This window comes from Cheilinus undulatus, linkage group 11 (genome assembly GCF_018320785.1).
Source record: "Cheilinus undulatus linkage group 11, ASM1832078v1, whole genome shotgun sequence".
Classification (NCBI taxonomy): domain Eukaryota; kingdom Metazoa; phylum Chordata; class Actinopteri; order Labriformes; family Labridae; genus Cheilinus; species Cheilinus undulatus.
Window position 1 is genome coordinate 21,946,501 of NC_054875.1, and position 52,645 is coordinate 21,999,145.

A 52,645-nucleotide genomic window follows, 5' to 3' on the forward strand; every position below is an offset into this window, starting at 1 on the left:
ACATCCCTGTCTTCATGAATTACCTTAGAGGGACGTTTGCGAGCAATAGCAGACACACCTCAGCAAGCCAGTGAGTAACTGCCATTAGTATTAGCATCAAGGTAGCATATCAATCATAATGTTTAGGCAAACAAATACGGTATGGTATAGTAACTATAGTATATTTATTTGCAATCTTCTCTCAAGGTGTCATCTAGCCCTTCCCTCTTCCTTTCAAAATTGACACACTGGTCATAATAACTGATTGCATCCCCCTGTGTAGTCTCTAAAGTCTGAATCTATCGCTCTGTGATCAGCTAATCCTACACAGTGACCAACATAACAGACAAAAAAAGCGTAGAATAACCTCAGCATTAGGTTTGACATGCTTTTTTTTGCAATTGGGGATCTTGTTAAGGCTTTGGGAAATAATAACATGTTTTGAAAATGTATATATAAATGTAATTATATTGCATTGTTTCTAGTGTTGCCCTAAGAGTTGAACAAGCTAATAGAATAGATTTTGTAAATAAATACCCTTTACTAACATGTCAACATTTTATTTTAGCAGCTTTAACAAATCAAAAATCAAGCAACCATAGATTTAAATTCACACATTGATTGATTGATAAAATTGAATGGTGAGCCACTAGTCTAAAATCTGTCTTGGATAACAGCAGGTTAATTTTAAAATATGACATTAGCATATAAAGATACATCCATTTAACAAACTTTCAGCATAGGGTTCAGGGCCCTTCTGTGATCTTTTTATCTGGATTTTTGCTTCATGTTTCATTCTAGGTTGGATAAGACAATGTTGGTCAATATTATCATTTTTTATTGTAACAAATTCTTACATTTAGTAAAGAGACAACTGATTTCTTACCCTGACAACATTAACGGGGTAAACCTTTTACCATATAATGAAAGACTTATTGTACTGGCATGTAATAAGTATAGCAGTCCTGTTGGCTTCAAAATACCTCCTTACACTTGACCATTTAAAACATAACCTTAGAGGCTTTGCATTTGCCATTTTATGTTCATACAGCAAAGTGTGCCAGAATGGTAAAGTTGATTGGATGTTCTCTATCAAGTACACCAAGTACAACATGATCACTACCTCTTAGTAGTCATAGGATTTTACTGCTGTCTCACTGTCAGAGGTAATTGTATCTTCTCTTTCACATACGTTTTGGCTCAGCTTTCTAAGAAGAGACTGTTCAGAACAGCTCATAACACTTTTTTGGAATAAAATTGGGCAAAATTTAAGAAAATGAAAGAATTTATTTATTTTAAGAATCATCTACTAGTCTCTATTGCAGCCACAGACTTTTCTTAAAAGCATAAAAAATCATACCATGGATATCATTGTTTCAGTTTCGTGTCCCATTGCTCAATGGAAAGGGGGAATACCGGGTGCTTAGCCAACAACTTTCATGTGGAAATAGGGGCATTTTCCCAGCTCTTCAAGTGTTCCGTTTCCTAACAATAGCCCACATCCTACATTTTCCTTATAAGAAATAACTGTTGTTTTTTTTAAGTTTAGTTCAATGATACAAATTGTGTTAGCAAAAATTGTGTTTTTGAGCCACAGCCTGAATCAGATCATTTACATTTATGTATCTATAATTTCAAAACCATGTTTAATTGTTTTTATTCAAAGTTGAAACCAGCTAGCTTTTGTATTGGTCGTACCACAGCTGTTCAGAAGAAGAATCCTTAAATACATGTCATTCTCACAATGTGTGGTGGGTTGAACTCTGGCTCTCCCCAAGAAGTCACCCGCTTGTGTTTTTCCAGACTCAGTGGGTGAGAATAACGGTGCGAAAGTCACACCTTAGGCCACCAAAACGGAGCCTGGATATGAGGCCCCCAACATCAGGTGTCCAACAGAGAATCTGACGTGCCAAAGTTCTCACACAGCACGACAGTAAAGGAATCTTAATTGGACCCAGCCCTCCTTTGAAGGTTAGATCAGTCAAAGTCAGGTTAATTCTTTTCTACATTAAATTTAGCAGATCTCTGTTTTTAGCAAATGTGCAGATGATGTAACACATAAAGTTACCTAATATTATAAAACCACTTTTTCTGTTTCAAGTTTAAAAATGTAGAAAAAGTCATATAATGTAATTTAACACCTTTGAAAAAATCTGTGGTATCATAATGGCCGTATTGAAAAACAAGGTGTACAAAGTGCACACAAAAGACTATTTTTTAGGATGCTCAAATGACACAATGAAACAAAAATATATGTAAAAAACAACTAGTTACTGGAAGAGCTGAAGATATTAGAAACTTTCTAATTGCTATTTCATAGAGGAGACTGATTTAGGCAACCTAAGTTCCTTTAGTAGGGAATTCAAAGCTTGGGGGTCTGAACAGCCATGGTCTATTTAGCTTTATTCATGAGGGAACAAAGTTTTACTGCCACTTTTTGATAAAAAAAAAAAAAGAGAGACTGAATGAATTGAACATTGAAGATTGTCTAAACTGACCACACAACTTCTCAGCACTAAATGAGACCCCTGAGTCAAAAATCACTCAAAGGTTTCTGTGATATAGAGAGATAATGAGCCCAAACCAGGCATAAAAGTGGTTAATATCATTTTCAGAGTTGGAAGGAATTATTACAGTTTTTGTCATGGAGTAAATCAGATTAAGAAAGCTTTAAGCATCCAGCATTTGATGGGGGAAAGACAGGATCATGTTGAAGATGTAAATGTATCTGGATTTTATTGGGAACAAAGTAGAATGCCATTGATATGGCAGTGGTAATGGATGTCTGTTTGCCTTTTTGACCCAGTGAAAGCAAACAATAGAAAATAAGAAAGGGCCTAGAATGGATCCCTGTGGAACCCCGTTGGTATTCCGTCAAAGGATTCCAGACAGTTGGTTAAAATTTAGTGGTCTTTGTGCTGAGCTTGAGCAGGATAAAAAATGGAATAAAGCCCTGGTTCTACAGCAAGTAGCAAGTCATTCAAGACATTAACCTAGCAAGTCTTTATGCTAGAGACAATGAAAACCTGTTTGGAGTGTGTCAAAAAAATAATAGCAGTCATCTGTGCAGAGGCTGTTTTCAGTACATTTTTGGACAAAACTTGCAACTTGGAGATAATCTTAAATTACTTTTTAATTCATCAACAGATGGTCTCTTATGAAGGGCATAGACAGTGGAAAGTTTCAGTCAAAAGGAAATGTGGACAAAGAGTGATTTCCAGTAAGTACTGTGTCTGGAGAAACTGTCTCAATATCTAGGAAAGAGAAACTACCTCTACAAAATAAAACCCCACATTCATTCAGACAGGTTATGAGAATGTGGGGTTAACAGTTTACGTAACAGTTATCCATATGACTCATAGATGCCACGTTTGTTTAAAAATAGGGCATCAAAGTCAATAATAGCGCTAATAAAGGGAGTGTCTTGTGACACGTATTTGACAGGGCCAGGATTTCACTGGAATTGACATGTTAGCTGGAAAAAGAACTGAGTAAACTAGAGTGAGCCTTGTGAGTTGTTATTAGCCAATGTCTTGGGCTCAGTTGGCTCAACATCAAAATTAAAAACCTACCACAGTTATTTAGGTGACAAGTACCATCTGCTGGAAGAATAATATTCTTTTTTATACAAGTTTTTCTTTGCAATACAATACGCTCAGACACACTTTGAAATAAGACTACAAAAAATAATAGTTCCAGTAACTGGTTAAAACCAGCATATTTAAATACTGGGAACTTTCTTTTGCTGTTGACAGAAGTGTCAATTAAGGCCTCAATTTTAAGACTGTTTTTTTGTATTTTTCAATTGAATTAAAGAAGTTAGTGCTTTGTGGTTAGTACTACTAGAGATGGACACATTTAACTCTGGTGACTCTAACATTGTACCCAAAACTGTCAGAGCTTTTTATCTTCAGTCAGCTCTTTGATGCACTCATCTCTGTATACATAGCTATTTATCTGATTCACTAACATCTTTTACATGTTAGACGTTGCCTTACTTTGAATTGCCTTGTTGCTGAAATGTGCTATACAAATAAACTTGCCTTGCCTTGCCTTACACTACCTTTATACTTTCAAACCCGTTTTGTCAGATTTGTTAAACCTCATTTAAAACCTGTTATGCCGCTATCTGTTAAATTGTGATCTGCAGTAATTCCTTTTCAGCTGCAGTGCTATTGAAATTTTAGTGGTCTCTGTGGTTGTGCAGCCACTCGAGATCTGCTATAAGGTTCATCTTCTGTTTTTTAGTTTGCATGAGTATTCACTGTCCTCATTACCTCTACGATCAACACACTGATGATCTTCAAACTTATAAATAGTTTTCATGGGGCTGACAGATTTTCCATGCCTGGTCTTATCTCAAGTAGCAGATGAAAAAGTGTATAGCCTTGCACAGTAGGTGTAGTGGAGTAGTTGACACTTAAGTCCTTCTAGAGAGGATGACTGTATCTCCACGGCCTGATAAGGACTGTGCAGAGGCTGACACCAGGGGAAAGCGGAGAGGCTCCAGTGGTAGGAATGCTGGAAGAATGGAAAGAAGGAACTGACCACCTACTGGATCAGGAGCAGCAGCTTCTCTCGTCCAGGCAGGTTGTAAACTCCTCTTCATAGAAGTCAGGGTGACTCATCGCTAAAGCGATCTGACAGAGCAGTCCCTGCACACCTTTAAACCCTATTACATACCTGCATGTATTTTAAATCAATTCTCCAACAGAGATGAAATTTTCAGTCAGAAAACCACACTCTGTAGGGTTCATACCTACAAATAATCAGAAGAGCCATTGCAGCAACCCTAAACTCTGCAGGAAGCTAAAGACAAGGCTATATTCAATTATTTTTTTTCTTTAAAGCAGATTATGAATTGACAGTTAAGAAGTTTAAATTTCAGGAATGTGGTAAGTTTAGCATTGTTATGAGACTTACATTTCAGTAACTATTTTTAACTTTTTGTATTGGAAAATGTTCTGATATAGGACAAGAGACACATTTTCAAATTTATGTAACTTTTGAACCATAAATTGTAGCCACTTGCTCATTTTTTTCCTCTGGAAGCCCTCCTTTGTGGTGTTCTAACGACTCTATCCATCATAGCTCTAACAGAATGTTTCCTAGGGAGCCTGGAACTTGGCTCACTTTTCGGGGTCTTTAAAGATTAAATCCACACCGGTAACTCTGATATTGAACGTCTTCTTATTCATTCTATTATCAATTTTTTGATCGTCCCTGCAGATAGTGGCTGATGCTATCTGTAACAATTTCTGTTTGTATCCCATAATGCATTGTGACTGGGCTGTGACAACCAGTGGCAGGCTGTTGTGTTGTCACGTCATGCTTTGTTGTACAGCGGCTGTGCAAACTCTTAGAAACTGGAGAAAAGAGCCTGAACGACTCATAATTGAGAAAGAGACACAGAGAGGCTGTGATGTGTTTCTCTGTGTCACTGCAGACAAGAAAAACTTTGATTAATGACTCATTGTCCCAAAAGCACAAGGACCTTTTTTTGTAAATATGTATATTTTGAAGACTTTTAGTCACAGAATGATCACATTTTGGTTCCCAAGAGATGGGAGATCAAGCCAAAAATAAGATCTATATAAATATTTTATTTATGAATAAGGCATTCATAAATGTTAAGTATCAAATATTTTCTTTGCAAATGAAGACCTAAGTATTTGCAAGGGCTGTCAGCATTAGTGCATCTATTCTTATGTGATTACAGTTATAATTGCCATATTCATTTTTAATTGCATTAATTGCATGCTTTATTGTCCTTCGGCATGCATGGTTAAGCCACTGCAAGGTCTCCTTGCAGCCATAGTGAAGTTAAATAAGTACACCACAGCACACCCACAGACAGCTCATAAAAGTAAAACGTAATCTGCACCTTGTCATATCAAACATTTCACTTATTGTGCTTTTCTATGACATTGCGCGGCTTGGCTTGACTCGGCGTGGCAGCCTAGCGCAGCAGGGGATTTGCTTTACCACCACAACTGAGCTACCTGTTTGAGGGTGCGTCTAGAGCTGATGATGCAGTGTTTTGAGCTTGATTTCTCTACTCTGATCTGAATGACTACATCATATTAAAGCAAAAATTAAACTGTAGACCGACGGCGCTGCAAGCTGCTCTTTCTACATTCTCTCTCTCCCCCGTCTGCTCATGAGCAGGGCCATTTGTGTGCGGCTCACCGCAGCCAAACTGGTGATGGAAATGCAAATCAGCATGGCTTGGTTTGGCTCGGCTTGGCCAGAAGCCATAGTGGAAAAGCCCCATAAGTTACCATTCCCTTGTCTTCTGTGTGGGTTCTCATTTATTCCCATTTATTCATGGTTATCTAAAGCTTAAGCCAAAGGGGCAACTGGACTTGGTAATGGTTATTTAGGGCATTTTGTTTCTTTAATTCTTTGAGAACTGAAGAGGCCTTTTGGGGGAAAGGCAAAACATTGTCAAGAACCTTAACCAAGTCCAACTGCCCCTCTTGAACAAGATTTGGCTTACCTTATTTCCCTTTTCAATCCATACTAAGTTCCTTTTTTCATTGTTAAGTTTATGTCATGACCTTTGCTCTACCTAAGGTCCTAATTTTCTTCCAGAATATGTCAGGTTTTTATCGAAACAATAAGTCATTTACCCTTTGTTTAAGACAGTACAAATATCCAAAATGAAACAGAAACAGTTTAAATCACAAATACTCTAAATAATTCAAAATGCAGCTGCACAAGGAGATTCTGAGATCAATCGTGATTTAAATTTGACAACCTTAGTATTACTCATGCTTGGTGTGCAGTTATTATAACATGTCCCTGAGATTTTTGTTTTCATTGTATTAAAAAATGTGTTAGCTACTACTTTTTGTATAATTTTTCATGATTCAAAAAGGCTTTTAATTCCTCTTTTTAATTCCATGGTATGCATGTGAAATATTTTCGAAAAGCATTGAAGCTTAAAAAAAAAAATCTGTTAATGGTCTTATAAAATTATCTCTTAAAGCAGAACAAATGAATAATTAGAGCTCTGAATAAAAAATATTACAACTACTTTATATCATCTATCAATAAGATAATGTATTCTGAAGTGTCTTTCTCACCCTGATACTTCACAAGTTCTTCTTAATTCCTTCCATAGCTATAGGTAATTTGCATTGTGTATATTTGGCCTGTTTTTGTGTGTTTTTGGAGAATGGGACTTTATAGGTTGGAGTGTGAGCATAGGCAGCCACAGGTGTGAATACCATGAGACTGAGGTCAAGAAGGGTAAAGTGAGAGTGTTCAGCTGTCTGCTCGGATCACTATGAAAGGGGAGTACGTTAGGGAGGTACTAGGCAACAGTGTATAGTGAGCCTAGTGACAAACACTGTTAGCACCACAACCATAGATGTGTGTGTGTTTTGGATGGAACTGTGCAGCTTCTCTAAAATTACCTGACATATAATGAATACAGTGTGTTTGCATATTCAGGGGAAAAGAAATGCTGCTCTAAAGTTGCAGGATATGTTTCTAATTTCTGTCGCACCTTGTGTGTGTGTGTTCAAACTTGTCAGGACTCTTATCACATCTGAAAACAACTTTATTTCATATTTTACAGTGTATTGCTCCATTTCGCAACAGTGCAAAATTCAGTATTTTAAGGTTCCTCATAAATAAATATAGGTAAACAATTATCACCACATTGAAGACAAACAAAAGAGCTACAGTCACTTTGAAATTGCACACATGGATTTAAGATAGCAGTCTCTCTATTTACAGTTCAATTAGCAGAATGGAGGCCAAAGTTTCGAGTGGTTTTGTGTGCCTTTCTCTTGGAGCCTTAACTCAACCATCCCAGCCCGTATTCTACTGGGTCCATTGTAAGAAATAAAAGTAAGGTAGTTTTACGCAGACATAATAGGATCAACAAAATCCTTCAAAATAAGGCAAAAAAGGTAACTTCTCAGAAGTTTGGAATGGAATCACTGCACTACACATGATCTGAACCTGGTTATTAGATGTGAGGAAATGGATACCAAAGTGATTTGGAATTTTAGTCATCAGCTTCCACATTCCCTGCAGCCAGTGCATCGAGGTTTAAAACTGTTTCTACTTAGACTTTATGTTGGATATGTTTCAACAATGAGGTAATACAACAAGACACCAAACTAGACAGAGTGAGGAATAGAATATGACAGCACCAAGTGTCAACAGCATTACTCTTTAGTGTTGAAATACTTCAGGTAAACTCGTATTTTCATGTTTTTAAATATTACATGTTTCCATGTCTATTTGAAAATAACTTAGAAGACCGATTAAAGATGATATAGTCATATCACTGACTGATATATAGATTTGCAAGTAACTCAAGCTTTGTGCACAAATGTAGCGGACATTAGGTACAGCCTCATGTGAGATTTTGATTGTGGCAGTGAAGAAACTTTACAAAATCCAAATAAAGTGCTGCACATCAAAATGCAACATTCAGTCCTCTAAACCATGTGAAACACTCAGCTCACACAAACTAACATCTACTCTCACATTTTAAACATTCCTCGTCATTTCCACTGACAAACTGAACATCACACACGTGAATAAATATATTAAAACACTCTTAAATAGGCATCGGTCTAAATGTTTTCCTTCTCTGAGCATCTTTAAAACAGAATATACTATCATATATACATTTTCATAAATACATAAAGTGAACATAGTTAAATTTTCTCGTATAAACAAAAACATCCATGTTCATTTACAGCTCTGAGGGCCTCATTTTTCTACAATGTTGGTGTCCATGCTCTCTTGCAGTGCAGAATGGGTTTCTAACATTGCCAGCTACTGCCACCTAGTGTGGCATAGCAGCACTAAAACATTTTATCCTCCTTTTAGGAGTCAATGCCGAGTTGTAAACATGCATGATATAACCAGTCAAAAGCTACATTCCAAAAGTAAATTCATTCAATATATCTTTTTGTACATTATTGCAAAAAAAAAAAAGCCTCACATCAAAAGAAAACTCTTGCAGAGGACAACATTTACATTACACATGACAAAATAGTGTCCACCATGTTTTACGACGAGTGTGTCAAACACTGCAGTGGTTAATAAAAAGTAGGGCTGGAGGAAGGATTAGTCAGTGTAAATACATCTTTATTAGGGAGTGGGAGCTGGTATCTGTGTGCTGGAGCTGTACAGTGGAGGTGTAAGTATCCAGGCCACATACAGTGCAGTCCAGGAGAAATGGCAAACTTGGTAAGAAAACAAACAAAAAGTGGTATTGGTTTGACCAATAAAAAAAATCAAGGAAAATCATAGTAGATCCATGTAATCTAGCTTCAACTATTTGTAATTAAAGAATTTTTATGTGTAACATGTTTTGAGATTAAAGGGTGCTGCACATTAATGAACCTTAAAAGTTCTGTATTTTTATAGTGAATTTAAAAACGTAAACCATGGAAAAGCATTCTTTACCGAGAGAGCCACAACACCTGGAGGGCACTGTATGACAAGTGAGCTAGGTGCCATCTACCTTATTTCTTTTTCTCCTCCCTTCATGTATTCACCTGTCCACTCCCATAATCCTCCTCCTCCCTATCTCAAACAGAGCAGTTGCGTCTCTTCCCAGAGCCAGTCTGGGCTGTAGCAGCAGAGGCTGAGGTCAGCCAAGCGGTGACCCCGTGTCAAAGGCTGGTGGAGGAAACCGAAAGGGTGGGCGAGGAGGGTGGCGGGAAGTTCAGCAGCTCAAGCACAGCCACGCCCACACTGCTGCGTCGTGTGAACATACAGGAGGCTGCAACCCATTTGTTGCTGCGGGGGTTGTACTTCTCGATGGAGTTGAGACTGGAGCTGCCATCGTTACCTCCCACAGCATATAACCAGCCATCCATAGCCACAAGATCGTGGGTGCTCCTGAAAGAATAAAAACCGGATTCAGTATCTATTCCACTCCCTTTATTCAGTCTTATTTTCATGTGGAAAACTATATCTGTTTTCACACATGCAGTCTGAGTGGCAAACTGTCGGGGAGAAGAGAATAACAAGAATGGTCAAAAATCTGCTGATGAAGCAACAGAGTCTGGTGCTATGACAATTTTGACCTGTATCCCAACGCTATGTGCAGTCAGACATTTATGGTATTAACAAAAGAGCAGAGAAAAACATACTGGGGAAAGGATAACAATAAATCAGTCTTATTGTATGCATGGAGAACACAGCAGTAGCATGATATAAATGTCATAACCCCCTCTGACTTGCAGCAGTGAACTTTCCTTAATTGTTAATTAAGGATAAATTATTTTAGCTTTTTTTCTTAAAGAAATTTAAATTTGCCAAGCATGAAAAGAAAAAAAAGAATCCTAAATTGTAAATGAACTAAACACTTAAAATTCTTTTTCATCTGTGTTCAGAAACCATTCAAAGCTATTCCCATAGAAATCTACTAGTGACAACCCATTTTCAAATGTAGATTTTTTTCACAGTTTGTCTTAATTATGGACGTGTGATTAGCCGGCTAAACTGTTACATTTGGATCCCTTTGAATTAGGAGCCGGTTACACAAATTATTAATATTTTTCATTCATTCAGACCCACAATCCCAGTCAAATGTTTTGTCTTAACCCCAGGTGTCAAATTTAAGGCCCCGGACACATCTGGCCTGCATCATGTATAAGGAAAAAGAGGGAACATTTTGGAAAATATTTATTTGCAATATCTACTTACTAAAATATTTCTAATTTCAAAATTCCCCAATCTTACAAAAACTATGTATAATTACAGCAGGAGGAGTTAAATGTGGCATGCTGAACTTTTCAGCAGTGAGTAATATAAATAAGACAAACAGCAGTGGACACACTACACACCATACAGCTGTTTATTTTTTCTTTTTCTTGTTTAATTTTAACAAGATTTGTTCACGACTGAAGAACTACACACCAGCGCAAAGCTGCACTATGCGCTTTAGTTCGAATGGAGCCCTGTCCTGTCCATGTTTCTGGCAGTTTCTTGAAAATTTTTTGCCTTGCAAAACAGAGCCTCTTCCCCTGAAGGGACCACAAAGAGCTGTTCACTGGACAATAAACACTCTCACCCATGGTGCGTAATTCATGTCTGCCACACGTGGACAGTGTTTCAGCCAGGGTCAATCTCCAACCTGATTTAACCCTTGATTATTATAAAATTGTGATGAGAACTAATATCAACTGAATAAATTTAGATACAAGTTGTTTTTATGTAAACAAAAGTGGCATTATGGTTTTGAGCTCTCACATTTGAATGGGACTTGATTATAAAATGCAGTGTATTTATTCCTGATCTCATCAAATTCTAGAAATTGCTCACCTCATTGTAAAAATGTCTTTAGAACTGAACATTTAGTCCTAATCTGAGGCTGACCTATGTCATGACATGTCCACTTGCTAAAAAGGTCCAAAATAATGCATAGAAATGCCGTAGTTCATGGCACATGCAGGGATGCTAGTGGGATTCCAACAGAATGGACATGCAGAATAACAACAGTCGGGGCTTATACATGTTTAGAAGTTTGAGTTGATCCACTGAGGGATAAATCTCCCTTGTGAAAGTCTCTTTTGCCCTTTTCTTCTCACTGGACTCTGTACTGTCAATGAACTGATAAGAACCCTGGTCTAAACTGTAGCACAGCCGCCCACCACTAGTAGCCACTAAAGTTGTTCTTGATAACTACTGCCATGCTGCCACATGCTCATTAATCTGATAGAAACAACCACTAACTTCTATAGCACCAATAGCATCTCCTAGGAACAGAGTCAAGCTTGACACATTAGCAGCCAAGGTCAAGCTTGACAGCATCTCTTTTGTCCTGGCTCTTTCACCCCTTGTAGTGTATCTGGACACTGCCAGTGGTTGTCTGGCCTTTGGGACATCCACAGCACAACCAGGGGCTCCTGGCAGCCCTTATAATCTCCCGGAGAATACCTAAGGCCATCTTTACTTGCCAGATACCCCTTTCTCCACCCCAAAGTTGTGGATGTTATTTTTTTCAACAGATTATATGCCCGTGCACCTGGTAAAATGCAAGGACATCCAGAGCACAACCAGGGTTTTGTCAACCCTCCTTCCCTCTGATGCCCTCAGGCAGCTTACTCATCACATCTATGCCTTTCTTCAGCCTCAATTTTTGGCCCAATAATGCCTAAAAGTTCTGCACAGTACTGTATGTCTCAACATTTTCAAAGATTGCTTTGAAAAACTGAAAGTTGAAGGAGATTTTGCACTAAAGGTTGAATAAGGATTTAAAAATAATAATAAATTCTGACTAAAAAGCAAATACAATGCCACTCTTGTTGCAGCAAACCCATAATTGCCCCTGCTTTACACAACCCCTGTGCTGTGTGACAATAGTGCCTTAGTAAATTATTAATCCTTGCAGAGGACCAGTGGAAACAGAAATTTTTTGTTGGCAGGGACATCAAATCTTAAAGTATCAAAAATAATTTACCAGCAGTTTTAGTTAAAGAAATGTTTTCATGTGGAGTTAGGGACTGAAGTGGTGTTACAGATTGAGTGAATTTAATTCAGCCAATACAGCTTTTCCAGATTATTATTCCGGCAAATGTGTAAAATTGTTTAAAAAGGAGAATAAATGACATCATTACATGACATGTGATGTTTAGGGTGTTCAGAGTTAATGCACCCTCCCAGTGACTGGATAATAAAAGCACTCACAGCCACACGGCTGATTAGCACATGGGTTATTCATAGGGCTAGACAGTCAACTGTTGTCAGGTTTCTCTGCTCCTGAAGTACACTGACTCACGTACAAAAACACACACAGAACAACATTTGTTTGTGTATGAGTTTCTAAGGGCCTGAGGAACCAGTGACCTTGCTGGTTTGTCCACAACCTATGGCCACTATGTCTCAGAGTCTCCTTCCTGGATACTAATCTTGCATTTAGACAATGCTGAGTGATTTATCTTCTCAGACTTAAGAAATAACTGTTTTGGGAAATAGGTCATTTAATGTTTATGCTTTAAGAACGTTTAGGCACTGAAGGCATTCAAATGCTCCAAATCCCTCTCTTTACAGCGTACAGATTTTCAACAGAGCAAAGAAATCGTAGCAGGGATACAAGTTTGGCAAGCTCAATACACAAAGCACAACAGCTTAGCTAAGCTTTTCTAAAAGGCTTGAATATGTAAATAGAACAGGTAAAAGCAAAATGAACAGACCAAACAAAGACACTGTCTGCATTTGAGCCCAATGCATTATAGGATTTAATTGTTGTACGTTTAACCTGTGCATCACATTGGTGTTTTATTTGAGTAAAAACCTGGCTCCTGTTGCACCAGCTATGTGCGTCCTGCCTTTAGTTATGGTTTAATATCCACACTAAACCCTACGTTGAAACTAGTTAAGTTCTAACTAAGTTGTGTCATTGTTCAGTTGCACCACAGAGACGTAAGGTTGATATTAACTAGTAGAGATTTACGTCCAAACTAACCAAAATATTATCGCAGATATTACATTTTCTCTCACTTTAACCAATCACTTTAAAGCATTTTTGCTTGAAAACAGCAAAAAAAAAATGTTAGTGTTCAGTACCACTTTAAGTTACTATCGCTACTGATTGAGAGAACAGAGATTTGTTCCCTGACATTACATTATAAATATTAATGGTCGGGTCCCAGTTTAATCAAACAAAGTCGCTATGTCAGAAATACTTTCCTGTTTCCCTAAGTATCATTAGTTTTTAACAGGGGTGTCCAATGAGCATGATGAGCCAATATTTACAAATTAATTTTACCCGATACTGATACCAATACAAATAAATATAGTTTGGACCTTAAACTTCAAAAGGACTATGGCAGCAAATAGCAGCATGAGTGGCACTCATATGCTTCACTATCCGCTCCATCTCAAGGTCCACTTTACAAATCATATTGCTCTTATTATATCCAAACACCAGCACTCCTCTAAAGTTTAATGGCTTTGTGCAGTTTGCTGTTGTTTTGTGTCTGAATGTGGAGATGAGCTGTCAGTGTTTCCCCTCTCTGCTGCATGGAGTGTCATTCTCATCCTAAGTAGGTGGAAGATCCAGTGGCAGACAGGGTCATTTTATGTTGTAGCTATTAATGGCAAGCTCCTATATGGGATGATTTTTAAGTATATTCACTTACTTAACAAATCATTAGGTTATTGACTGGTTTTAGGGATGTAACAGGTGTTACATGTATTGTGCTACAAGACTATTAACCTCTGTAGCACCAATGCTATGGGCTAAAAAGACTAGGTAAAAACCTAGTATATGGCTGACCGCAACTATCTGGGATGCCTGTTTAAATGCCTGACTGGCAGAGTGATTTTGTCATTATTGTTACTTTTTGTGATCCAAATTTATTGTGGCAACTTAAATGTACATAGCTACATGCTGTCCACTCTCTCTTTCTCCGTCTCTCCTCTTAATAAAACTCTTGTCTGTGTACATATGAAACACTACAGAGACACTGATAGAATTCACTGATAGAGACAGACAGTGTCACTGGAGATTAAATGTTTTTGTCAGATAGAAGTCTTTAATGGTAGTAATTTTACATTAACAATAAAACACTAACTGTAAATGAACTGTTTATTCTCAAATAACATAAAAACTGCAGCAGGTTTCATGAAAACTACTTAAAGTATAAAAGTAAAAGTAATGTAAGGGGGAAAAATGCCATTAAGGACAAAAGCTTAGGCCATGCCACAGGGGCCAATCCATTCTACCATTCCATTCTACCATTCCATTCAGTTTAAACTCTCCATTCCATTCTACCATTCCATTCTATTCTACCATTCCATTATAAGTTCCATTCCATTCTACTATTCCATTCTATTCTACCATTCCATTCCATTCCATTATACATTCCATTCTACCATTCCATTCCATTCTACCATTCCATTCAGTTTAAACTTTCCATTCCATTCTACCATTCCATTCCATTCTATTCCACCATTCCATTATACGTTCCATTCCATTCTACTATTCCATTCTATTCTACTATTCCATTCTATTCTACCATTCCATTCCATTCCATCATTCCATTCCATTATATGTTCCATTCCATTCTACTATTCCATTCTATTCTACCATTCCGTTCTACGATTCCGTTCCGCTGCATTCCATTCTACCATAGTGCACTACCCCACCTCCCCAAAAAAACATTTTTCTAAATGCCATAAAGACTATAATGTCATATTAAAATGTTGAAAAACTTGGGATGCACCTTTTTATGCCCATTGAAAATGAACACATTTTAGTACAATGCAAATACATTCAAGAACCATATACAGTATGTGTACTACCAACCTCCTCACTGGCGCTTGGTTGGGACATTTCGCTCCAGTTCTCTCAAGTCTCTGCCACGGACATCTTCGTATTAGGCTACATACGTCTGCTATTTTCTTGCTGGAGTGTGACGTGATTTGTCATGTTCAAAGGTGCCATGGATCACGCACAAACCAATAGGGTGTCGGAATGGTATTATGTTTATACTTCTCATCCAAACACAACCAAATTCACTCTATCCGGATGGTGCGATTTATCTGGATAGTTTTTGGGGTTTTTTATTTGTGTTTTTTTGAACGATGACAAGCTGGAATGAAACAAGCTGGAATGAAAAGCTGAAATGAAATAGCAGTAACGAGGCTATTTTTAAAATGTAAGGAGTAGAAAGTACAGATAATTGCGTGAAAATGTAAGGAGTACAAGTAATAAGTCGGCTGAAAAATAATTACTATAAGTATAGATACCCAAAATTTCTACTTAAGTAAGGTAACTAAGTATTTGTACTTAGTTACTTGACACCTCTGGTCTTAATATGTGTAAAATTAAGCTGAATGTCTACTTTAGTGTTCCTATTGTTTTTTGTATCTGTTAATTATCTGTAAACAGCAGATTTATCATATCCCTGCCAATGAAAACGTGCTAAACGTTTAAGTAGCATTCTCTTAACAATGCAAATGCAGAGATTTTAAGATGTATTTGTTTCCCATAAACATATAGTATTTATGGAATATTTACCAAATATATATTTTTTTCAAGATTCAATTTTGGGCCTTTTCGTGCCTTTATTAGATAGAGAAGGACAGTGCATAGACTCGGAAACAGGGAAGAGAGTGGGGAGAGACATGCGGGAAATGGTGCCACAGGCTGGATTCGAACCCGGGCCGCCTGCGTACATGGTGCGCATCTTAACCACTCGACTACCAGCGCACCGATTTTTCAAAAACATAGCGCACACCCCTGGCTCACACAGGCGCAACAGACACACACAGCTGGAGCGCACACACACAGCGCTGATGTGCTGGTCCTCCTTGGTCCGAGAGGAGCTTTAAGAGGAGAAAGTTCTGCTGTTTATCCTCCAGTATTCTGAAACTTGTGCCCTCAATAGAGGGCCTCTAAATACCTCAGATATAGCTTTAGCCTGTGTTTCACCAGAACTGGGCCACATTAATGTATGACAAAGAATAAAACAACCCTATAAGCTTTTCATGTTGGGAAAGATGTTTCCACTCCTCTACTGACCTGCTTTGGCATGATTTTGTGATAGTTGAGGGGGAAAAGGTAACTTCTTGTGTGAATGCTTTTGTACAACGGCTGCTCTTATAGCGATTTGCTCTGACTAAGTCACAGCAGCACTTATTCAAAATTGGACATATCTTTATTAAAACAAGTGATGACAGCAACACTAAACATTTTCTGTAACAGAAGGGGTTTTTTTGCTCTTCCAAAGGGCTTCAGCATGAGTGTGTGATAGTTAAAGGGGGAAATGGTTACTTGTTGCACTTGTATACAATGGTTGCTAGCTGAAAGTTAGCATGGCCTTAGCCAGACCAAGACATTTCTTCATCACAGTTAGCGCTGAGAGCAACATGAACAGCTTTCTGCAACAGAAAACTATGTTGTCGCTCTTCTGCGACATATCAACAATGTCGCAGAAGAGATTATGTGATAGTTATAGGGAAAAGGTTACATGTTGTATAAAGCTATTGAGTTGTTGTGTCCCAGCTAATGACTCTAGCAGGCCTGCTAGTCATTAACTGGGACTGAGCCGCAGCGACACTTCTGTCTGAACCAGACATCGTGTCTCATCCAAACAAGCGCAGAGAGCAACACTGAAAGCTTTCTGTGACAGAAAAAACTGTTCTCACTCTACTCCTGGTCTGTTTCAGCATGGCTTTCCAATCATGGAGGTGGGCTTGTCCGTATTGCCCGCCGTTAGCTGTTAGCTTGGATGTCGCTGTAAGACCGCTGCAGTTTACTCCGACCTGGACCGCTGTTCTTGCTAAATCCACAGAACAGAGCCATACCGACAGCTTGTCTTGTGCAGAGAATATATTTCATGATTTGAGACTCATGCACAATCTTCGGTTTTCAATTTTTCCACTATGAGCTCCTGTCCCCTTGTCACTCTTTCTCCTATTGTCCCTTTCTCTTTGAGCGTTCATGCATCTTTACGCAGCAGCGTCGGCTGCTCTCCTCTCATTCTTGTCTGCTTTCATGCTGTGTGACACACAAACGTGACACTCACACACATACCTACACTGAAACGCACACTACCATGTTGATAGTGTAGACTTCAGGGTTCTTTCTGTTGAGGGAAAACGTTACAGAATACTGGAGGATAAACACCTGAACTCTTTCCTCTTAAAGCTCCTCTCTGACCACGTAGGATCAGCGTATTAGCACTGTGTGTGTGCGCTCCAGCTGTGTGTGCCTGTCGTCCACGTGAGCCAGGGGTGTGCGCTATGTTAAAAAATATTTGGTAAATATTCCATCAATACTATACCTTTCTGGGGAACACATACATCTTAAAATCTCTGCATTTGCATTGTTAAGATAACGCTACTTAAATGTTTAGCACATCTTTATTGGCAGGGATATGATATATGTGCTGTTTATAGATAACGGATATAAAAAAGGATAGGAACACTAAAATAGAAATTCAGCTTAATATTACATATACTAAGACCCACACCTTTCTGAGGAGAATTAGAAATGTTAATGAAACCTGCTGCAGTTTTTATTTTATTGTAGGATAAACTGAGCACAGCATGTACATTTAAGTTGATGCAATAAACACCCATCCCTAACCTCAGGTATGGTATTACCCTGTCACCACCCAATCCTAACTCACATCTTTCACATTAAAATCAGAAACTGATTGGATCAGTACACCCTTTGCTTTGTAAAAATATCAACTCTGGGTCTAGACCAACCTGCGTATGTTCATGGGGGCCACTCCCTCCCAAGTGTTGGTCTTGGGGTTGAACCGCTCCACAGAATTTAGACAGCTGGTGCCGTCATTGCCTCCAGCGACGTACAGCATGCCATCCAGTACTGCAACACCCGCACTGCTGCGCCTACTTAGCATGTTGGCAATAGCTGTCCACGTGTTGCTCTGTTTTATTAAATCAAGAGATCGAGCATTGGTCACATGTTGATCCACAGTGTATATTCTTGTTCTCATTTTCAGTTTATCCTGGCTACTTTGATGATAAATATCAGCACATAATTCACCTGAGGGTCATATTTCTCCACTGTTGCAAGATGTGAGGAGCTGTCATAACCTCCCACCGCATACAAGCTGCCATCTGGAAGGGAAAAGGGAGTAAACACTCAGAATGTAAATATTAGCTGCTCAATACCCAGCTGGTAACTCCCTAATGGTTTTACACACTGAAATGTCGACAGTAGAAACATAAACATACAGAAAACAGAATGTGGATTAAAATGTGTTTTAAGCATTCCTACCAAGTGTTGCAACTCGAACATATCTTCTACGGGTGCTCATAGCAGCAATTGAAGTCCATGTGCTGGTCAAAGGGTCATAACGCTCAGCACTAAAAGACACAAAAAGACATGATGACTCTGCAGAGCTTAGATGAACCTTAGAAAAAACCATCAAAGAAGCTGGGATGAGTCACAACAATGTAACTTACTTTTAACATTAATCACCAATTCAATTATTCTGTACATACCTATTTAGACACGAAGCTCCATCATAACCGCCAGCAGCATACAGCAGCCCATGAAGGACTGCTACACCCAGACAGCTCCGTCGTGTTCCCATGGAAACCTCAGGCTGCCAAGAGTTAGTGATAGGGTCATAAGACTCCACTGTTGCGAGGTCCGATGTGCCATCATACCTGGGGAGTTGAATAAAAAACTGGCTCTGAATGTGGCAATAGCATTAATGTGTAGAAACACATTGATTCTCAAGTTAAGGAACATTCAAGTTAAAGAATCATTTTTACATCAAGGATTTACAATAAAAAGCCTGCACAGCATCAATAGACATTATTACTTAACCACTACTCAGGGACACCTGGCATGTAAACCATCCAGCTGCCAAGGCTCCCTCTTAAAACCAAGTGTTTTTCACATTGGAATTTGTGAGACACTGGGATGTTTCAGTAATGTGGTTTATTCACACCGCTGTTTCAAAGTGGGATATTTTTGCCAATGTGACATTTCATCTTCAATATGATAGTGTGAAGGAGGCCAAAATTACCCCTCTTCTGTGCCTACGTAGGAGGTGGTAACAGAGGCCAGACAGGATTGATGGGGGAGCACAGAGCTGTGTGTTTGTACGTGGGTGACTATGTGTATCTGCACCATCGATAATTATGTGCTCTCCATAACGCAACGACAGGGACATCAATATCATGTCATTGCAGCATCCATTTAAATGTCTTTACGAAAAATGATGACAGAGCTTCATTGTGGTGCTATTGTAGAAATACACTATGAAAAGATTCCGCTATCTCACCCTCCAACCGCATAGAGTCTGTTCCCAATGGCTGCCACGCCCACACGTGCTCGCCGAGTAGACATAGATGCCACCATGTGCCAGCGATCTGTCCTGGTGTCATATGCCTCACAGTCTCCATGGATGGCAAACAGACTTCCACCACCTTTGGAAACACACACATAAACATAATATGGAGAAAATAAAGTCTGTAAAGTGAATAGCATACCCCAAACAATGAACTCATGTCAGTATGGAACCTGAGGAAAACTGAAGGCTGAATGACGTGATCGCTGAATCAAAGAAATCATGAATGATCCTGACAAAGAGCCATTGAAATTTTATTTTATTTAGCTTGCAACAATAGCATAAGTTCGAATAAGACAAATGTTAGAAAATGCTGAGAGAACTACAGAAAATTTCTGTTTGCATACAAATGAAGGACATGAAGCTATAGATAAATGTACAGTGTCTATAAAAAGTATTCACCCCCTTGGATGTATTACCCTTTCTTCCACTCTCTTCATGGTCAAATGTAAGAAAGTTCTTTGGTCTTTTGGTGGGGAAAACCAAACACTGCACATCACCACAAACACACCATCCCCACTGTTAAGTAAGCTGGTAGCATCATCATGTTGTGGGGATGCTTCTCAGCAGATGGCCCTGGAAGGCTTGCAGAGGTAAGGGGTGAAATAAATGCAGCTAAATATAAGAAAATACTGGAGGACAATCTTATTCAGTCTGCAAGAGAACTTTGGCAGCAGGACAATGACCTGAATTATACAGCCAAAGCTACACATTAATAGTTTAAAGACAACAAGGTGAATGTTCTGGAGTGGCTGAGTCAAAGCCCAGACCTAATTTCAATAGTGAATTTGTGGCTAGCCTTGAAATGGGCTGTTCACACCCAATTCTTGTGCAACCTGAAAGGGCTTGAGCAGTTTTGCAAAGGAGAAAATTGCAGTTTCCAAATGTACAAGCCTGATTGAGACCTATCCACACAAACTTCATCCATTTCAACTTGAAATGGATGAATTTTTATGCAGTCATTTATTTTACATTATATTTCTATTTATCAGACATAATTTTGTAGAAATCTGCTTTTACTTGGATATCGTTTTTTTGTAAATTTTTTGTCAAAAAGTCAAATTATATTGACCACAATTGATTAATAAAATCAATAAAAGGGTTAAGCATCCAAGGGGGTGAAAACTTTTTGTAGGCACTGGAACCTAAATAAAGCAAAGTGTACCCTAGAGGGTACCTTCAGGAGCACACTGACCAACTGCAAAGAGCACAGGGCTGGCGCCTTCACAGCGTCGTGGGCGTGTCCGGCTGTTGCTGAGAACTCCCCTCTGCTCAGGCATCAGGTGATATTTGAGCGCCTCAATCAGAAGGTCCTTACACTCAGAGTGATGACGCACCAATAGTTCTGTGTCCACATTACTCATGAGAAAGTCCCTCCTCAGCAGTGGCAGCCGCACACACTTCATCAGCTAACAAGGAGAAAGAGATATTGGGTTGTTGCAGAGGCAGAAGGGAAATGTGCTGCAGGTTATTTTCCAATGGTATAATCCAAGTGAAATAATGAATGAGAAATCCTGATGAGACAAGTCTTACCCAGGGGACATGCTGCCTGCGTCCGTCTATGTCATGTTTGACCCAGCTCAGTACGGCTCGGTAAACTTCCTCTTCAGATGGCACGTTAAGATTGTCACTGGAGATCAAATCCAGGACCTGGATGCAGGAGACAGAGTAGACAGGCAGGGATGATTTACAGACACAATTTAAAGAGTAACTTAAATAAATCTTGACAAAACATGCCAACACATAAGAAGACATGTGTTTCCACATACATTATCATAATTTCCTGCACATTGCACCTGGCTGCTGCTCTTCATTTTCCCTTCTGATTTTACCCTTGATAAGCTGTTCTCTATCCAGACTAATTTTTGAAAGTGGTGGGTGGCGCTCCATTATGTCTGGACTGTTTCAAGTAATATTAGCCATTAAAAACGATCTCTGAGATGTAGCAAAACAAAACCTGTTCGGGAACCATTTTAATCTTAAACTATTCCGATGCTTGTGTGGTATATTTTTGTCCTCAAGTTTGTAGTCTTGATGTAATGTATTTAAGTCACCAAAAGGTTTGAGTGTGTCTGAGGTACTGTGAGTGCTGCAGTCTGAGTGGCTGGCTGGCACTATTCCCAGATCAACCCAAAGCTGGCAGGGCAGGGTGGGGCCGGAGCAGGCAGCTACTGCTGCTGCTGTCTTACCCAGCCAGATCAGGGGCAACAGTTACCAGCCTCCCAGGAACAGCCTCCACTAATCCAGTCATAAATAGTCAAAAACTGCTGCTGCTGCACAATCCTGCAAGAGTCCTTTCCTCAGTGTCAATAAGCAGCGTCAAATGAACTTAAACATTGGTCTGCTGGTGAAAATTCAAGAAAAATGCATTCACTGTCTTTGTGGAGTTGCAGCTTGAGAAAAAGATATGTGAATAAGAAGTGTATGCTTGAATGTCGTTGTACTCAACACAGTAATGAGGCTGTTGTTTTCATAATTTCATGTGAGTGATGCTTAGTCAGTGAAACACAAAAGCAGACTAGTCACAGCCCTGCTATGCCTCACCACTTCCTTCACTAAACATGGAGAAAAATACAGGGCATATTTCACAGCTCTGTGAGTTCAGAGTCCTTTGGAGCAGCCAGTACATAAATCTAGACCTGGTGCAAATTTATGGCAGACACAGGAAAGCTGCAGACAGAATGGGGTGTAGAACCAAAGGAACTAAAGAGCAAGAATAGAAACAAAGACAAGAAAATGGTCTGATTTTAATCTGGCTTTGTGCATCTTGACTTTCTCCTTTTTAATGGACTGTGCCCACACACTCCTATTGCAGATTCAGTTTCATTGCTTTGAAGGCTACACAGAGGAAGAATGAAGCTTGGCATTTTATTCTCACAGAGAACTATCTCTTTAGTGATGTGGGGATTGTTCCTCAGAGAAAAGATAATGGGAAAGTGATGCTGGCAGCGGTTTTGTTGCTTCTTTTCAGACACTTTAATTCATTGTCACTAGGCGAAGCTCAATGGGCTTTTTCGTGAAACACAAACAGTTTTATAGAAGACATGATTCAGTTCTCTTTTTTATTGAGACATGAACATGAAACCACCAACATCTGACGGGGGAACCTGCTGCCTTTTCTAACTACTTGTTGTAATGCATTTGTACATGTTCTCTACGGGCAATTGTTAACACAGGAATATTCACATGACTGAAGAGAAGCTTGAAACAGTTGTTCTGTTTAACCACAGTATTTACTGACCAAATGAATATCAGACATGTACATTCATCTTAGAGTGACAGCGGGTTTGGAAGTAGTCTGCTGGGTAGTAGGACATCCTTTTTGGTTATATTTGGTTCCCATACCTACATTGTTTCTTTAACCTTTTCATTCCACGGGAAAAATAAATAAATAAAAAATCCTCACCCAGTTCAACAAACATTTACATCTAAAGACCGCCATTACAATTACAGCCTGGTTTGGGGTCAACAGGAACCAAACCTGCAGCCTTCTTGCCACAGCAGACAATCTCACCTAATCAAACCTTAAACTAGATCCCATAACCTCTCTAAGTAGGGTAACTCGGAATGCTGATTTAGAAATAGAAAAGCTTTATTATTAGTTCAGAGCAGTTACCAAAGCGGTTTCTGTCGTTCTATAAACAGTGCAACAGCTGGGAAAATGTCACAAGCTTTACCTAATTACCACTTCTGAGACAGGATTGGTGCCACTTCTGAGCCCAGCAGAACATTGAATGATTGTTAGCCAGCAGGATAAAGTAGTCCATGGCGGGACATTGGGATAATAAAACCACAAGAGACATTTATTGAGAAGAAGCTGAGAAGAAAGACAGGTCCTCCTGAAATATGTTAAAAACACTATGGCATTCTTTGGCCACCTCTGTTAGGAACAATAAGAAATGGTTTGGAAACAACTAGAATATCAGGCAGAATACCAATGAGGAAGTTGAAAACGTAACTCAAACTTTGCATTCCCTTGCATCTGTTTGAAATGTTTCTGGAAAATGTCTTACAAACTGCACGCTGCTAATCTTTCCCAAAGATGGTATAAGACTCAGTTGCTGCCCACATTTTTTTCAGGTTTGATTGTTAAACAAATTTGAGTTTGTCCAACAAATGACAGCTTCCTCTCTGACTCAGTAGTTAGAATTAATGGTTTGCCAGTATTAAAGTGATGCAACAGCACAGGTACACATCAGCTACTGATATGCTGAAGTCTATCAGCAGGGCAGGGATAGGCCAATACTGACATCTGATACTAACACATGTGTGCATACCTGCTGTATGTTCAGCTGGGCTCATGAGTGAGGAATAGTTTTGAATATAATGCTAAAATTGATTCAGATTTTTCCTTGTATTACTTAATGTTCTTTTGTAAATCACATTCTCATATCACTTCCAGCAGTAGCTAAAGTAAATGGGCACAAGACCTTATCAGGATTTTTTCCTATCTACAGGGTAAAAGCTTGAACTTTGAAAACATCTCTTCACTTATACCAAAGTTCCCAGCGGTAGCTGAAATCAACAGTACCCTATCACCATCACTATTCTTTCTTTATATCAGTTGGCATCAGACACAGCATGAGACAGAAGAAGCCTCCTCTACCTGTTTCAGTGGCAGCAGCATGAACTCCTCTGTCTTGGACACCTCCACAAAGTGCTGTAGGACATACTTGTGTGCCGATTTGAGCAGGTCACTGCAGGAGTGTGTATCAGCAAATCCGCGAATGCCCAGGCAGTTAGAAGGGTCCAGCTGACTGAGGAGGAACTTACAGCAGGCGTCCCGCACCCCGTTGAGCTGCAGCAGGCTTGCTGCTGGGAGCAATGTCTGGGCACAGAGCAATTTTATGCAGACTCTGAGTCAGGTGTATAATTGGTGCTCTATGAGATGTGTTGATTTAATGTAAAAAAAACAAACATGATGTCAATCTGAAATTTTTAGCTCTACCTGCACATTGCCCTCTCCCACCACAATCTCTGCTGTGTAGGCGTACTGGACCAGCTGCTCCAAAGCCTGAGGGTCGATGTCATGTAGGGTCACATGGGTCTGCCGACTCTCTGACATCTCGTCTGCAAAATGGCACAGAAAGGATCTGTCTCATTTTTCCACAAGTTATAAACAGTCAAACTTTCACTGATGCAATTGCATCCCTGTTCAGTCATGCTGATACACTGGATATCCTAATGTATACAGCACAGCTGCCAAATGTCTGCTTTTGCTGCTGTCCATTTAATCAGGTAGCGTGGGTGGATGTTTGTGAGATTTCTGAATCTGTACTCTCTTGCACAACATTGGTATTCTCGCAGAACTCTGCGCTAGGAAGTTCTACATAAGCAGCCAAACATTTCATCTCCTTGAATTAGAAAAATGCAAATAATGTGAGCAGGGAGCTGGATTTTTCCGTTTGGATGATGGAAAGATCAGCACATTCTGTAACAGGGGCTAATTAGAGCCTGGGTCAAACAAAGGGAAGCCTTGCAGCTGAGTCCCAAGGCCAGACTACTGACTGTCTGGAGACATATTGTACTCTCACAGAGATCCAGTGTCAGGAGGAAATGTAGGACTCAGACTTCATCTGACCACCTGTGCCTCAGACAAGAAAACAAGGAAGGAAGCAATGGTGCTGAAAGGGTGAGGTTGTTTTCACCATAAACATACAGTGTTGTAACATCAAACTGTAAAAATCAGAGGAAACACAGCTCGATAATCAAACTTCAAATATCCACAGCATGCATTGTGATTTTTTAATGAATTTCAGGGATAAGATATTAAAGTGGAGTGAGAACAGCTGACATGTAAAAAGAACATTGCAGATACTTACTGGTGAACATAGCATGGAAGTAGGGGCTGCAGGATGCCAGCACCACTTTGTGAGCCTTGATTTCTTTGTTGGAGACATGGAGCACAATGTCACACAGCAAACCACGCTGTCTCATCCTGTTCATAGACACGAAGGAGTCATGGTAGTGGCGCTTTGAGTTGTGTGAGATGCTATGACCATCGCGGTTGAGCAGCTGCATGCCCCCCTCCATCATGGTGCCGGATGTGACGGTCGTTGGCTCTTGCCTTGGCCGCACTCTGGGCAACTGAACATGCAGAAAAACATTTTTATGTTAATACCAGTGTCATTAATGTACAACAATGTCTCTTTAGTTTATCTGCAGGGGTGCAGGTGTGATGACAGGTGTCAAGTACAATTACAGTCATTGTATCTGTTGTTGTGGTTATAGGATTCATCCTGACAGCTATGACAGGAAGCCTACCAGCATGACAGAAATCACAAAGAGTCGTAGGGTCAAGTGGCCTGGTTTTTTGACATTGATCGTCAAAACTGCTTAAACTGCAATGTGGCAACAAAGAGTGGTACATCATTCCAGAACTGGAATAAAAAACAATGCAGGTTTCTTCTCAACTTAAGTATCTTTTTGTGATGACTCCTGACTACTAATTGATCCAGAATTAGCTATGAAATACCCCCAACATCACTTCAGCTGCAGCCCTAGGTAGGAAGGGTGGGAGGAGAGGGGATGCAGTCAGAGTTAGCAGTTTCTTTGTACTCTCGTTGCCCTGCACTTGGATGGAGAACACTCTTCAAATATGTTGCATAACCATTATAATGCAGTATGTCAGAAACTGTCTCAATATTAAGGATGCACTGTGAAAAACAACTGGACGAGCAAACCAAACTAAGACTAAATCAAAGCCATCATACACAAAACATACACCATATTTTCTCAAATATACTGGAATTGATGCTATGATGCCTTTGAATACTATAAAATCAGGCACAAGAGCATAAGCTCACTGGTTTGAAAAGTCTCCTCTAAATGGGTGCTTTTGGGGGGAAAAAAAGCTAGGAAAAAGGCTGATTATTATTGTTTGGATGAATTATTAATGATTTTTTTGTGACAATAACAAGCATTTTGAACAAATAATGAACCATCATAGCTTTTAGTGAAAGAATATCAGTTTGAAGTCAAATAAATGTAATCTTTAGGACTGATAAAACAAAATATCAGTAGAGAATCTCCTGTGTACCCAATCTGAAATGATTCACTCAGTATCAGTGTGAATTGTGGAGTCACGTGTAGATACACACTCTTTCAACTAAAAACCCTTCACGTTTCCATCTCAAATGTCACCACCAAAGCCCCCTAAGGATTAGCTCTGGATCCCATTTTGCAAAACATAATGGACCACAAAACCCTCCAACCATGTACCGAGATAAGGAAACAACCTGCCCTCATGCCCCAGAGAATAGCATGCAAATTAAGTCATCCTATGCAAAGAAGGTTTGGGCAATGTAAAAACACAATTGTCACAGTTCAAACCCAGGAAGTACACCACTTACACGACATGTACAAAGCCTGTCTCGTGTAATCGCCTCTGTGAATTAAGAATCCGTTGCTAGCATCCCCACCACTTCTCTGTGGCTACTTGACAAACATGCACAACCTTGATGAATGAGCACGTTTTACTGAGACATCTTTACAGTCCGGATCATGTTTCTGCACACACATCAGCCCTATTATGTGCACCAAAGGAACCCCAACCCCCACTCCATCTATTTTGAATTGCAGCAGCAATAGAGAGAATGAGTGTGTATTTTTCATTACCGATGGCTGTGTTGCGGTTATCCTTAAATACGGCGTCTTCCTAGTAGTTATGAGAGAAAAATCAGCAGCTGTCGCGGTCAAATTGGTCTAGAATTTCCAACAGTATCTCTCTATCTGTCCATATTCTCTTCCTACCATACGATATATGAAGAAAGCCTCTGTTTTGTGCTGTATGTAGTTGACGTCAATACAAAAAAAAACAGCATGAAAGCTGACATCGGCTTGTTAAGGTGGAGTGAACAGTCGGTGGTTAAAATGCCAACGCTACTCCTGTTTTTCAAATAAGGTATGGTAACAAGCAAGAGACGTCTTAGTAATGCAGATTTAATTATTTCTGAGTCGTTACGGCCATGACTTATCAAACTGTGTCCATTCATTATCTGAGTGAAACACGCGACCTTAAGCGCCAACGTTCCGTCTGGTGAGAGCCCGGAAGTGCGTTCGATAAATCCATCGGTGCAAGAGCCAGAGGCGGGGTTTTGGATAGAAACGCCATGATTGGTCAGGACCTAAACCATCTTCGCCTTGCTTTACTCGCATGAAGAAAAATTAAGTCATAACTCAGTAGACAATAACATGTTCCTTTTTACATTTTCATGGTGGGAACAACTCTAGTGTCAAATTAAATTACTGCGGTTCAAACCTGGTTTATATGTGACGTTTCTTCGCTCAGCTAACGTTAGCACTGTTACCAGAGCTGCAGGGGTATTAAAACCAGAACTCACCACAAGCCGTCGTCGGTGTCGATAGGACAGCAATGATCTTTTCCTGTTTGACAGCTTGCCCAGCTTTGTGGATAAATAATTTCACACAATAAAAAACTTAAATATGTAATTCTTTCCCTTGAATTTTCGCCCGACTCTGTCTGTTGAATGCAGCAGATCATTTAATTTGAACCTCACGTGTAGCATCAAAACACTGCTTGCGCTTCTGCGAAAAGCTACGAAAGTAAAATTTCGAGGTTGCAGTGCGTGCCGTCTTTGTTTTTCCATTCATTTGTTATAGCACTTGGAATCATTATTTTTTATCATAATTTAAGTCAAGGTTGAAAGATATAACAGATACATAAAGCGCTAAATCAGAATTTGTCATGTTTTATTCAGAAACACAGCTTGCTTACGGGTTGGTATCCATGAAACATAAAATCAACTCTTTGGTTTTGCAGCGGGGGATTGTGGGTAATGTGGTTGGACTCAATCACGTTTTAGATCCAGCATGGCAGGCAAACAGAAGAGGTTGGTAAATGTTTTATTCACTTTGGGCTCAATATTTGGATATTTCAAGTTAAATATGTCTTATCTTTGTACATTCATGTGTCCCTGTTTCTGTCAGTACATGTGTGGGGTCGGCGGGGCATTTAACCCCAGTGAACACGGTATGGTTCAGTGTTTGAGCCATCCATGCTACCAAAACTAGCTAACTGTACACTAAAGGAAATGCAGGCTGCATGTTAAGTAATTCCGTCTAAAAAATGGACCATTCACACATATTTGCTATCGGTTTGCTTAATGACATGCTGTCAGTTTTCTAGAATACTTTTGAAATGACTAAGTTTAACAGAAGATCGTGTATCGTTTTAACTTCCATAACACATGTTTGACAACTTATGTCATCTGACCAAATCTTGTGGGGTTTTTCTTTTTTTCTTTTAATTTGTTTTTAGAAAATTGGAAGACCTAAGCGTGGATGAATTCCTGCTGTCAGGTTTTGATTCTGAAGGCGAGTCTGAAGACGAAACTCCCAAACAGAATGGTGTCAATGAAACTAAAAAAGATGCAAAATCTCATACGTCTAAGATGTAAGTTGTTTGTCAACCACTTTTTTACATTGATGTACAGTTTACTAAAGATACTAAATCCTCTATTTTTGTGCTGTCATTGCTCCATAGTGAGGAAAAGAAGAAAGGCAAGGCCTCTGAGCATAAGCAGCAGCTATCCAGGTTGAAGAACAAAGATCCTGAGTTTTATAAGTTCCTGCAAGAAAACGACCAAACGTTGCTAAACTTTGATGACACAGATAGCTCTGAGGATGAGGATGAGAAAAAGTATCACAGACTGCCATCCACATTGGAGGTAAAGTTAGCATCTGATGATTGAGTTGATCAGCCCTTGTGTGTAAACCATGGTTGTCACCCCAGCATGTTTTGTTTGTAGGAGGCCAGCTCTGCTGATGAAGACGACAATGATGATGATGGTCAGAAAACATCAAAGCAATCCAAGAAGACAGCTGAGACGATCAAAGTCACTGACAAAATGATCGAGGAGTGGAAAGTAGCTATGAAGAAAGAACCTACACCCCGTCTATTTCGAGAAGTTACTCAGGCTTTTAAGGCTGCTGTGGCCACAACCAAGGGTGAAGGAGGCAGCCAGTGTAAATACAAAGTGGCAGACAGTTCAGGTAGAATGTTTGTTTTAATATAAAGTGCTGGTTTGTGTTGTTAAACCAAGCTGAATCATTTGATGGTGTTTGCTTTTCCTTACCCTTTTCCTCTTTTTTTCCATGTTTTGTTTAAAGTCACACTCCAGTTGCTCAGTGGTGCAAACACAACGGTTATATTTCTGTTTACTGCTAGCTTTTTCGTGCCTCTTTGTTTCACACCCATTACATTTCCTTAACTAACCTTAAACATTTTTACAATATTAATTGCACCTCTTCAAACCTCTATGAAATGCCTTCTTATTATAGACTCTTTAGGAACTTGGAGAAACAATTTTTGCAGGGATGGGGGAACACAACATTTACATTTAGTTACCTTTGGATGCAATACATTTATATTTAAAGTTGTATTTCTATATTTCCAACTATATTTCTATATTTGTTAACATGAGCAAGTTTAACAAGCAATTTTCCTAGAGGGGTAAATTAAGTTTAGAAGTTGATTCAGCAAAGTGGTGCAACAGCCACGTTTTAGTCAATACCTGATATGAGTTGCTGCCTGAAACAATGTCCTTTCAGATATAGTGTAGGTTTCATAGTCAAGCTAAAATCCAATTTTGTTCATGAAACTGTAAAAAAAAGGTAATGTGCTTCAGGGATGCAGTTTGAATTTAACACTGATGTGCTGGTGTCACTTTCATGCTTTAAAAAACCCCAAGCACTTTATCAGGAAAAAAAGAAGACTTTATGTCTATACTATGCAAAATTTATGTCACCTTCAATACCGTAACAATGAATGATTTCATCTGTTTAACATGCCACCAGTAGGTGCTCTAGTTTCATTTATTGAATAATACAACTTGTTCTACCAAATATATTAAACTTATTTATTTTATATGCAGTAAATATATATTTAAGTGTCTTTTTCCTTTATCTTCCTGTAGTGTTCAATGCCTTGGTCCTCTTCTGTATCAGAGATATCCATGTGGCCCTGCAGAAGATGCTCAACCTGAAGGCAGAAAAAGACCAGAAAAAGTATGAATTGATGTGTACTGATCCCGCCCCCCACTGATAGTTTAAATAGATCTGGAATGATAGTATACACCTTGTATCTTTGTTAACTATGTTTTGTTCTCAGGCTAGTGCTCCCGTCGACCAGTCACAAGTGGCAGAAGAATCAGATTGATATCAAAATGTATCTCAGTGGAGTAGTTCAGGTTTGATTTGCCATTCTTTTCTAGTTCATCTCCTTGTTTTCCTCTTCTGTGTGGTGGACAGGATGAGCAACATTTATAAAGTGTGGATGACTGTCTTTTATTTATATTTTTTGACACAGAATATTTTATTTATGAAAATGCTGAACATGATTTGCTATGCCCCATTCTTCCTCTGTGTCTTTAAAATAGGTGTTATGTTGTCCATCTCTGACATACCCTTGTTTTTGTCTCTACATGTAGCTGTTATCCTGTTTAACAGAGGCTACAGTCATCAGTGCTGTCCTGCGGCATGCAAACCAGCTCGTACCTTATTACCTTTGTCTACCCAAGCAGTGTCGTCACCTTGTGAAGGTAGGATTGGATAGTGTTTAACAAAACAATTAATTTAGCCTTGAAATGCAGTTTTGCATTATTTTTGGCTTAGAAGCTGTCTCATGTCTTTTTTCTTAGCAACTATTGAAGCAGTGGAGCACAGGAGAAGAGACGAGTCGGGTTCTTGCTTTTTTGGCCCTCAATAAAATCTGCAGACACAAGCAAGAAACATATCTTATCCCTATTCTCAAGGTGAGTAACATGAATGGAATTAGATCAAACTTGGGTGTATGATGTACACTGCTCGAAAAAAATAAAGGGAACGCATAATCATCACAGTGTAACTCCAAGTCAATCACACTTCCGGGATCAACCTGTCCAGTTAGGAAGCAACACTGATTGTGAGTCACTTTCACCTGCTGTTCTGCAAATGGGACAGACAACAGGTAGAAAGGAGAGGCATTTAGCAAGACAGCCCCTATAAAGGAATGGTTTTGTAGGTGGTGGCCACAGACCATTATCTTCTCCTCATCCTTTCTGGCTGATTTTTGGTTACTTTTGCATTTTTCCAGTGCCATCACCACTAGTGGTAGCATGAGGCTCAGGTAGTGCAGGTTATCCAGGTTATCCAGGATGGCATATCCATGCGCACTGTGGCAAGAAGGGTTGTTGTGTCTCCCATCATACTGTCAAGAGTGTGGAGGAGATACCAGGAGACAGGCAAGTACACCAGGAGAGTGGAGAGGGCTGTAGGAGGGCAATAACCCAGGAGCAAGACTGCTATCTGCTCCTCTGTGTCAGGAGAACCAGGAGGAACACTGCCAGAGCCCTACAAAGTGACCTCCAGCAGGCCACTAATTTGCCCATAAGTTGGGCTTGTGCTCACAGCCCAGCACCGTGCATCCCAGTTGGCATTTGCCTGAGAACACCAGAATTGGCAGATTTGCCATTGGCATCCTGGGCTCTTCACAAATGAGAGCAGGTTCACACTGAGTGTGACAGACGTGAGAGAGTCTAGAGATGCCATGGAGAACGTTCTGCTGCATGCTCCAGCATGACCTGTGTGGCAGTGGGTCAGTGATGATCTGGGAAGGCATATCCTTGGGGGGTCACACAGATTTCCATGTGCTAGCCAGAGGTACCCTGACTGCCATTAGGTACTGGGATGAGGTCCTCAGACCCATTGTCAGACCATATGTTGGTGAAGTAGGCCCTGGGTTTCCTTCTGATGCATATCAATGCTCGGCCTCATGTGGCTGGAGTGTGTCAGCAGTTCCTGCATGATGAAGGCATTGATGCCATGGACTGGCCTGCCCCAGGATCCAATCAAGCACCTCTGGGACATCATGTCTCCTTCCATCCACTGCCACCATAGTACGCCACAGACAGTCCAGGACTGATGCCCTGATCCAGGTCTGGGAGGGGATCCTTCAGGAGACCATCCGTCATCACATCAGGAGCATGCCCAAATGTTGAAGGGTGTGCATACAGGCACATGGAGGCCATACACACTACGGAGTTGTCTTGAGAAATTTCACAGAAGTTGGATCAGCCTGTGATCCGATTTTTTCACTTTTATTTTGAGTATGATTCTGAATTCAGTCCTCCATGGGTTAATGATTTTGGTTTCCAGTGATCTCAATGCATTCCACAATGTAATGAATAAAGATTTTCAACTGGAATATTTCATTCATCAGATCTGGGATGTTTTATTTAAGTGTTCCCTTTATTTTACTATTGTCTGCTTATTGTTAACTATATTTAAGAAAAAATATCTTATATATTTTCCTCTTTTTTTTTTTTTTTTTACAGCAAATGTACATTTCTTATGTACAAAACTGTAAGTTCACATCCCCCAATGTGCTACCCATGATCAACTTCATGCAGCGAACTCTAACAGAGATGTACTCCCTGGACACTCAAGCCACTTACCAGCATGCCTTCATCTACATCAGACAGTTGGCTATCCACCTCAGAAATGCCATGACCATGAAGAAAAAGGTTGGTATTTTACTTTGTGAATGCAAAGAATGAAGTCGTTTGAGTTTGCATGTCTTATCTTTTGTCTCTGTTAAGCAGAATGGCATAAATAAATTACTCACCTGGATGATGGATCTATTTAAGATGATTAAATTAATGCCCATCACAAATAATTAATCCTGGTTTAAAGTGATTCTGCTATGTACTGTGCTGACTTTGCCACTATTTGAGTTATAAAAGAGCCTGCAACGTTGAGGACATGTCTTCCGCATACATACGCATGACAGTTATTTCATATATCTACATTTGACATATCTTTACATTCAGCAGTCCTTTCCTATAATGTTTAAATCGTCTCTAGTTATGTTTTTAACTATTTATGATTTTTGTGATTGGAGTGCTCAGATCTTTATAGAGGGTCACATCCCATTTTCTTCTCAAATGTAATATCACTGTATGTTTGTATTCTCTTCAGGAAACATACCAGTCAGTGTATAACTGGCAATATATTCACTGTCTGTACCTGTGGTGTCGGGTCCTCAGCACCTTGCACCCCAGCGATGTACTCCAGCCTCTCATCTATCCACTCTGCCAGGTCATAATTGGCACCATCAAGTGAGTAAATGTTCATGAACTTCAAATTCTTGATAATCTTCACATCTTTCATACAAGTAATATACAGTATGTAAAAAGACAAAATTAAATCTGAAAAATATTGTCCATAATCATAATGGACCTTTTTCTTCAAACACATGTATAAGGTGAAGGACGCTCAGTAAAACCCACAGTATGTAAATTTTGCCACCAGGGTGCTTTCAGTCAAAACAAGAACAAAAGACTAGGAGTAGAAAAACACTGAATCACTTTAATCACTAGTGTTAAGTGTCCTTCCTGGTTTTTGCTGTGAGGTACTTCCAGAGTATTCTGAAGTCAGAGCATTAACCAGGGAGCACACTTTTAACAGCTTTTATCCCTCATGTGAAATTCATCCATGAAAGAAAAATGGTAGTTTACTGTTTGGTTATGACACCTTATTGAGTACAGTTTTTATTGAACAGAATCTTTAACACAACTTGCTTCTACTCAGTTAAGAAATGTTTAGAAAGGCAACAATATTACAAGAGTCTGGGAAGGGGTGAGTTATGCACCTGAAACATTCATTTGAGAAAAAAAGGAAAAACAAGAAAAAGTTGCACTTTAAATATTACAATATGGCATAGGTGTGCATTAGGCTTAAGAATATAAACGTATGCTTTGGATCCAGTGTTAACTGACCTTGTAAAACCTTTGTTCACCACTGAAAATAGCTGTAGGTCTTTGGTGATGAATTCACTGATACACCTTGTGATCTGCTGAGCCCTGGCACTGTTGTGGGGAAGTGGGACTGTGAGCGCTTCCAAAAGAGTCTTCTGGTAGGGCCAGGTTCTGCTCCCTGCACCTTTGCGTGTCTTTTCAGGTTGATGATTTGCCAAACCAAAATCCTTCCACATGTCAGATTTAAAAGTCACTGGAACCTTGGCAAACTCAAAAATGTCAGTGGCTCAGAACTTCCAATAGATTGATCCTCCCTAGCCACTCCAAGTATATCCACCATTTTTGGGTTGTTAGATCAAGCTGAGTGGAATGCAAAGGATGATGGGTACAGAAGGCCTGAACTGTAGTTCCCACTTCCCTTCAGTCCGCTTCACGATAAAAACTACACTTTTGCCCTGAAGACCCACAGTTTGGAACAGCCACGTCTATAAATGATACCATGTTATTAACAATACCATTACATCTCTATTGACAACATAAATAAAACACTCTTTTGGCCCTATAGTCCTCAACACACTGGTCGAAGGATTGATTCCCCATCTCAGAACATGTTTGGTGCAGCCCCCCCCCCCCCCCCCCAATATTTCTTTTCCCCCTTCAGCTGTCCTATCCAATAAAGCAAACAGCCCAAAAAATCTTAAAAGAAAAAACACTCTTTATTGCAAAGGCAACCTTGAACCTAAAATTAAGCAGAAAATGGAAAAAAAACATCATGAACAATATCACTGAATAAATAAAGGCTAACCAAATTACATTTAGATAATAAAAAACACTCTACCCACACTACTCTTGGCTAAATCTTCAGATATATTTTACCTTTAAGTTAATTGTGGTTAAGAGTTTTACATTTAACAGACATTATTGTACAGATGTCGCAAACTTGCAAAACCTTGTGGAGTTCTTTTGCAAAAAATTTGACTAGTTCGACGTTTCAAAACAAGACAAAGGCTGTCACCTGTTTTTATTTTATTCTGTGTCGATATTTTTTAGAGAGTAGTGTCAGTGACATTTAGTTCCTTGGAAATTATTTTACTCTATCATAAGTATAACCTTGCAAAGCAGGTGGGTTGGCCAGATTCCATGTCTATCATCAGGTGGATCCATCTTGCAAAGCTTTGATCTGAAATGTTTGTTCTCCAGTCAGAATGACTGGACTAGTCGGCATCAATTTAGGAGACTGAGGTGGTAGCTATAGGCAGGGTTTAGCTGTACTGGGGGGGGGTAAACAGTGGCTGCTTGTAAAGAGATGAAGCTATAGTTGTAGTTTTATCAGAACTGGACAAGATTTCTTTATTTAAAGAACCACACTGAAAGCTTTCTTGGTGGAAGAGATGTTTTTTTTTTTTTTTTTGACCTTCTCTCAACTGGTTTCAGCAAGAGTTTAATTTACCAATTGGCTCCGCTGATAGTGAACAATGAGCTTATGTTATGTTGTTTCCTCCTCTGCAACGGCACCAGCTCACTAAATTTACAAGACTGGTATATTCATTAGAAACATTGATTCAGCATGACTGTTTATGGCTTTAAAATGGCAATATCTGATCAGACCCTCAGATTAATTCACCTGACCTAGGATGAGTGCAGAGTCCAGAAAGAGAGTCCTTATCTTACCTTCTGAGTGAAAATTTGACTTATAAGAACATGTCTGACATTATCAGGTCTTATGCATGTCCGTTCTCTCTGAATCCCCCTGACTTCCCTACGCGCATCATGAAGTGGTGCATCTTTCTGCGTAATTAGGTCTGTGAGCGCTGACCCAAGACCAAAAATGCCAATCTCTCATGACATAAGACAGCCTGTGTCCAGGTTAGGAATACATTTCCAGTTATAAACAATTTGTTTTATTATTATGAGAGTAATTTTTAGCATTTTTTGACAAGACCTGGAGTCAAATATTTACAGCTCTTCTTAGACATGTGAAGGGTGGGCTCAGTGGAAAAAAGGTTGGGAACCACTGATTTAGACCATGGCGCTCCACCATAGTCTAATCTTTACCCCCACTGTCTAATTAACCCCAACGCTGTTACATTATGCTCTACAGTGAACCCTTACATGCGCTTTAAGCCTGCTGCACAAACAGGGTGTGGCGGGAATGAACTCTCTACACTGTATTGAGCTTCAGACGCTAAAGCTACAGGAGACGAAGCCTTGAAACATTTCTGGTGAAAGATTTGTTATTCTCTACATTATATCCGTGTAGGATCTATGTATCGGTTTGGATTTGCATGCGTGTGGACTAAGTAGCCTGCTACCCTAATGTCTAATTCAATATGCCGGTGAGTGTATGATTGAGAAGACTGCTTCAGTCAGATGTATCACTTTACAGAAAAAAAAAAAACGGGTTTATAGCAGATATAAAACATGTTAAAAACTCTTTGTACCTACTGATAAAGTAGAGAAAGAGAGAGAGGCAGTCAGGTAAAAGATTTTCAGTTCTAGCTAAGCAAAACAGTCTCTGATTCTAGTTGTTTGTTGGATAATTAATTATTCCTCAGGAGTTGGAGAGAATGCAGCTACTGTAAATGTCTGTTTCTGTAATTTGAGTAATTCCTGAGTTACACTCACAAGGGAGGAGGAATAGTGTTGATAATGACCAATTATTTCTCTCTAGAATGTAAACTCAACAGAAATTAAATTCACCCCCATAGATTATGAAATAAAAGTGAACACTAATACAGGAAATAAAGACTGACAGTTTTCTGGTGGGGGTTAGTTTTAGTTACTTTTAGTTTTAGTTAGTTAGTTAACTTTAGTTAAGTCAGGGATGATCATGTGACCTAATGCAGTTTGAGAGTTTGTTTTTTTTTTTTTTTTTTTTGCATCAATCATTTATTTATGGTGGATGTTTTATTATGAATAGAAAAATAAAAATGACTTAAGGTAAAAAGTAGTCTTTAGATGTCAATAACATACAAGATCTTTATGAGGTCAGACTGTGGGAAACACTGTCATATTTTTTTGTAGCTCTGATTGGCCAGTATTGAATGAGACAGACAGAACATCCATCCAATCTGCCTCTAAAAGATTCTGTTCCTCCTGAATATACCATTTGTGGGCTGTTGCCCAGATAGATGTGAAATGTATCCCAGGCAGTGGATATGTGAAACATTTTATCTGGCGTGTCAGGTTATCATAAGCAAGGAGAGCTGAAATAGTTGATTTTCATATGATTTTGCTTCAAATAAAAATACTCTAAGCTTTTTCTAACTGTAAATTGTTTGATTTATCTGTTGAATCCAACACAAACAAAATCATCAGCCAAGCATGCTAGAAAATGTATGCATTTTAGTTGCACATAATTAGTCTGAAGTTTTCTATTTGATGAAATTTGCGGTGTTCTTAAAAAAATCCTTTAAACTGACAGTCTAATTTGCAAAAAATGCATTTAATTATGTAGTCCATCAACATTTAAGGACTTGCAGGGGTACTTTTTTTGTTTAAACATACCTGTAATTTCAACTTGTGCACAAGCTATTTGCTTAGATGAACAGAGCTAAGTCGACACTACTGCTGAGATACTGTCTGAAGGTGCTTACATAAAGAGGAGTGTCTATAAATTTGGATGCAGAACTTTCAGAAAGTATAGTTACATCAGTAGATACTATTTTGTAGTCACAGGGTTTACTGACTCTCAATACAGATTAATGCTGTTATTGCTGTAAACCTGTAATTCCATATTACCAACAGCAGGGGGAGGCATTGACCATTTCTCTCTCTCTCTGACAGACTGGTGCCTACATCACGATACTACCCTCTGAGGATGCACTGTTGCAGAGCCCTCACCCTGCTGTCAAGCAGCACCAACACATTTGTCCCTGTGGTGCCTTTTCTCTTGGAGGTAAGACTTCCGTCTTCTCCAGTAAAACAACAAACACAAGTAATAGATGTGGTTCTGTACAGGAGTTCCAACAGCCTGTAGGGTCACCAGTACACTTAAAGGGTAGGTTTAGATGATGCAGAAGAAACAGCAGTCAGTTGGTTGTTGTTGTCAAAAAGTGGAAACAATGAAAAGGTAGATGTGATGAAATGTTCCGTCAGTGGTTTTCTGTGGAAAACATTGGTGGCGTATGAAAAGCATTTTGGTCTCAACGGCCGCGACTAAAGGAGCTCAGGAGGAAACACATTGAGGGGTAGGACCGTGTGTGCTACAGAGAGAGACACCTTTGTTATCACACCAATCACAGGTCACCAACTGACAGCACTTTGTCTGGCTCAGGTGTTGAGCACATGATTGTGCAGTGTGTCTTGTGCACAGAGATGTGCATGTGTTTATGTATGCTGTGGAGGAGTGTTGTGGTTCGGTGGAGTAGAACGGTGCGGTGGCAACGGAGACTGGCACCGCACACCGGGAGTGCATACAGTTGTGTGTGTTGCTTTTTAGGTGCATGCCTGCATGCATGCAGCAGTTTGGCCGAAGTGATAAAAGCATGGTTGTGGTTTACACTCTGGTCCTAACATGCTGTGCAGACCACATCCTCTCTGCCTCAGGCCCATTCCCCTCCTCTTTTACCCCCACACTCACTCAGAGTCAACCCCCCAAACCCCGAACAGCAAACCATGTTTATTTGTGATGCATAATATTTCCTGTTTTTTTTTTTCCTCCCTTACTGTTCTCCTTGTTAAAGCCCTGTTAAAGGCGGGCTTAGGTAGGCTGCTACTGTTTTAATTAGAGCAGCAGAAGCAGCCCCTTCCTCCCGTGTGTCTGTGCCTGTGTGTGTTCTCGCTTCTCTGAGGGGGGCGTACGATTTGGAGCTTCCTGCTTTAGTAGCTCTGTGTGTGCGTAAGTGTTTGAATGTTGTGTATATGTGCATGCGCCAGGGTTGGCCCATGCCTTCCCACTTCCCCCTGGCTCCCCCGCAGACCGCCACCACATCCTATGTTTGTACAGACAGCACCGGCCAGGAGCATTGCTCTGCTTCGCACACTGAGCGCATTAACGACCACACACACTCTCTCACTCACACACACAAATGCACAGAGATATGGGGAGTCAGAAATAGCTTGATACACAAATACAAGGCAGAAATTCACTTGCAAACTGTGGGCAGATGTGAAAGCTAAAGCTTGTAGACAAATAGCCCACACATTGGCTAGAATGCAGCTTCACAGACGAAGATGGAAATGTGTCATCTCCCTAACACTGCAGTATGCAAAATAAACTGTGCAGAATGATCGACATAACTATAAGAACATTTAACAAGACTGTCAACATTAACATGCATTTCCTTTTGCTATATTTAAAATGTAAGGTCGCCAAGGAGAAAGAAAAATGCAGAATTTATTAACTTTTTTTTGGTCCAACATTTTCCTATCAATATTTTGAGGGAGAAAAAAGTAAATGCACCAGAAAATATAATATTCACAAACATCAGAAGGCTTAATGAATATGCAAAATGCATGGAAAACACTTAACCAAATATTGCACTCCCAAAAAGAAGATTCTGCTTTCTTACTTATAAAGGCATATATGAACCTACATAAAGGATGCATAAGAAAACTTCATGTTGAAGTCAGACCATTATACAGTTTTCATAAAAACACTTTGTAATGTAGCTTTTTATTTACTGAATGGTTTTGAACATTGTTTGTCATCAGCTTGATCTTTTTATAGTTTCTATCAGTATGTGTGTCATTATGGATAATCAGGACAGCAGGAACATGATAACTAAAGTCTTCCCAAATATTGTTTGTATTTGAATGAAACTCCCAAACTGGTAAAAAAAAAAAAGTGATTAAGAGAAACAAAAAACATAATCACATGCCATTAGATCACTTGTTCCCCTTCTTTTGTTCTTGTCTCAGGTGTTTTGGCCATGTGCCACACTGGTGGTGTACTTTATATCGTAATATAATTTTACAAATTCATTTGAATATTTCTGTGCCTATTAATCCAAGATCAACATTTTTAGCTTATACTTTTTGCTCTATAGATCTTTCAACAGGTGGATTTCAACAAGAAACCAGGGCGAATGAGTAAGAAACCCATCAACTTTGCAGTCATTCTGAAGCTCAGCAAGGTCAACCTTATGGAGAAAGCTTACAAGGTGAGTGATATGTTGAACCAGCACTAATGAGGGCAGAAAGAAGGACAGATTATTTTCTCAACAGCTCAGGAAGAGGATTCAGCGTGACACTGCCCTGTGCGTGCTCTTGTTTGTGTTCCTCTTACTCATGTGTCTTTCACTGAGAAGCAGCAGCAGCTGATCAGATGAGTGCTTCAAGTCTTATTTAATGTTATTTCCACGCTGCTCCCTAACACCTTGTTGGCCTTCGTGTGTACATAAGGGGATTGAGGGCAACACTGAGGGCTCAGGACTCTAAAACTGGTCCTCAGTCACCACGCTCAGCGCTGCAGCAAAGAGGATTGCAGCACGGCCCCGGGGGATTATCCCTCGCACGCCGCTCACTAGTGCTGTTTTAACTGCTGTCACCTGGGCAGCAGCAAAGAAGCCTTGCCTCATAGACTTACACCAGATATTTACTGAATGATTGCTCATCAGCCTGGACAGAAAAAATCCCTAAGTTATTTAAAGAACGAAAATGTCTAATTTTGTAGATGATGTTCTGCTTAATCTAACCAAGTGGTACTTTATTTACATTTGCTTTAATTGTATTTCAGTACATTATGTGCTAAACGGTCAATTCTTAATGGTTCATTCCTCTATACTCTATTTTATGTGATAAATTAAGTGAATATTAAAAATCAGATTATCTGTGAATGTGTTACACTTTATATATTATAAACTATGGTGTAATAGATTTTTGTAGATAATTGTTAACAACTTCAGTAAATGTTTGTGTTCATTTGTAGAAGTCATCTCATGGCGCTAGCTGGTTAGCCTGCTAGTTAACCTGAAGTGAATACAATGAATAAAACAAAAAAAATATGCATGTTTGAATGTGAAACACGTTGAACGCCGTATGTGGAGATGATAGCAATTAAAAACATGAATTATATCCATATATATAAAAAACTAGATACATCCTAGATGTTTTATTTAAACGAATAATTTCAATTCAGAATCATTTTTGTACTGGACTGTTTGTTTCCTGTTTCTTGAAAGCGGACGTGATGATGTTGATCAATGGTGATGATGACGTAATGACGTTGACCAAATGTCTGATTGGACAACAGCTGTGGGTGGTGCCCAACGCTCAACAGTGGGCGATGTCAAACGCTTGTTGGTCATCACCCACTATTGCACATTGCATTGAGGGCTACTAGGCAGATGCTGCACTGCTGTGTAGGCACGAGCAACTGGTTCACTCAGAACGGAAGTCTCATGTGACCTCGCTGTCTAAGCAGAGGAGAAGAGGGAACAGTCACCTGCTTGTTGCCAGCTGGCAGTGCCTGTCACCAACAAGTGGGGGTGAAATTACATCAAAAACTACCGCACCAACAAAGTAAATTATTAATTGAAAAAATATCGATACTGCATTTTAAAATACCGATACAGTATTACGCCACGAAATATGCAATATGTTTAAGTGTATCGATACTTTCGTACACCCCTCATTTTTATTAGCTGTCATTCCCATCTTTAATCAGGCAAACTTTGTTTTGATCACTTGTCTTTATGTTAGGATCAACCCTCAGATGACACAAAACCACTATGGTCTGGTTTGCTGAGCTGTAAAAACATGAGGTTAGATCATCCAGTGTTATCTTGGACTAAGCTGCCAGTTATGATGCAGCTAAGCAACAGTATACAATATTTGATCCTTAAAGTAATAGTTTTAAAGTTGATCATGATCTCCAAGGAGAATAACTCCCATGTGAATCTTTCCTATTTGTTACAGAGTTGCTTATTTCACAACTCCACGGGCTTTTGTGCCCCATAAGCTGCTTATTATTATCTAACCCAAGTAATTAAATACATTTCACACCAAAAGTTTCTCTTTCCTTGTCAAACTTCAATTTAGCTTTCTATGTTTGGAATCTTGCAAGTCCATCTCAAACATATAATTGATTACCCTCTCGAGTGTTGCTATTTAGCCACAGACTATTGACATCATGGCAACCATTAAATGCATGTGCAGACCCGGCTGTAGATGCTAGCAGAGTCATATAAGGAAATAATACTGCACCTTGTCGGTTGACATGGTTCTATGGTTTCATACAATGTCCTTGCCAGCTTCACCACCTGCTGTTTGTCAGTAAATGCACTTTGTTCTAAAAGTCTAGGCATATAACCATTCTTGTTTTACAACAGTGCAGTCAGCCTAAGAGACCTTTGATGGGTACCATAGAGCACCAAACCTAATTGTTCCATATGATTTAAGTGACATGCTAAAGCAGAAATTGGTTTTGTTTTCCATGGTTTATACTGACCTGAGGTTGCAAATGCTTGGTTAAACCAAAGTTTTATACATGTGTGGCTGTTTCCTTTAATGAATATTATATCATATTTATTTGCTTCCTTTTAGGACGGCTTGATTGACCAGATGTATGACCTGATACTGGAATACTTCCACACTCAGGCCAGCTCCATCGGCTTCCCAGAGCTTGTTCTGCCCACTGTCATCCAGGTAACCATAAAACTGATCCTGGAGGGGTCCAGGTCCAGGAAATGAAATTACTTTCTCCTCTTATCTACAAAAATGCCTGCATCATAAAGTCTTACAGAAATGATTTATTAAAAACTAGTAAGATCACAGTGGCACTCAGCACCATTCCCTTCATATCAGATAAGATGATTCAGGATCTTGCTGGAGGGAAAGCAGCCACGAACCCTCCACTCCTCTGCTACTCCTGAATACACAGTTTAGGAGGACTAGATGATCTTTAATATTGGTTCCTTCCATCTCATGTTCCTTCTTGTGTCCCTGCAGCTGAAAGCATTCCTGAAGGAATGCAAAGTGGCCAATTACTGCAAGCCAATGCGCCAGCTGCTGGAGAAGGTGCAGGAGAACAGCAGCTACATCACAGGACGCAGACAGAAGGCTGGCTTCGGAGTGGCTGATGTCACTGCTGTGGTGAGTGTACATGTTTTTGTGTGTGGAAGACAATGGGAGGTCACAGGAAGATGGTCTTCTCCTGAATATACAGGATAGAGTTCTCCATCTACCTTTTCTCCTTTGGTATTTCTGATCAGTTCAGCCCCCCTCATTTTCTAATGTTACTTTAAGTGAAACTTCAGCAAGCTGCTGAGACATTATAAAGAGCACATGAATTAATTAAAAACTCAGTTCATAAAGTCTCTATTAGGCCAGAAGTTTGTATGGTTTAGACTGTTAAAATTTTCACCACTTTCAGGTCTTTTGTTTTAAGGCAGGGCCAAAGGCGAGACTCAGTGATGCGCTAGGGTTCCTGATGCCTAATCCTGCCCTCCTAATACAAAGATACAAGAGCACTGAGAGTGTTGTCTTCATATGTCAGTTGTTTTTCTTTCTCTCACCAGCCACATGTCTTGGTTGTTTTCAGTGTTGGATAAATTTGTCCATCTACTGGACACAGTTGTGGGCAGGTTGGTAAAAGCAGAGGCAGAAGAAGTACAAGACTATTATACTCAAGTAAAAGTACAGTTCTGTTTAAGTAGAAGAAAAAGTACTGGTCTGCAAATCTAATCAAGCAAAAGTAAAAACGTACTGTGGATCATTCAAAGTTTACTCAAAGTTCTGAGTACTGAATGTCTACTTTTCATACTCAGGGAGCTTATTCAGTAAAATATTATCTTAACTTGAAGTGCAATAACGACAAGAGAAAGCGAGTCTCCAACCATGTTGTTCAGTATAAGGCATGCCTTTACCTAAAGTAAAATGCAGCAGCTGTTTTGAGATGAAATGTGGAATCATTCTCTAGCAATGTACTGCTGACCGTCATGGGTTGTCAAAGCCAAACAACAGGCCAGTTTCAGGTTGTTGGCAAAAAGCTTGGACCACCTTGTTTTGGCTTTTAGTGCTTACTTTTTTTACTCGGTACTTGATGCTTTTAAAAATGTATTGAATTACAATACTTCCTCCAGAATATATCGAATTAAAAATAAAAGTAGTGATTTTACAAAGTATGCCTAAAAAAGTACAAGTACACAAAAATCTACTCAGTTATAGTAAGCTGAGTAAATGTTATGAGTTACTTTCCACTCCTGGGTAAAAGTGATATAACAGAGTTATGACTGACAACTGACTCTGGCTCTAGTGGCTCAAACAAAGAGCTGGACAAGTAGCAAGTAGAACAGACCTTCTGGTGCAATTTTTTAAAACTTAACAGAGGTGCACCTTTACTCTGAGTAGGTATTGTATTATGGACATGCCTACTGAATCCAAGAGCAGATGTTTCTTTTTTTTTTTTTCAATCTTTAAACAATACTTATGAAATTTCTGTGGTTATTTGTAATATTGCATTTGAAATTCCACTGTTTTACATTTAACTGTTTTTGTCTCGAACTAAGGGCCTCCTGTTTAGCTACAGACCTGCTTTTATTTTGAAAAAAAGGAACTTTAAGCAGATCAGAGATTATGACAGAGACATAACCAGCAGGAAAAAAAGGAACTTTAAAAGAAAATGAGGCAAAAGGTATTTTTTATTAAAGGTACAGTGCTTAACAAATTTATTAGACCCCCTGTCATTATTGTCTCAGAGACCATCCAGCATCATGAAGTGCTTTAATGTGGACTCTTTCATTTTCAGTGAGCTCTCCATGTTTTACCATTTTGAACAGGAATGGGGGATTTCAAACTGAATTCACCCAAATTTGAGCCGGCTCTCTGGGCTTCTCTGAGAAGTCAGAAATTAATCAAGCATAACATTCAAGCACTAAAACTCATTTATCTGTTCAGAAATGCAAGTAAATAACTATAAGTTGACATATTAATCAAGAAATATTAATGTGCTTTACTATTTTTTCAGTTTTTTTTGTAAATCAGTAAATTTGAAAATTCATTGATAACAATAATAATTATATTTTATCATTAAAAAGTATCATCTGGGTTAAAGAGCTTCTACATATTGGTTTATTAACCATTGCAGAAACATAAAAATACCAATGCTGTTAATTTAGGGCAGCTGTGGCATAAACCTTACTTTGGTCGGGGTTAGGGTGGTCTAATAAATTTGTTAAGCACTGTGAGCGTTTAATAACACTTGGGTGCAGATGACAATCAACTCGAGTTTTTAAAATTAAGTGAAACATTTATGCACATTTTTTTGTGTGTGGCTGCAGAAGGAGAGATGTTACAGAGGCTTGCATAGAGTGCTAAAACAGACAGTGAGAACAGCATGTGATTGAAGTGATTTCAGAAATGATGCACCAATTATGGACTTTAAAGGTATTGCTATTAATGCTGATATTAAGATATTTTCATCACTGAAATTTGCTCAGATGGTTAATAACTAACTTCTGTATTATTAAAAAAAAAAACTAAAATATGCCCTTATTGCTGTCAACAGAAACTTAAAGGAAGGTGTAAAATAAAAAGAAAACATTAAAAACTGGAGGACAAACTCACAGGTACTACAATTTAGAAATGGTTAATGCAATTAATGACAGAAAAAGAAACACAAGCTCCTTCCCACGTCCCCATCAATCTATTAAGTACTTTTAAAATGTTCTTGGAAAAGCTCATTTTAATCATGGAGCGCAGTCATTTATAGATCTTAAAGAATAAAATCTGGCATTTTTATCACAAGTTTTAGTTTTGAAACTTTTTAGTGATTTATAAATCTTGTAGTAGAACAAGTACTGTTGTTGTAGCAAGTTTGATGATGTCTTTAGTGGCATAATACGTTATGATTATAACACCATTCAAAAATAAATTACACCCTGATAGGTATTATTGGCTATTCAGCAGTGTGTTAAATGATTTACATTTATGACTATCACTTTTATGTCTTTAATACTCAGTGAGTTACTGTTTTATTACACTGTAATATCATAGCATAGAGTTTTATCATTTGCTGAAAGCTGATTTGTCAGTCTATTTTAAAAGTTCTATATGGTTTGCTTTCAGTCAACTTAATACAACATAATGCGAGAAGTGTCAGCATACTATCTCTAATCAGCTCTATGTACCAGAGGACTCAACTGTCTTAAGAGTCTGTGTGCTGTTGAGAATGGGCACACAAATATGGATTCGATTATGGATAACAATTATGGATGTATGAAGAGGCGGACAATATGGACTGGCTCTCCTTCAGATAGAAATTAAGGTATGGGTGTGATAAAGTAAATAAAAGAAAAGAAAATGTACGCATTACTTCCCCAGAGGGAGAAAAAGTCAGGAAACTGGTAAATGATGAAGCAAAGATAAGGAACAAATGCTCTCCTGGTAGGCGTCAGGATTCATGTTGTTGACGTCAGGAAGAAAACTTCCAACATGCTAGTCTCTATGAATCATGGTCGCAGAGTGTCTTGGATGTGTTGTTAATTATGTCACACTGCAAGAGTGTTTGTCTTTCCCAATGCTGAAACTGGGCCTGAGGTGTTATAAGCTGCTACGCTGCAGTCAGGCCAAAATCTGGCTGAATTTTCTAAAGTCTGAGCCTTAAGAGAGGTGAGAGATCATACACATACAGTCTGTGTTTCTGTGGTTGTGTAGTGGAAGCTTCAGTTATGACCAAACTATTTACAGCTCACATATGAACACTTAAACAAAAGGGAAGGATGAATAACACAGACTAGAGTCAGAGGAGTAAATAACACCAAGCTAGCATCAACAGCACTGCATATTTTTTCCTGGGACTTCAAAATAAAAGCAGAAGTTTTGGGACAACTTTGGCACACACTTGCCTCTTTATCAATGGAGAGCATTTCTGCTATCATTCTTATTCTGAGTCTTCGATCATTTCAAATCCCTCCCTGATTTTTCTTTGTTGAATGTTTTCAGAGGTTTCTGTTGTGCATGGGCACCCAGAACGTTCATTGTCTTGGAGATCCTCTCTGCCTCTCCAAAATCTTGTTCCATTCAAACACACAAGAATGTGACATGCAGGGTTCCCAAAACACTTCAGTTATCTTAAAAAAAAAATTTTAAAAAAATTGCTGTTTTAATTTAACCAAAAATTTCAAGTTAATGTGTTGCTTAACTTAAAGCAAATTATTTTCTGGTGCCTTCACAAAAAACATATGCACTTTTAATCAGTAGCTAGCGGAGAACTGAAGATGTCACTTACTGGAAACCTAAAGCAGTTGTGAGTGAATACCCAACGTTTAATTTAAAACAGTCGTTGTGACTGTAAACCACATGTTTTATGCTCAGAATTTTTTTAATAGTCATATCTCGTATACACACTGAAGCGTGTGAACCAAGTAGACGGACATCAGCATCGTTCCCATTAGAGGCTGTCACTGTAGTGTAGAGGAGGAGACGGGACTGCCTAGCCTCTGCTGCTGCCGTGGAAAGGCCACAGCCCCCCTCCAGCCCTTAGACCCCCTGCCGACATGTCACCCAAACTGAGGGCTAGCCTAATTAATGCTGCTCTGCCTCTGTCCAGGTCACACTCTGATGTTTCTCATCTTTCTCTGCTGACTCAGTGTGGAAAAATTTTGTCTAAGTTGAGGTTGGATTAGGAAATAACTTTTCCATTTGATTTTCACATCCTGTTTTTTTTCTATACATACATGTCACCCATCTTAATAGCTGCACAGCAAATTGTTGTAAATGTGTTTAAGCTAACTGGTGCAGAAGGCCGCGATCTGTTCACTCTATTGGATTTGTTGGTCTGGTAATGTGATTTAGCCTAATCGATATCATCCACAAAGACCTTTAGGGGCTGGAGAAGATCTGCCGGTCTCCTTTTGCAGTCATCATCAATTGGTCTGTTTTCTGTATCATCTGACTCTCATCACTGTCTCATACGTCCATCTCTTTCTCCTGATCCTTTTATATGAAATCGTTCTAGACAGTCATGCAGTAAGATCACTTTAAACCAAGCTGAAAATCCTCTTTAAGAAAACACGACAGGATTATTCTCATATAATCATTTAATTCAGAAAACTCATGCACAGACCAGCTTCTTGTTCAACACAAGAAACCAAAATACAGATCAGCCTGTACCTGTTCTTTTCAACACAAAAATGTGGACCTTTTTGTCTTTCAGGCGGCCTGGGAGAAGGAGACCCAGGCGGAGGGTACTCCCCTCAGCAGATACTACAGTCAGTGGAAGAAGCTAAGGGAGAAGGAGATCCAGCTGGAGATCTCTGGCAAAGACAGGGTAACTATCAACGAAAAAACCCACGAACATCTGCCTCATCCCACTCAATCCTAATGAATCACTTCTGGATTTTTCTTCATGAGTGTCACAATAGACAACAGGAAATATGACTTAACATAAATTTAAGATGCAGTTGTTCTCTGAAGAGCAATGAGTTTGCTGTTTTTGTACAGATGGAGGATCTGGATCTCCCTGAGATCAAACGTAAGAAGATCCAGGATAAGAAGGCTGAGGACAAAAAGGAGTTCAAGGATCTGTTTCAGTCTGACAGTGAATCGGATGAAGATGACGGAGGACTCAAAATCAGAGGCAAGCCAACATCACAAACACGCTTAACTGTCACACAAGTATTTCTCTGCTGAGGACTTGAACTTGGGCAGCAGTGGGCTGAGACGTCTTGGCCTCTAGGGGGCTGTGTTTTATTGCTTCCTACTCCTCCACAGTGCAGAAGCAAAGTGAGGGAGGGGATGACAGTTCAGGGCTATCTGTATATCTGCAACAGACACTTTGTTAAAGATTTAGTAAAATGAAGTTACCACAGTGGTCGCAGTGTTTGAACATTCACAGAGGAGGTTTTTTTTTTATCTCAAGAGAAATCTCTGCGTATCAGGTCAGGTTTTGAGCTGGACTTGTTTTTTTGAACTCTGGTTTGTCTTGTCCCAGTGGGGTCATTCAGAGGTCACAGCCGACACCCTCCCTTTTTTTTTTAGCTTTACACTCGGACACGCTGCTAACAGAAGAAGTCCTCCACCAGGTCACAGAGGAAGGGAGTAGGCGGCCGGGGGATTTTTTTTATTCAGTGCATCTGGACTTCATTGTAGGGAGAGTCCCTACAAACGGATGGGCAGCTGCCGACAAGCGGCAGGCCTCCGCCTCTCACTGTCTATCCTCCCCTCCCACACCTCACGCACACACACGAACTTAAACCCCCTGACAGGAAGTACAGGCTTGGATCCCAGCAGGGGATCCTAATTCAAACCAGCCTGGTGGAACAACCAGAGGTGGCCGCTTCCACTTCTCTCTCTCTCTCTCTCTCTCTCTCTCTCTCTCTCTCTCTCTCTCTCTCTTTTTCTCTCTTTCATTCTGTGCTCTCTCTCTCTTTTTTTTCTGACTGTGGGCTCCAACCAGCTGCCCGCACATGTTCCCGCAACACGTGCACACACAAAGACGCACACGCATGTAGATGATAGCAGACGAGCGAGCACACGCCCACTGCCGTCTCGTCCAGTCTTGAAGAGCCAAAAGATTTTGGGCAGCTCACCAAAGCTCTTTGTGGTCTCACACGCTCTCGGAAAGAGGGGGAGTAGGAGGACGGGGGCTGATGATTTAGACTGATGTGTGCGTGTCTGTGTGTGTGTTCACGTTAGTGTCAGTGTCTCTGTGTGTGGATAATATGTCATGCAGGTCATTTTGGGTCAGCCTCTGAGGTACTACAGCACAGAGTTTGAATATTTTTGTCTTCTTAATTTTAGATTGTGAGGGAAGTATCTGATGTTTTTAATAGTCTGTGCATGTGTTTGCACTGTAGCAGACAGAGGAAGTAGTCGTGTTTTGCTTCCCTCCACCGCGCCCCCAGACTCCCGTCATACCTCAACTTCAAAGCCTGTGGACCCCCAGTTGTCCCTTTGGCTAAACAACACACAAATACACAAGTTTAGCACAACACAAATGGAGACAAACTCCCAACTTCTCCCCACTACACACACGCAAACACACAAACTTTCCCATCATCCTGGTAGCTGTGGAACCTGCCTGTTATCTCAATTTGCTATATTTAGGCCATGAGCGTAAGATGTCTGAAATTGCCGGTAGTAAACTGTCATGGGTGTTTGTGCAGCAGCGGCGGCGGCGGCGTCTGTAATCGACTCTCAGTTCCATCTCTGGAGGAAATAGACACTTCCAGCTGCTTCTGATGCCTGGCCCACATATAGGTGTCTCCAAAGTCCTCAAACGTCAGCAATGCACCAACGCAAACTCAGGAAAATAGAAAAAAGTACCACAAGACAAAATGTAACTGTCTCTGTCTCCCTTCAGGTAAAAAGGGCGCCCACAAGTCTGATGATGATGATGATGATGATGATGATCTTGAGGATTTGTCAGACATGAGTGACGATGAGGGGGTGGAAGGTGGGAACTCAGGTGGGTAAAATATAAAGGTCCAACTAAAGAACTAAACTTAAAACAAAAAAGTAAGGCAATTTGTGTTTGGTACATTATTTCTTTGTTGTAACAATGCTTCTTGGCAATAAATCTTATACCGTTGGAAAGCATGTTTATTACCCTTTTAAATTATGCCACATTTGTAAGGATCATGCATTTGTGGGATGAGCAGCAGAGCTGAGTATGTGGGTTGCGCCCATAAAAAATGTGCCAGATCTTCTCTGCAGAAGAAGCATTGTAACAACAAAAAAATAATGTACCAAACACAAATTGCCTTACTTTTTGTTTTAAATTTATGTACTCTCTTCATTTTACAAACGATTTGAAGGTGCAGACTGCTTTGAATTACATCAGGACATTTTTATATAAGAGATAGTGATGCCTTATTGACTTTACAACTCTAAGGGCTAAAACATAAGGTATGTTTTAGAACTTCACATATTTTATGATATCCAGAGAAAAGTCTTCAAGAGGTACAGTGGTGTGATTATAAAGATTTAGTAATATTTAAACTAAACTTCTAACTAAAAAAGCATAAGCAGTCTTAAATTCCCTGATCCTGGTTCACTCAATCTGAGTTTTTATTGTTTTGATTAGTTAAATATAATTGTAAGCTGAATTTAATTCCTTATGAGAATATCTGTGGGGGGAAATAAATTCTGTAACATGTTTCACATCTTTCCCTTTTAAATGTTTAGATTTTTTAAATACCTCATAAGGTAAAACTGTAAAAATGATATGCATATCCCTTCCTTATGTGCCCACACATTATCAAAAAGTCTATGCACTGACAACCTGCTGGTCTTTATACATTTTAATCAGGCGGATAGTGAAGTAAAAGTTCTGTCTGTGTTCTAGATGAGGATGATGAAGATGATGATGTGGAGGAGGAAGGTAATGAAAAGGCATCAAAAAGCCCGCAGCCGCTGTCCTCCTCTGCTCTGATAGAACTGGCAGAGGGAGGCGAGGATCTGGTGGAGGACCTGGAGCTGTCTGATGATGATGACTGAGGTTTCAGGGATGCACACATTCGTGGTCACCAGAGGGACTGCTATAATTTCCACTGTTTTAAACATCTTATTTCTAAATAACAATGGACTCATTTCTTTACCTTTGAAATTTGTTTTACTTTACCTGTACAGTGCAAATATTCATGGTTTCATTTTCTGAAGCACTGAAATTGTATAAAAATGGGTTAAAAGTCCAGATTGTTTCTCTGATCTCTTTTTTTTCTCCTTTTTTTTAATACTACTAATTAATTGAAGAATGTACGTGCATGTTGATGCACCTGAAACGAGTCATTTGTGTCTTCCGTACATGTGCACACCTGTAGGCACCCTCAGGCGTTGTAAGGACGGTTATTTGGAGAGAGCTATGAGCCTCAGTGAGCCCGGCTAGGCCGGCCAAGAGGAGGGGTGCAGAGAGGCGGGTGTTGAGCCCTGAGGCGGCAGCGCTGTGCCAGGCTGGCAGGGTGGCGTCTGATGCTGTGCCAAGACTTTCTGCCCAGGTGGTAGAGCAGCAACACAGGCTGGTCTGTTTCTGTGCCAACTCCTCACCCACCCCCACCCAGACCACTGTCTTCTGTGTGTCTACACACCCTCAGCTGTCCTGCTGCAAGTTATCCCCTTTTCTGCCTCGACTAACTTCACTTTTCCCAGCAGTCACCATCGCACTACAGGTGATACAGGACTTTGTTGGGCAACTGTTTATTGCAT

The 52,645-nt window shown here is 39.6% G+C and overlaps 2 protein-coding genes across 4 annotated transcripts; one reads left to right on the forward strand and one right to left on the reverse strand.

Moving 5' to 3' along the window:
- Window positions 1–9,079: 9,079 nt before the first annotated feature.
- On the reverse strand, window positions 9,080–28,321 carry klhl17 (kelch-like family member 17). 3 transcript variants are annotated; one of them, XM_041800358.1, is made up of 12 exons: window positions 28,145–28,321; window positions 25,625–25,889; window positions 24,751–24,872; window positions 24,409–24,630; window positions 21,336–21,452; window positions 20,998–21,211; window positions 19,737–19,881; window positions 18,946–19,113; window positions 18,719–18,807; window positions 18,485–18,558; window positions 18,184–18,365; window positions 9,080–9,855 (listed from the first exon to the last, which is right to left on the reverse strand). In XM_041800358.1, exons 2-12 carry the CDS (start codon window positions 25,836–25,838, stop codon window positions 9,627–9,629), a joined length of 1,776 nt encoding a protein of 591 aa, XP_041656292.1. In that variant the 5' UTR covers window positions 25,839–25,889; window positions 28,145–28,321; the 3' UTR covers window positions 9,080–9,626. The 3 variants fall into 3 exon arrangements, with proteins under 3 accessions (XP_041656292.1, XP_041656293.1, XP_041656291.1); XM_041800359.1 differs by lacking the exon at window positions 28,145–28,321 and adding an exon at window positions 28,063–28,101; XM_041800357.1 differs by lacking the exon at window positions 28,145–28,321 and adding an exon at window positions 27,420–27,702.
- A 264-nt stretch (window positions 28,322–28,585) lies between these two features.
- Window positions 28,586–52,136, forward strand: noc2l (NOC2-like nucleolar associated transcriptional repressor). Its single transcript, XM_041798398.1, has 18 exons — window positions 28,586–28,654; window positions 29,083–29,217; window positions 29,308–29,491; window positions 29,573–29,816; window positions 30,740–30,830; window positions 30,934–31,012; window positions 31,253–31,363; window positions 31,463–31,576; window positions 33,137–33,325; window positions 33,780–33,919; window positions 38,345–38,456; window positions 40,549–40,662; window positions 43,046–43,147; window positions 43,451–43,594; window positions 48,657–48,770; window positions 48,944–49,079; window positions 50,805–50,909; window positions 51,789–52,136. Exons 1-18 carry the CDS (start codon window positions 28,635–28,637, stop codon window positions 51,938–51,940), a joined length of 2,286 nt encoding a protein of 761 aa, XP_041654332.1. The 5' UTR covers window positions 28,586–28,634; the 3' UTR covers window positions 51,941–52,136.
- The last annotated feature ends 509 nt before the right edge of the window (window positions 52,137–52,645 follow it).

Excerpts from the sequence above, each read along its gene's own strand:
- klhl17 (XM_041800358.1), bottom strand. The coding sequence starts at position 25,838 with ATGATGGAGGGGGGCATGCAGCTGCTCAACCGCGATGGTCATAGCATC. Across the intron at positions 21,453-24,408 it reads TGCTGCTGCCACTGAAACAG|GTCCTGGATTTGATCTCCAG; the intron begins GTAGAGGAGGCT and ends TCCTGCATCCAG. Across the intron at positions 18,366-18,484 it reads TGGAGAAATATGACCCTCAG|AGCAACACGTGGACAGCTAT; the intron begins GTGAATTATGTG and ends TTAATAAAACAG.
- noc2l (XM_041798398.1), top strand. The coding sequence starts at position 28,635 with ATGGCAGGCAAACAGAAGAG. Across the intron at positions 29,492-29,572 it reads GACTGCCATCCACATTGGAG|GAGGCCAGCTCTGCTGATGA; the intron begins GTAAAGTTAGCA and ends TTTTGTTTGTAG. Across the intron at positions 50,910-51,788 it reads GGTGGAAGGTGGGAACTCAG|ATGAGGATGATGAAGATGAT; the intron begins GTGGGTAAAATA and ends TCTGTGTTCTAG.